Here is a 63,200-nt window from a genome sequence, read left to right on the forward strand (position 1 = left end):
TTGTCCTATCCTTTCGCATCATATAATTTTTTTACTCGGGCAATTATTTTATTTTGAGAAAATTAAAGATCTTTAATGTCCTCTTTTCTGTGTGTATCGACGGCTTGGCTTTTGGTTTGACAACAGTTGAGACAAATAACATTTTATCCTAAGCTTAGCGACAATTTAAACTCAGACTAAAATTTTTGCCGTCGCTAATTTCAAATTTACAGACGGTTTAAATTTTTGCGAATTTTTTTTTTCCTTTTTTGTGTTAGCAGTATTCTAATATCTTCTCATTGAATATTTGAATGTATGTCATATATATATATATATATATATATATATATATATATATATATATATATACTTAATTCTCGAGAAAATCCATAAAAATTATGTTATGGTCGCAGACTCGCAGTGTGTCGTCGTTTTATGTCAACAACAAAATAGGGTTATCCTGTCAAATATCAAAAATAATTTTAGAGGTACAACTGATATATGATACAACGATATTTATGTCAATTATATATATCGTGAAATTTTTTTATTATATCGTGATGCTTTTTATTCAATATATAATAAGATTTGATAAATAAATTTTTATATAATGTAAGAATTTATGTATACATATTATTGTACATGTAGCATCACTCAATATGAAAAAGGGTTGTCACGCTAATATCTTAAGGCTGCGTTTATTTATGTTGATAAGATTGTGAAAATATAATTTATATGATGATTAGTAAACTAATTAGATATGATATATTGTGTTATGGATAAATAATAATTTGTTTACTGTGATTGATTACAATTGTGATTAAAAAAAATTCACAATTTTGCCCTTTAAATATGACTGAAAAGATTATAAAGAAGGGTATATTTGAAGTTTTCTAATTTTTTTTCCATTTATATAAGTCATAGATTATTTATCCTTAATAAAATTAAGGATTACAAATCATGCTCAAATCTAATTATTAACGGGCCTTGAGTTTAGGAATTTTTGTTAATTTTTAAGTAGACATGGAATGAATTATTATTAATAGTCTTATCACATGATAATCACCCAAGTAAACGCGGCCTAAAGGAAAATTTTAGTTGTGGTTTTAACCAAGGGGGTGGAGGTTGGGGTGGGAGTGGGGTGGCCAGTTTAGTTGAGATTATCGTTTCATGTCCAAGATTAGTGAAGCATTTAGCTTAATATAAGGAGGAACTTCAGAGTGTGATTTGGATTCCACTAAACCCGATTAGATTATATAATAATAATATTAATAATAATGATGATAATAATAATAATAATAATAATTTTCTCCTTCGTGTGCTTATATTTAATCACTGTTGAACATTCGGCAAGTTGTGCGTTCTAAATTGTGAGCATCATTAAAATTGGTCACGGTCATGGTTACGGTCACTCATAATAAACAATAATAATAACATACCCGTTTGTTGCGAATAATAAAATTTTATTATTCAATATTTAAATTAAATTTTATAATAATTGAAGTTAAAATTAATTCGATTATCCATATATTTTAATTTATTTTCTATATAAAAATTGATCAAAATTTTATACCTAATTATAATTTAATTAGGTCGACCATTTGTCTTGGAAATTTTAATTCATGCATCTTTTGCTTCAAAACATTAATCACATGCCAAATTGAGGGTGTTCGATTATTCATATCATCGTATGAGTGGATATGTTGCGTGTTTATATAATTAAAAACAAATATCTAAACACCATAATTTATCTTATTTTCAAATTAATGTTTTTTTCCTCTATATTTTTATTTGGAGTGATTTAGCCATATCTTACTTACAATACTATATTATTAAAGTAGAGAACATTTAATTAACTAAATTTCAATTAATTGGTAAAGTTTTGGATAAAATTACGATTATATCATAATTTAATTCCAATCAAAACTAAAATTATAAGACATATTAGTCATTTTATATGGTCTCATCTTTTCTTAGCCACTAGATTTTATCTTATTTACCAAAATGATATTCGCTATATTTGTTTGTATTTTTTAATTTTAATACTATCACTTTTAAAATTTTGAATATGATATAATTCATAACGTTTAAAAATAACATGAAAATCAATTAACATAAAAAAAATTTATGTACATGTACGCATCGCATGCAAGAAACACTAGTAAGTAAAAGTTAAAGTAGAGAGAAAGACTGGGTTGTTGAATTTAGAAAAGCTATATACTAAAGTCTAATTGCAATTTTAAATAAGATTTTATAAAATTAATTATTATCATAAACACGCTACGCGTCCATAAAAAAGAGTAAAAAATTTTAAAATAGTCAACAAAAAGATTACATATATTATTTTTGTATGATTTAATTTTTTTAACAACATTGTGCTGATAAATTTATGATAATATATTTTTTTTATTGAATAATGAATGCTAAATAAAATCAAGATAAATTTAATATTGAATAAAATGACCGAGAATGACACTAAAGATTACAAGTTTAATAATTTAGTATAAATAGCATACATGAATAACCAAATCTCTTTCTTTGTTAACCGTCTCAATCTAATTTTTAACAAGATTTATGTTAAGAATTGAACCTACTCAACTCCATAAGCTAGCTCGAGGGGAGGGTTGCTCAAGCCTATATATTAAATTCATAAGATATTTATCTAACAGATGTAAGACACAATTAGCACACCAACACACACCTCTCGAGCCCAAGAATGAAACGACGTGATTGCGTGAAGACATTAACGGGTGGCCTAATTATGAGCAATCTAACAAATAACGGTGAACCTGACTCCGATACCATGTGTCCATGTTAATAATTGGATTTGGATCTAACTCAACCTCAAAAACTAATTTAAAGAGAGGAGGTTGTCCAAGCATATATATTAAATTCCCAGAATATTTACCTAATTTTTGACATATATTCTGTTTTAACATTGTAGACCGGCCTATGGATCTAGCAAAAATTTGTGTTAAATTCGGTAGGATGAGTCCGACTGTAATCGAGAACTTAACAATCAAATGGATTTTAAAAAAAGTAAAAACATAAATCCATTATAAAATCATAATCCAAATGAAATCTCAACGGTCATTTCTTGTCACCATTTTGTCGTTTACTTTGTCATCAAAACCAATGCCCATCAGTTGTTTTTTAAAAAAAACCCAATGACCATCACCATATGACTCAATAAATCGAGAAGCCGGCAAGAGACAATTAAATTTAAATCAGAGAATGGAGAAAATAAGTCGTAGACTTTATAGGAACAACATTATTATAGATTGAGACTTCCACATTTGTAGACCGAGGAGCCAAGGTGGATTCAAATAAACTATGTTTAATGGGACAAATTAGCTAACATATATATGGATTTATGTTACGAAAATAAGTGGAAGCCAGAGTGAATTCATATGTCAATCGACCATATAATGTATATATATATTGTCTTACTTGGCCCAAATTGCCTTATTTTCCTTGCCTACCAAACCAACACCCCACTGAGGAGGGAACAATAGAGTTGATCAAATTTAATGAAAAACAGCTCAAATCGACCGAATCGAACCGCATCACACCGCTGTGTTCAATTTTTTGACCAAAACCGTAGTTGAAAAAAAAAAAAAAACCGCACCGCATAATATAATGTGGTGGCAATTTTGGTGAAAAACGGCACCGGCGACACGATATAAATAAGCAAATACTTTTAAAATTATTTATGATATATTAATATAAACTTGCACGTGTGGTTCTGGCCAGTCGAGCTCAAGCATAAACTAATACTTTCATAACTGGTAATCCGTGTGATCCAACTTGATAGATATTAAGTGTGTGATATTGGGTGCACCCAAGATAGTCGTCCTTAGATTATTATTAGCCTACCCCGGAATGGGATGGAATAGAAAGAACGCGAAACGCTAGCGCTACAGGGTAGGTTTTTTTGTGGGGGATAAGCTTGTGAAGAAGCAAGCTATCCCCGCCCCGACGGGGGATGCTAGCTTTCCCCATCTCTCCTAAACTTCCCCCGGTCTTCGGCCCGAGCTGTATGAGGCAGAAACTCGTCCCACGTACGGTTCGGAGGCTACATTAACCTGAAAGGTCCAATAGTGTGTTAGTAAAGACTAAGCCACGAACTAACCACTTGTCCTTCCTCAAACAAAACTACTTTACCCTTACTAGATACAGTTTTGTTAGAAAAATGACTACAAGTTTCCATCGATCGGCATATCTCTGCACTTTCGGTTCTTCAGAAGAATCCAATTACTTCTCCCTTCTTCATCCATATGGGGGAAATGATTATTTTTTATGCTGAAAGTATAACTTTTTACTCTATGAATCGGGTTGATCTGTCTATTAGAAATAATTTAATTTACAATATGGTGTTTTTAGATATTTAGTTGATACTAAATAGAAGAATTTAGACGTCAGTTATCATCAGTTAGTGTGGCATTTTTATGCAAAAACATCATATTGTATTGTAAAACTTACTTTTTTTTCATTTCAGATACAATGAACATTGATATCCCACTCTCAGTTCTCGAGTGCAATACGATATCAGGGAGCTACCACATCGTGTAACTATTCCGAGTAATTTGTTTTGCTCGGTGATCGCTTTTCGAATTCACCTCGCGGTCAATTTAATGTGTCTGCAAGACGGAGCACAAGCACTTCCGATCATCCTACTAGTTCTTCCACCATGGATGATTATTCAAGCACATATATTATTCATCACTCAAGCAATCCGTTCTGATATTCATTGTTCTAAAAACCACTGCTTATGTGCGATTGAGATTGAAGCATGAGCAAAAAACTTCGATTTGGATCAAAGTTTGGAAAAAAGTCAATCTTTTGGTTAACCATAATTAGGTCATGATTAATCAAATATTTGACCTTACCGAGATATCTGAAAATTCTACTGATATCTCTCTGATTAACGTATTTCACATTCAATTGAAATCAAATGAATCAACTAGGGAGAACGCTTGCACAACACCTCTCCACCATTGACAAGAAGGGGAAGTTCTATGCTATCCGAAAGGGCACTGCCCTGGGGTGGCGTGACAGAGTATGATTGGTTAAAATCAATGGGCTCCACGTGGGGCCCACTCATTTTAACCAATCACGGGTTGCCACGCCACCCCAAGGGCAGTGCCCTTGGGGTGGCATAGAACTTCCCGGCTTATTCTATGCTGCACCGGGTGTGTGCAGCATCTACCGTCCAAACAGCCCGGACCCCACATAATTATGTGGGGCCCGAGCTCCTATTCATGGGGCCCAACCCTCATGAACGGCCCAGATCCAAATAACTTCTTTTAACTACTTCCATGTCAACAATTATTTGATAACCGCAAATTGTAAAGTGATCAAAAATAGTGAAACAAGTACCTGTAGTATGAGATGCACATATTCCATCTTGACCATCTTCTTGTCGGGGTGGATCATAGCACTTCCCGAACTTCCCGACAAGAAGATGGTCGAGATGGAATATGTGCATCTCATACTACAGGTACTTGTTTCACTATTTTTGATCACTTTACAATTTGCGGTTATCAAATAATTAGTTGACATGGAAGTAGTTAGAAGAAGTTATTTCGTATATTTCTCTGAATATACTATAATGAACACTGAAATCTAACTCTCAATTCTCGAGTGCAATACTGTCTCATCGATACCTACTTTTATATATATATATATATATATATATATATATATATATATATAAATGGACACCGATTAGAGTTCTACATTATTCAGTTATCATCCTTATGTTATACAATATATATATAAATGGACACCGATTAGAGTTCTACATTATTCAGTTATCATCCTTATGTTATACAATATATATATATATATATATATAAATGGACACCGATTAGAGTTCTACATTATTCAGTTATCATCCTTATGTTATACAATTTTCATCATAGATATGTGTGCCCAATATCTAAAAACACGTAAATTTAATAACAATAAAATATTTTCAATAATCTCGAAATTTTACATAGCTGAATCATAAAATTTTTCTCATGCCCCATTAAAGTGGTAACAGGTCATTTAAAAACACGTGGTAGTATTTGGATAGCCATGTAGCGCATGGGTCCCTTTGATTTCACACCCAACTTTTGAAAGTGATGGATGATTTGTTATGGTTCACGCGACCAACAATAAGATAGTAACAGAACAGTCAAACAATCGTTATGTCTGTAAAATAAGAAAAAGTAATTTAATATTTTACAGCCCTAAATAATGTAAAGGAATATTTTTTTACATAATAGAAAGAAATTTTAAAATTTTTTATTGGATGACAAATTTTTTGGATTTTTTTATAATGAATTCTAATTATAAAAATAACTATCAATCTTTATTTTTTGACAAACATAATCAAAAGGGACGAGAATATGCTACATTTGAAGAAGAACTCCAAATGAAACATAGCCTTTAGATCGGAGGGATCACATGAAAACATGTGAGGCTGATCCAAGGGCTTAGCCGGGGAGCAATCTCACACATCGAAGAGTAGAAACATAAGAGTACTTATTTTAGGAAAACAAAAAAATGTTCCATCCATAGGCTCATGACATTAAGAGATTGATTATGTTTGTGATTTTAATTAATGATTTATCAAATCACTTAGAAGTTAATTACTATAGTGCTTTCTGTTTTAAATATTTACTAACAAACGGCTCATGACATTAACAGATTGATTATGTTTGTGATTTTAATTAATGATTTATCAAATCACTTAGAAGTTAATTACTATAGTGCTTTTTGTTTTAAATATTTACTAACAAACGTAACACACACATATATATGCATCGTAGAAAATATTGAGAAAGATATAATTACTCTGAGGAGTTTAATTTTAATTAATAATGTATATAAAAATGGGTCAAATACAAGCTCCATTGCTCTCCCAAATCTGAACGTATCAAGCGGTCACTAGTGCTACAATTCAAAGTCAACTTGCAAAGTTTGAACCCAGCATTTTTTGGTTCAAAAGGGCAATTTCAATTGGGAATCGCCAAATTTCCAAGCACTCAAAGTTTCAACAAAATATGGAAATTCAACATCTCAACAACAAAAGGGTAAATGAAAATGTAACTGTCAAAAGGGGAGGGAAATAAAAGAAAAAGAAAAAAGAAAAGAAGAAAAAAGAGGCTACATATATATACAATAAATACACATCAAGTTATGAAAACGTTCACTTGAAAACAAAATAATGGTATTCAAAAAAAATAATAATAAACAAAATAACGGTAGTTTATAATTTTAGGACACATCTAGAACTGGTTTCTTTAGCTGAAATTATATTATATAACAAAAAGTCTAATTTTTTTTTTAAAAAAAAATCTCAGAAGAAAACAAAAACTAAAATAAAATTTTAAGACCTTTTGATCGACTAAAAAGACTCATTAAACTTTTTAAAATGATAAAATAATTTTAATATTTATAGCAACGTCGTAAAAATAATTTTTATATATAAAAAATATATCAGCAAACAACATTGTCATGTATGTGTTCTATAACATATCTAACAGCTTTAAACTCCATTATATTGTTTTATCTAAAATTTTTAACGACTTACTCTTTAAATAAAATTTTATAGATTATAAACTCACAAATTAGAGTATAAGATAATGAAAATTTACCAGTTTGTGGCTAACATACAGTCAAAACATATAACTTCTAAAAAAAAAATTGTCAAAACTTATACTCCATATTTTGTTGTTAGTGTGATGTATTCTGTGTCATAACACAACCGGCCTCTGTCAAATTTTTTTTAATGTTTATAATATAAAATAAAATAAAGAGGCTCGAAACATCATTCTATATTGTGAACCGTGGCAAGAAAACATGATTGAGCAAACATGGTATAAAAAAATAGCAATATAAAATTTAGAAAGGAGCTAGGAGAGAGAAAAACGTGGCAAGTTCTTGCTAGTATTATCGTGTAAATTAAGTTTTTGGTGAAACAATCTTCTATATTTATATTTGTGATAAGTGTTAATTAGATTCATATTTATAAAAAAAATGATTTACAAAATTGATGTTTATAAGGATTTTTGTTTATCTCACGTGCTCTTAGGAATCTATAATTGTTACACAAGTCAAACCTCACATATATATGTAGGGCTGAGATACCGAACCAAAATATCTACTTTTTAAAATATCTTATCGAAATTTTTTCGATATATTAACATTTTTTAGTACATCGAATTTTTTTTCGATTTCTATACGATATGAATATGAATATTTTCTATACAAAAATTTCAAAATTTCAATATATCGATATATGAATTTTTTCCATATGTAAGGATGGGAGGAGTGAGATGGGTTTTTCACCTTTTATTTTTGGAAAGAGTGAGTGGTTTTTGGGATTTGGTAAGGGTGGATTCAGGTAGTGTTGCGTGGGAGAGCGACAAAAGCAAAAAAAAAGAAAGGATTTTTCCGAGAAAATGCCGAGGGAAAAAGGAAAGAGTGGTTTTGGTTAGTGAAGAGTCTAAAAGGCAAGCCAAAGAGTAGTTTTGTAACTGAAAAGTGAGAGAAAAGGAAGAAGCTCGACCCTTTTCACACACCATTTGTCACCCACCCCCTCCGAAGCTGTTACGCAAACCTATACAATACATACTTGCTCCTTGTTTTTTTGCTCGTATTGAATGACAGTGGATAATAATGGGTGCCCTTTCTTCTGTTTTTGGATTATCGGTGTGGAATTTTAGTGGGGCTGGTTGAAATGCGTGAGGGGACTTTTCTTCTTTCTCTATTTCTTCCTCAAGACTCGAGCTTTTATTCTGTTTCTGGCTTGCTTGGGTTTCATCGCAACATATATATTACTTGAAGTGTCGAGTGTAGTGTTTCTTTTTTTTTTTTTTCTTTTTTTGGGTTGGCTTTTTTTATTTGGCATATTATCCTATTCTGGGAGTTTTGGTAGATTTGAATGGCGCATGCTGATGGGATGAGAGGAGCAGGTGATAAAGATTCTTTCTTTCTTGATTTATGAGAATTTTTGTGTTCTTTTGCTTTGACCAGTAAGAGATAGCTTTGAAGATTTGTGTTTTTTTTTGTTCTGCTGCTGCTTCATGGTTGAAATTTCGTTCGCTATTCATTAGCCATCTGGACCTGCTGGAGCTTTTTGTTTCAATTAAACAGTGGTTTGATCTAGTTTGTCGTTTGATTATTCGTTTATAAGTTTTGCAGCGTGCCTCTGCTTGCTTACTGGAATATGCAGGCTTCAATTCGAAATTTAGATTTGTTTCCTTAGAATTGATTGCCAAACTTTAGTGTCCCATCCTTGTGGTTATACGACTGAAAATGAAGTTTTGGCTTTTATCTTGGGTAGATGTTGGAAGAGATGATCTGTATACAGAGCTGTGGAAGGCATGTGCCGGACCTTTAGTAGATGTTCCTTGTAATGGAGAGAGAGTTTTCTACTTTCCTCAGGGTCATATGGAACAAGTAAACCTTTCCACAATCCTAGCTTGATAATTGTTCGATTTTTTCTTTTACATTCATTTGAACTGTCAATTTAAATTTGCAGTTAGAAGCATCAACGAACCAAGAATCGAATCTGCAAATACCTAGGTTCAATCTTCCTCCAAAGATTCTGTGTCTTGTTTTGAACGTTCAGTTACTGGTATTGTTCATGTAACTTTGATTGTGGTTCCCTTATTTTTCCTCTTTGTTCATTTCTTGAATATTTTTATGGTGGTTCCCTTTGTTTTTACTTAACTGATAGGCGGAAGCGGAGACAGATGAAGTTTATGCCCAAATCACTTTACGCCCAGAACTGGATGTAAGCAATCATCTTGTTATATTTGCCAGTATCTTTGTGTTAGAGATGTTCACTATTTTGTTTGACTCATCTTTAGCCTTCTGTACGAGTTACAAACAAAATATATATATTTGTTAATTACTTCCTTTTTCTTGACAATTTTAATATACTAGCAAACTGAACCCACTACTCCGGATCCATCCTTGCCCGATCCACCAAAGCAGATTGTTCATTCTTTTTGTAAAATATTGACGGCATCTGATACGAGCACTCATGGAGGTTTCTCCGTCCTTCGAAAGCATGCCAATGAATGCCTGCCTCAGTTAGTAAGTTATTTCTTTAGAGAAACAAATTACTTGTTTTGATGAACATGTCATTTGTATAATTACACCGCGAATAGAAAATATAAAGAAGCTCATTTGGCAATCGTTCAAGGGTCAATATAATTGGGCTTTTGAGTAGGAAGTGTAAATATCACTGTCTGGCTTAATTGTTTTGTTTTGTCTTGGTTTTATTTATTTTTTATATGTTCTTAGTATTTTGTTAAAATGAAAGCTAACTGTATCATCTGATCTTTTATTTACTGACTTATTCTCAAGGATATGACTCAACCAACCCCAAACCAGGATCTGGTAGCCAAAGACCTTCATGGATATGAGTGGAAATTCAAGCACATATTTAGAGGTAATGATCATATTATGTAGCTTTGGATCAGCACTTTTCATTGTATTTTTCTAATCTGTGATTGAATGACTCGTAGGTCAACCTAGAAGACACCTGCTCACAACTGGATGGAGTACATTTGTTACCTCCAAGCGATTAATTGCGGGTGATTCTTTTGTCTTTTTGAGGTAGCCACCAATTCCACCCTGCTTGAATGCTACTTTCTGTTTCCGCATATAAATTTGATACAAGAAAAATTCATCGCAGGAGTGAAAACGGACAGCTGCGTGTCGGGGTTCGCCGTCTTGCTCGGCAACTGAGTTCCATGCCACCTTCTGTCATCTCCAGCCAAAGCATGCATCTGGGAGTTCTTGCTACCGCATCACATGCCATCACAACGCAGACCATATTTGTGGTGTACTACAAGCCAAGGTACAACTCCTTTTCTCTCAAAACTTCGGATTTTCATCATAGTTTTCATTGTTGTTAAAACTTAGTCTCTTCTACTTTAGTTATGAGTTTTTATAGTATAAATTTATAAATATAGTCAACAGAGTGCATATAGCATCACGGATTTACGTGGTTCGGTCATGTTGACCTACTTCTACAACACAATTTTAGAATTCTAAAACTTTCGATCTAATCATCTACCTTAGTTAGATTACAATCATTAGCCTTTAGAGTATATATATATATATATATAGATAGCAAAGTTTGCTTTGTTTTCTTAGTAACATTAAATCTGATTCAAACTATATACCTTGATATCTAACATTTTGCTGATGTTCAGGACATGCCAATTCATTATTGGGTTAAACAAGTACTTGGGGGCCATGCATCATAAATTTTCATTGGGGATGCGCTTCAAGATGAGATTTGAAGGGGAAGATTCTCCTGAGAGAAGGTTCCCATTTTATTTATGCTTCAATCATTGAGCTTGGATAATTCAGTTGCTGATTACAAATATTATTCATTTTCAGGTTTGTAGGAACCATTGTTGGCGTTGGAGACTTCTCCTCGGAATGGGCAGGCTCTAATTGGCGGTCCCTAAAGGTGTATAAGCTGTTGAATTGTATCTCAATAAATGTATCAAAAATTAATATTTTCATGTCTAAATAATGGTTCCTGCTCCAATTAGATCCAATGGGATGAACCAGCAACCTTACAGCGGCCGGAGAGAGTCTCACCATGGGAAATTGAGCCTTTTGTACCCTCTGCTTCAGTAGACATGTCACAACCAGCTATGAAGATCAAAAGACCTCGACCCCTCAATCTCCCTCTTTCTGGTACACAACATGGCTGTTCTCATTTTTTCCCCCCACGCCACATCAATAGAATGTGTTTCATGTAATGATTTGTTACACTGATGTTTAATGTAGAAAATATGATCACCCTTGGTGCTTCTCCTCTCCGATACCCAAAACCAATAAAATCCCTCGAGTCATCGAGCCTGTTGACTAGTACTAGTGATGCCCAAATCAACAAAAGCCAAAGATTTTGGCCTCCAAAGCCGAAAGATGCTGGAGTAGCATGGCCATTAGTGTCACCAAATGTTTCTATAAACCATTTTCAAGAATCTATCGAAAATATATCTGCACAATCTGTTCATCCTGGTTATCAATCCCCTATCTCATTGAGGGATAGTAATTGCCTCAGCCAAGTTGAAGATATAAAGAAGATTGAAACTGCTTCAGTCTGCCGGTTATTTGGAATTGATTTAAGGAATGATTCAAACAAAATGCTTCCACCTGGAAACGAAGTCTCTTTAACTTGTACAGGCACTCCCAAGAAAAGACTTGAAGCTGATGGGGTGGAAAATGCCGAAAAGAATTTATCAAAAGAAAAAAAGCATGTCGAATCAGAGGTTTCTGTCAATGATAGTCAGGGCAAGCAGAGTTATTTTTCATCTTCAAGAACTCGAATTAAGGTAGGTTCATCTTAATCTCATAGAAATAATGTTTTCTGTGAGTACTCAAGCTCATGTGGTGGTTTAAACTATAATTTTGTTATACTCGGTAAAAAAAAAATAATGAATTTCTGTTAAAAAATGTAACTAACTTCTGCTGGCATATGTCGATGGCTTAAATTTAAGGGGTCTTTACTTGTGCAAGGTCCAAATGCAAGGGATTCCTGTTGGACGCGGCATTGATTTGAGTGCTTTTGAAGGCTATGATGACCTTCTCACTGCGCTCGAGAATATGTTTGAGATTAAGGGAGAGCTTCGTCATAGAAGCAGATGGGAAGTTGTTTACACCGATATTGAAGGGGACATGATGCTCGTGGGCGATGATCCATGGCTGTAAGTAGTCTGGAATGTTTCCATATTTGATAATGGGTTACGTTAGATAAACCATAGCATCACTTTATCTCATCCTCCTCTTTTTTTAATGGTTTTTCGCAGGGAATTTCTTAAAATTGCTAAAAAGATATGCATCTACTCTAGTGAGGAAGTAAAGAAGATGAGCAACAATAGCAAGTTTCCCTTGCTATCCCGAGATGGTGATGAAGGCATGATCGGAAGCATAGAAAATGAAGTAAAATCTGAAGCATGAAATGTGTACATTCTCTTGTTTATTTTTCTCTTCTTCAAGTTTCCCTTTGGTTCAGGGTACCTACTAACGTGGAGGAGAGGGGCCGGTGCTCGGTTTTTTTGAGCTTGCTCTATAGAGGTAGCTTAAATAAATTTGAAGTGAATTAGGTGTTTTGGAAGTGGAAGGTTAGTAGATTTGTGGGAAAGCCTGATATGAAAGCTCAGTCTCTGAAATTGTAAATATTAAGTTTGTGAAATTGTTAGGTAGTGTGTTGGGATTGGTAGTGATTTGAGAATATGAAAAATGGCCAAATCACAGTAGTCTAATCAAGTCTTCGGATTGTTGTGTGGACTCTTTGCTCTAATCCATTTAGTGAATGTGTTTATTTAGTGAGCCTTTTGTTATTTCCATGTTGATATACTGTCAAAAATTTTGGGGAATCCAACAATGTATATATACTTTTTTTATTGTTTAATTTTAATTGACGAAAAAGAGGCCAGGCTGAAGATTCCATTTTTGAATTTACGTTCTTTCAATTTAAAATCGAAGATTTCTTCAAAATACCAGAAATGATCATACAAGAATCAGAAAAAGGGTGATAATATGAAAATGAGAGTTTCAAAAAAAGCCTAGTAAAGTTGCATGCATGTGGTGTAGCTATCTACTAGACTTTGTAAAAAATTTTCCCCTTCCTTTAATTTGAAATGAATCACAGGTATATTTTGATTTCAGATTCAGGAATATAGAAAAGCTGGTATTCTTTAGTATTTGTGTCATTTCAAAATTTTGAAATTTTCAATTTTCTTTAGTAATGGAAAATGTGTGCAAGGTTGGAGGATTTTGAGAATCATTTTATTTTATAATAAAACATAGAATTAGAATCCAATGTGTATACACAATATATTGTAGTAGAAAACGGCAAAACAGATAAATGCGCCATCACCGTATCCACATCCATATCCATATGGCTATCTAACGATATCCAATTTCAATGATTAACATTCTTCTTTTCTTTTCTTTTCTTTTCTTTTCTTTATTTTTTTTAAACCAACACAAAATAGTGGTATAACCTTTAGGTAGAAGTGATTATTATAGCATATTAAAAAAAAAACATCAGTTTCCTGTATTCTTTAAACTCAAATTATGTTAGATTTTGTTTAATTTATTTGAAATCCAAAGTTTGATTATATAATGTATCACTCCCGATTTCTAGATTTTCATTTTTGTTTTCAAATACTATCGTCTACTATTTTTGTTTCCCTACTTCTTCATAAACCAATATTTAATCATTTACGAGAAGACAATTTTTTCAAACATTCTATAAAGAAACATTCAATTCATTACAAATTATTCGAATATGACGAATATTTATGTCCGATCCAACGACCCCAATATATTTGAGACAACTTGCTCATGTCTTCAATAGATTTTTATAGAATGATATAGTTGTGCACGTAAAAATTATATAGTTGTCTCCAAACGAAACATTTACACACATATACATACACAACAATACTCTGAAAACACAGAGAGAGAGACAGAACCAGAAGCATGGGAGGGGACGAAAGCCAGCAATCTGCGCCGAGTATGCTGATTCTCACTCCCCCCAACCTTCCATTGTTGAACATACACGCGCCACCCGTAACCGCCCACTCTCCCCGCCACTCAGGCAATCGACGAAATCTCACGAAAGATATATATGCCATTCACATTAATAATTCGTTATCCGATCGATTCAATGCTTGATTTTTCAGGTTCGGAAACCCCGCCGCTGCAGACATTAGCTTCGGTGCCATTCAGATGGGAGGAGCAGCCCGGTAAACCCCGACCCTGCACCGCTCTACACCAAGCACTCAAGTGCTTGGAGCTTCCGCCCTGCAAAGCTTCCAAAACGCCCTCCCCCACCGCCGTACTCGACGGGCCTTACAACGTGGGCCGACCCAAGTTCTCTTCCTTGAGGTATTTTAAGGATTCGTTCGACAGTTACAGCGGCGGCAGCAGCAGTAGTCCTGCGGATGATTCCGCACTTATCGGCGACAGATGTATCACGAGGCGAAAGGCGGCGGGGTTGTTTGGGGGAAGCTTGAGATGGACGATGGGCGGTCAAATTTCACCCTCCGACGACACCAAGAAGGTGAAAATCGAAGCAAATACCAGCAGAAATGGAAAATCTACTCGTCTATGGGTAAATATTTCACGCTTGATTTTGTTCATTTTCCTAAACATAAATGTTGTACTTATAATCTCACTTAAACTTTAATACATCCGATTAAATGATGGTTTTTTTAGAACGGGATATGGATAAATATGTAAATTTTATAGTTTAGAACTTTAAGTATCCGTTAAATCTAATATTTATTGATTAATTTATATTTATATTTAATGTTTATTTTAAAATAATTAAAATTATAATAAAAATTAAAAAAAAAATCACGCTTAAGCTTGAAAAACTAGAAATTTGGCTTTCATATTGTGACTCATTTCACGATTTTTACGACCTTGAATTGAGGTCGCAACAGGATTCTAATTCCACCTACCAGTCACAATTTTATTTTTAATGCAGGTTTTCTTTTTAAAAATTAAGCTAACTTTGCCACATCTTATATTTGGGATGATTTGATGAAACCACAAAAAACGCATATGAGACTTGTCTAGTAGATTAATGGTGACTCAGATCCATTGTTTTTATTTTTTGAACAAACTTTGTTTGTATACATATATTCTTGCAAATGATTGCACAACATTGAGAGATGAGCTAATTGGTATGTTTCTCTACATAATGAATTTCAGGCATCCATATACAAGAGCTTGAAGAAAGTTATACCATGGAGCAGTGCAAAAAAATAGAGGAAAATATTACTTCCTTTGAAGGAGATCGCCGTCTCTTGCTTTTCCACATTTTCTATTAGTTGTTTTCTTTCCAATGGGAAGAAATATAATTTTTATTTCTAATTTCTAACTAGTTGATGATCTGTATTTTTATGCGCTCGTAAGTTTTCAAAGCATGTAAGCAATATTATATCAAACGATTAAAAAATATTAAGAGCAGAAAATGTTTTTTGAGTTGCGCATCCGGGGAATCGAACCCCGGTCAGTACCGTGGGAGGGTACTATGATACCACTACACTAGATGCGCTTGGTGCTATGAGGGTGAAACATACATATATAAAAATGATACTTTAACTGAGATCAAAAAATTGTTACAAGAACTTGCTATCTCGGATTTCATTCATGTTTCTGGTCGGCTTATTTTGTAGCGCATCATTTGGCTTGTTTTGATTCTTCCTCTCACTCATTTTTTATTTGGATGAATGACGAGTTTCTATCGTAGTTGGTTAGACTTGTAACAGATGATTATATTCAATAAATTTACAAGTTTTTCCTTAAAAAAAATAAAAAATTTCTCTCACATCTCAACACTTTTCGAATCCTGTTCTGAAAAAAAAAGTACGAAATGACATTTTATTTTTGTGTTTTTTTAAAATTAATTTATATTTATAATTATTTAATTAGAACAAATATTTAGATTGTAGAATAAGAGATGTTATTTTCTCATGTATTTAGCAAATATTATCTAATACTTGTATCTCAAACATTTTATTAATAATTATTTTATGCACGGTATGATGTTTTTTTATTAACAAAACCTTGAAACATTATCCGAAATATTTTAATATTATATATTTTAAGTTGAGATTTCTTTTTCTTTAGAATTACAAGTCACTAATTAGTATTTTTTAGAAAAACAAATAAATTTTTTTTTTTGGGATTTTTGAACAAATTATCGGGATATCCTCTGTTTAGCTGACGAGATCCCTAATATTCTGGAATATTTGTGTCTCGAAATATATCGGATATGGAATCGAGAGAAAAAAAAATCTCTCGATTCTGAAAGGATATATGGTAACTGTATAATAAGATACTAGCGTTACGAAACTATGACAAGGTTGAATCAAAAAGTTATTGTTCATTATTATACACAAGGTACATCAAATAATTCTTAAAAATAATAAACCTCATATGTGTCTAAATAAATAAATAAATATATAGAGTAATTTTCACCTGCCCAACCATTGCTACCCACCTCGTTTTCGATCACTAAAACCCGATACCGGGTTTTAGTTTTTTTATTTTATTTTTCGTATCACTAAAACACGATATCGAGTTTTAGTTGTCGGGAACGAGTTGAAAAACTGAAAATTTATACATATATATAGATATATACATATATATATATATATTACTATTTAATAATAGGTGAATTCCATAGAAAACTGGTTTTGGTCATTAATGTGGGTGGACTAATATATCCTTGGTTTCCTTTTCTCAGAAAGTGCAAAATGATAATTTCACATGAAAAACTTCCCCACTCTCCATTTCCTCCCACGTTTCTCAATCTCTCATCCATCATTTTGTTACATATTATTGCATAAATATCCTCTTAATTTAGTGTTCATGTTCAATAAATTTTAATTATTAAGTATTATTTAAATCATAATATTAAAATTAGAATACCGTAAAGCCATCTCCAACCACAAACACCATTTTGGTGCAAGTTTTGCATTAAAATAGTGTAATTTTTGCACTAAATATAACATCCATCTCCAACCCATTTATACCAAATCTTACACCAAAAAAAATATTCTCGAAATATACCTTTTATTTCACATATATTAATTACTTTTATTCAACATAAAATATATAATTAATACTGTTTTTATAAAAAAATTTATCTTTAATAATTATTTTTGCAAATTATCTAATTAATATTTTTATTAATTAAAAAATTATTTTATTTTTAATACATATAAATAATAAATTTTAAGTTTTTGATTTAATTATTATTATATAACTTAATTTATAGATAATACAAATTAATATATGAAAATTATTAAAATTGATAAATATTATTTATTATTTAAAATAAATATTTATTGATTAAATAATAAAAATAGTTTTTTTTCGAATATATAATTATTAAAATAATAAATTAAATATTTAATTATTATTTATAATTATAAAAACAAATAAAAAAAGGATTAAATTTTTTTTTTTAAAAAAATATTGAGCCAAATTTGGTGCAAAATGTGGGGGGCACTATTTTGGCGCAGAAAATAGCGCCCCCCATTGGAGGTCAAAAGCTGTGCAGCGTTGGAGATGGCCTAACAACACAAAATATTTTCAAATAAAATTATATGTACTCACATGTCTAATAAAATATTCATATATTATGTTACACACGTAGCATGTGTGCTTCGTTAGCTAGTATAAATAAAAAATAGTTCTTGTATACCTTAAGACACCAAAGCATTCATAATATAAGAATAAAAATCAATATAACAACATATGACACTATTTTTATTTTTTTTTTAAAAAAAAACTGGAAAGAAAAAATCAATCAATATTTTATGAACGTGAATCAGTGCCGGAAGAAACACGTAATAATAGGTTGAACTTGACCGTATGGAATGCATTAATCTCATGTGACGTAGAGATTAATTCCTACACGCCATTCTAGTCTTCTCCGCCTTTGAAGAGGCTTGTTTGTTACACTCCAATGAACGAAAGAAACAACACCACACCAAAACACATTTTACCACAAACTTTTTAGAGAGCCCAAGAAACACATCCGCAATTTCATTCTAACAAAAAATCTCAAAAGAATACTCTTTGATCTCCTTGATTCTATATCAGCCACTCTCCTAAATAAAATCGATTCACAAGAAAACAAAAAAGAACGTAATGTCTTCGAACGATAGTGGCTGCGGGTTCAAGTGCGAGAAGCTGGACCGCATGGCGAGCTGGGTGGGGACCAGCGTCGCCGCGGCCTTCTTCACTTCATTGGAACGCTGCTCATGCATCAACCTCTCTACCGACGACGTAGACGAAGAGGCCAATGATCGGCCGCTTATGCTCACCAAATACCCTTCTTTCGCCACCACCGACGCCTCCTCCCACCACCGCCCCGCCGATAATACCCCTACGCCCGCCCCCGTCTCCACCGTGATCTGAGATCGATCCAATTCTCTTATGGCCGTTTGTAGGTTATTTTGTTGTTTTGTAATAATATTAATTCTTTTTCTTATTTTGTATGGAAAAATCGAGATTCGAAATTCTGATGATTTGTATTCTTCTACTTGGCTTTGTTTGTGTATGTATGTATATATTTTACAAAAGATCTCACCTTGCAGAGATTATTGTTTGCATACAAAAAATCGATTAATTAATATTTGATTTGATATGGTTACATGAACAAATCCCAATTACTTACCTAGTTCATTATCTTCTTGTAATTTGTTTACAAAACCCTGGCGACGAACCATCCTAAATAATTAATTAAATTTTGGATTAATTATCCACATATATATGTAATAATAATAATAATTAAAATAATAATAATATATAATAATTAATCCGAAGATGTGGGGAAAGAACTTATGTTTCAAAATATAAAGTTCTTCATTTTTGTTCGTATGTACTAAGAAAAAATGCTTCCTTTTAAGGTTGTAAACATTTGATTCGAACTCATATCGATTCACGAAGACTCAAATGAATTTTAAAAAATTTCAAATGTTCTTAAGCATGGCGTATATTGATCTTGTTTGGTAGCAAAAATCCTGCACATTTTTTTCTCTCATCTTTCTCGGTTTCAAGAATCCCAGCAGGTCTCATTTCTCGCATGAACCAGCTGAAACAGATTCACGCCAACACGCTGAGAAACGGCGCAGACTTCACTAAATACATGATCACCAAGCTTTTGGAAATCCCGGACATAGACTATGCTCACAAGCTGCTCGACCAAACGCCTAATCCACCTCTGTTCCTCTACAATAAACTCATTCAAGCTTATCATTCTCATGGGCTATATTTCCAATGCTTGCTTCTCTATCCAAGAATCCTTCGGCACTGCTTCTACCCGAATCCGCACTCATTCACTTACCTCTTTGCCGCATGCGCAAGCCTTTCAAATCTTTTGCAAGGCCAAATGCTGCACGCTCATTTTGTCAAGTTTGGCCTTGATCATGATGTATATGCCTCAACTGCTTTGGTTGACATGTATGCTAAAATGGGCTCGCTGCGTCTGGCGAGAATACAGTTTGATGGGATGAGTGCTAAAGATATCCCCACCTGGAATGCCTTAATTGCGGGTTATGCGAAAAGTGGGTGTTTGGATGAAGCCTTGAGTTTATTCTTGGCTACGCCATCAAGAAATGTTATATCTTGGACTGCATTGATTTCTGGGTATTCGCAAAATGGTAAGTATAGGGAGGCTTTGGAAATGTACATGGAAATGGAGAGGGAGGGAAGGGTGAGGCCTAATGAAGTGACGATAGCCAGTGTTCTTCCAGCATGTGCGAATCTTGGTGCGTTGGAGGTTGGACAAAGGATTGAAGCTTATGCTCGAGCCAATGGTCATATAAAAAATCTGTTTGTCAGCAATGCGGTGCTTGAACTGTATGCACGGTGCGGTGCAATTGAGAAAGCAATGCAAGTGTTTGAAAGCATTGGAGGACATAGAAATTTGTGTTCTTGGAATACTATGATCATGGGTTTAGCAGTTCATGGAAGATGTGGTGAAGCTCTCGAGCTATTTGACCAATTGCTGGTAAATTTTTTTAAGTACACTACTCACATTAACATGTTTTTTAGCACTGACTGATACAAAGCGATTTTAATCTATATATATTGTCAATGGGAATGCAGAGAAACGGCATGAGCCCAGATGATGTCACATTTGTGGGTGCAATTCTTGCATGCACTCATGGTGGCATGATCGCTAAAGGCCGGGAGCTCTTCAATTCCATGGAGAAAGTATTTTTTATCCCTCCAAAGCTAGAACACTATGGGTGCATGGTTGATCTTCTAGGTCGAGCAGGATTACTGCAAGAGGCTTATAATCTTATAAAAGCTATGCCCATGATGCCCGATTCTGTTGTATGGGGAACTTTGCTGGGGGCTTGTAGCTTCCACGGCAATGTAGAGTTCGCGGAGAAAGCAGCTGAGTCGCTCTTTAAGTTGGAGCCGTGGAATCCAGGTAACTATGTGATTCTTTCCAATATATATGCAAAAGGAGGGAAATGGGATGGAGTTACGAAGCTTAGGAGGTTGATGAAGGGATACAATGTGACGAAAGCAGCAGGACATAGCTTCATCGAAGAAGGAGGCAGAATCCACAAGTTTATAGTCGAGGATACGTCTCATCCGATGTCTGATAAGATACTATCTGTATTACATTGTGTCACAGCTCAAATGAAGGTCGATGAAGATCATATGATAGACTGGGATTTCATCCTTGAGGAAATGAGAACAATGGAAACAAGATAGATAAATTTTTCTTTTGTTTGGGAAGTGGATTTGAATATTTATGATTATGATATAGTCCAATTTCTATTTCCAAATTGGCATAGTCATGTGAAAATCCCATTTTTGCAGGGAAATATTTGTTGAATATACATCCTATCTACTTCAAGGTCACTCCCATGGTTTGGTTTAGAACTTTAAAACGTGAATTTTAGAGGCATCACTCCCTGTGTAGTTTGGCCCGGTTTGTATGACGAATGATATATCTTCTCCTAGATAGTGTTTGAAATTTTTTTTAAAGAAAAGCTGACAATCACTTTTTTTCAAGGTATTTTCAAACACTACCTAAGTCCTAATAACCAATTAATTTTTCCAACTCTTGAGAATCATTTGAGATCCAAATTCAAGTAAAATCATACTTTTTAGTATCAATTTTTTTTTACAATATTACTTCAAACAAATATAAAAAAAAATAGTTATATATTTGAAATATATCTCTATCAATAATTTTATTTTTATTTAATTTAGACTATGACATTAGAATGTCTCTTCAAATGATGGGTTTATGGCAAAATTTGGTATCCAATATTGTTTAGGTACCCAAATATCATGGAGAAGTTGATCTTAGGGGCTTTTTTTTTTTTTTTTTTTGAATCTTAGGGTCCGTTTGGAGTGGATGATAAGATAAATAATAGATAGATAAGTAATATATTGTAATAAAAAATAAATAAAAAAGATAGTTAATATAAGATTTGATTTGATTGATAGATTATGGTTTGTTTGATTTGATTGATTATATTTTATATAAGAATAAAAAATTACCATTTTATCCTTTTAATAATTAATAATAATATAAATAATATTATTTAAATGATAATATAGTAATTTAAATTTAATTGTTTGATTGATGTAAGATAAATAATTAATTATTTGATTGATGTGACATAAGTAATTGAAAGATGAATAAATAATATAGCAAAAAAACATGAGATTAAATAAGATTATTAATACATAAATTATTAATACGTAACTTCAAACTTGCCCTTAGCGTATTATTATTATTAAATTCTAAAGTATACAAATACAAACAAATTAATTCTAAATTGTAAACTTAGATTGGATTTGGGTCGGCCCAAGTTATTCAAAACGGTGAATGTGTGTGGGGATCTTGTAGAAGCCCATGGGCAAATCAATGAAATTTCCTCTATCAAAGCATGGGTTTCAACTATGCAAAAAGAACGTGACAATATTTGCAACAAAGGACTCAGAATATTATCACTCTATTTTTACAAATTAAATACTCATAAAATGTTTTCATAAAAGTTTTTGTTTAAATTTTTTTTATAAAATATTTTCAAAATTGTTTTAAGAATAAATACGTATTTGAAAGTACTCTATAAAAATATTTTTACAAATAGAAAGTATTATATTTTAATTTCTAAAAGTGTTTTCAATTCTAAAAACATAAAACAAAATTCCACTGTTCTTTAAAAAATAGTTTTCAAAATTGTTTTACTAGAGGCTCTCTCTCGCGAGAGTCGCGCCCCTGCGCAGAGTTGCAAATCAAGGGCCTGATTTGTACTTAAAAAGACTTGAATTGTGTGCAAGTGTACGAGCGCGACCTGTGTGCGTCGAATGTCAGACAAAAATGGCAGCTTGTGACTGTTTATATGGAACTCGAGTGATTATAAATAGAGGCATTCTCTGGTCCTTCAAACACACCAATTCGAATTCCTTTCTCTATTATGCTCTCTAGTTCTAGCCCCTGCTTCTGCTTGCTTCGTGATAAAGTATATTCTCGGTTCGCCAGTGTAGTACCTTTGTGCTAGGTATTTATTTACAAGGTTTTGCCGTTGTATCTTGGGAAACAGTCGTCTGTTTAATCCTCGCAGCACATACCGGAGATGACGAATATGTTTTAAGGACATTGTACTCTGTACATGCGTCAATTTGATTTATCGTTCACTTTACAATTTACTCGTTTATTACTGCACTATACTTTACGCAGTGTTTACTATTGTTGTACTGTTTTTGTTATATTCACATTTTCGATCGTGTAGCATTTTGGATAACAACTAGTACAATACACAATACATGATATATAAAATGATATACATATATAAAACTACCGAATCGATCATCCATCCGACTCATTTTACACCTCGACTCATACACACACTTTAACAATCCTACTAGCTCTTCACCACACAACATATATCTATCTTCGAATGTAGACTAATTTTCCATTCCACGTGTAGCTACGAGGAACAAAATTTGCTTGCAAATGTTATTGATTTTATGTTGAAACCATTAACATGCAACACGTACAACACACACACACACAGACTTTTGGAGTCGTAAATTATAATCCTCGAATTATGCATGCAAACTTGACATTTGGTAAAGTTCTTTCCATAATTCTTCGAACATATGTATATATTATATAGAGTAATATATATAATTCATCTTCGTGTGATTGATGTATACAGTACTTGGAGTATAGTGCTCTACAATTGTCGACTTATCCATTGTTCGTAGCGTCAAATCAAGATCAACGTGCCCTGCACACCTACCTTAAATACACCAAAAACACACCGACTTCTATTATTTAAATCACTTTGATTAATTTGTCGTTAATTTTTTAAATATATATATTACGGAAAATAGTGTTAAGTTTAGCTAGTTACCAACTTACCATAGGCCAAAACAGCTGCCACGTGTGAACTATCATGCGCACTACGTTTAATTACGTAGTATTTAAATGGGCAACTTGGAAATAGATACCCAAGCCAAACAAAAGTTTGAGTTTTGTACCTAAACTTTTATTTTCCAAAAATGTCCTTGTCTTATCCGGAAGCATTATTATTTTCGAAATTATCAAATGTAGAGTCGGATTCGAAATCTGATTCACTTGATTCATCAAGGTAATAAATATTTTCATCATCTGATGAAAATTCAACTGTTTCTACTGGATAAAATCAAAGAGTGTATAATTCTTCTAAAAGTTTAACTTTGTGTTTTTTTTCGTTTCGTTTTGGACACTCATTTGAATAATGACCTTCTTCATTGCACAACCAACATGTGCAATTTTTTTCTTTACCTTTTGGGCAAGGTGATTTTTTATTATCAATCTTTTTATAAAATTTTCTTTTATAAGATTTTTGGAAGAAATTCCTTTTAAATTTCTTTTTCTTATAGGAAATAAATTTCATATTAAAAGATTTATAAGGTTTATTAAATTTATTTCGTTCCTGTCGTTTTAAATGTTTGTGTGACATGTTTGTTTTACAACCGTATTCTTTTACCGTGAATTCCATTTTGTCACAACAAAGTTTATTGTTTTGTTTGTATGATTTGGATATTCTTTTATTTAATGTTATTTCATGACATTTCTTTGTTATAATATTTTTAATAAATTTAATATCTCTTCCTAGTGTTTTGGCATAAGCGCTAGTTACGAAATCATCTTTACTATTTATTGGTATATTAGGTATTTTATTAAACATACTTAATTTATAATGTTCTTTTTTATCAGCATCTATTAACTGATAATAGTTTGTTTCATAATCACATATAAATTCTTCTAGATAACATAAATTGCATAATTTTATATTATCCAGAATAAAAATTGCTCTATTTTGTTCTATGTTTTTGGCTACTAAATTAGCGTCATTATTAGAAACTCCTAAAAATTCTTGGTACAAGGCACCAACAAATAGTTCGAAATATCGATGTCCTGTCATTCTTTGTGGTAGATTAGTAATTACCAGGTTTTCAGCCCAAGTTCTTACTGCTCCTACCAATGTCATTTTTATCATTCCATGAGTTAATACTTGGATGTTCTCACTTTTATCTAATAGTGGTGTTAATTGGATTTCTACTGATAGTTCATTTGCCCAATGATCTATCTTTGATTTTCTTTCCTTGGTAGTAGAACATCCTAAATCTAGAATGTTTTGTTTTACAAATCTTGAAGTTTTTGATTCTCTAAGAATATCTCTAACATCTTTATATGTTCCAGAATATTGGTCTTTATTATATTCGTATCCTTCATTTTTGGTGCCACTACCACTACCTACATTCATTCGTAGAGTTAATCGTGGTCTAGAATCATCTTCTGATTCTGGTTCTGAGATATCCATATCTCTATATTGTTCTGTTTCTTGATGAGAATGATACAGTTCTTTTGTATTTATTCCTATTTGTTCATAATCAGATTGATCTGTTTCACTAAAAATATCCATACTTAGTGTTTTCATAAATAAGGGGATTTCTATACCATGATTCAATTTTGAATGATGGTTCTTCTTCAGTTTTCTTTTTCCTTTATCTATTGGAAGAACTTCCTTAAGATAGCTTAATATTTCATTACTATGTATTTCTTGTTCTATTATTAATCTGGTCGTAGCTAAATCAATATATTTTTTGAAATTTCTTTCTAATTCTTGTATTGTTAAATTGATATTTTCAATTTTACTCTCTAATTCTCCTATATTTTTTCCTAATTTTGTTAAGGATGTCATTACGAGGTTGATTCAGTAACAATGACTTGTTTAATTTTAAGGATATTTTGATTCATAGTTCCAATCATTTCAAGAATATCTTCATCATTTCTAGCTAATGATAACGATCTTCTTGGAAAAGAATGTTTCGTTATTTGGAGGTCATCTGAACTCCATTTTTTTTTACATAAATCTATTTTTTCAATAAATGCCCTTCGGGGATGTTCAATTCTTGTAATATTTTCAAACATTCTTTCAACAGAAATGGTTGGTTTTGTTGAAATTATTCCTGTTTGAGAATTATTACTCATTGCTAAACCGACAACATAGTTTATATTGATCGGATGATTTCATGTTAACAAAAGATTATTTCTATAAAAACAATAATCTATTGTGGATAAATACAAAATTTCAATTTTTTGTAACATAAGTTTCCTATAATTTTTCCAAGGATTGAATCCTCAAGATTACGTATCCTTTTGTCACGAACTGTGATTTCAATTGGTGTATCTATTCCTTCTCGATAGTGAGCTGATACAATTATTTCAATTCCTCCGATATGAACATATTTTAGTTCAGATCTTTCTTTTTTACTGGCTTTTGCCATGATGGTATCAATATCTTGAGTTGTTAATAACTTCAGTGTGTTAGATCTTAGTTCGTTGTTTATTTTACATGATCGTTCTTTTGTTCGTATCGAATAATAAATTAAATTCGTTCTGGGATTAAGAAAATTTCAAATTTTACTTAATATTCCAGGTTGATTTATTAAATTTGTTTTTGAATTAGAAAATCCTGTTTTTTGTATTTCAGCAAACTTACTTTGGTTGAATATAATATTCAAATTATACTCTTGATATTCTTCAGATTCATCAATCTGCATGTTTTTATTTGAAGTTATTATCTCTGTCATTTTAACAAATTATAGAACTTCTTAATTTTCTTAAAGCTATTAAAAGCCTTTTTGTTGAATTTATTTGTTTTAATAGATTCTGAAAATCTTCGAAATTATCAATTGAAGATTGACAATTTTTGAGATGTTTCAAATTGTTTTCAAAACTTTCTATATCAAAATTTATATTTTGGGAATATAAATTAAAGATATTTGTTTTTATATTTTCATACATTTTCCATTTAGTAAAAATTGTTATTTTTACTATTTTGTTTTTGTTGATCGGGTTTCGATAATAGAGCTTATTCTTATACATAACAGATTGTCATGTCTTCAATTTTTTCATTTTTCGAAATTTGAATTATCATTTTTCAATTGCTTGAAATATGTTCTTTTTTTATGATTTTTGAAATAAAAGGTTTGAAGATCTTTTATTCTATTTCATAATTGATTTATTTGACGTAAATCTTTTAGTAAGATTATTTTATCAAATAAATTTTTAATCTCAATATCTAAAGTTAATTCAGGCATTAATAATCTGCTTTAAACCTCTTTGATACCAGGTTGCGGAACTCTTCATATTCATTAGTTTACACATCTGTTTATAGATTTGATTAGTTTACACATCGGTTTATAGATCTGATTCATTTGTAACAGATAAATGATTTAATTCCAATTTTGTTCTATTCATTCATTATTATTACAATTTTTAGTTGATAAACTGATTCGAATATGGTTAAATCAAAATTATTTATATGATATTCATGAAATGTATCATATTCATGATCATTCTTTGTTTCAAACCAGTTTTTAATTATTAATCTTCCATTTCTTATAAAGGATGATGACATGATTAATATATTTTGAATATTTCTTTAATTATTATTTTCATTATCAATTTCATTATATATTTCTTTTATACTATGTTCACCAAATCGAACAATTATATAAGTTTCGACAATGAATAATCGTTGATTTATTTTATTCATTTTGTTATAGATCTGAATGTAGAGTGAGTCTGTCTAAATTTTGAATTTTATTTCTCAGATCTTGAAACTTTTTATTTAATATGAGTACTTCTTGCTTCAGAGTCATTCCAGGCATGATAGAGTTTTGAATAATTTTTAAATTAAGGGCAGCAGGAGGTTCAGGAAGATTACCTTAATTGATTGATTCTTGGTTTTGAGCAGAGGCCAAATCTTTGATTTTCCTTAAAGATCTCCTGATCGAATGGTACTTACTTTTCAGATCTTCAGGTTTACTCTAACCATGGATCTTTAATTATCAGCTTCCAGCCTTCTCACTCTTTTCGCCCTGCTTGCTTAGTTATTAGCCATAAGGCTTAATTTTGTTTCTGATTTTTATGTTTCTTAGTTTCTGATAGTTTTCACACGTCTTGTATGAACCAGATTGTAAGAAACTTAAGAATAGAGAGAGATACTCAAACTTCACTTGTCTATTTACAACATAAACATCTCCTTTTATAGGCGTGGAGAAACGCGTACAAAATTAAAATAAAGGAAAAGAGGGGGAGGGACCACCCGACGCTACATAATGGAAAACAACTTATTTTACATCTGAGTGGATGCCTTTCACATGTGGTGTGCTCCACGATTTCATTTGTTTTTACATTGTGTCACTATCTGAATCACTGGCACCTTCGGACCATTTCTTTATTGGTTTGTCTTCTTTGACAGCTGCTTCTTCTGTCTGAATTGGTTGGCAATGTCCACATCTGTGAGTGGAAATCATTGTTCTTAGTCTTTGACATAGCATTTGTTGAGTTTTTCTGGTCATGTCAACTCTTGCTTCATAGATTGGAGCTTCGAATTGAGCTAACATGACTTGTTCTTTCTTTTGGATTATCTTCTTGTGTCGAGTGGTTAATAAAATTTTATTAGTTGCAAAATTTATTTTAACCTTTGAATTTCCATCAATATTTTCTGTCTTTGAGATCATGTCAATCAATGTCTTTATTCTTATCTCAGGAAGTGTTGAGATATCCATTACTGGTTTCTCTTCATTTGATCCTTCAAATAAGAACATGTCTTTATTTCTTCAACATTGAATGTATATCATCGGTTGATAGAATTTGTCATTTTTTCAATCTGGAAGGGTTGAATGAATACTCAATGTTAACACCGGATCGTCTTTAAAGACTGCTTTCTTGAACTGGATGATACTATTTCTCAATTGATATGGAAATAGTTCTATTTCTTGATTGTTGGGACTGACTTCTAATCCACTTAATAATCCATTTGAAAAGAATCTTGCGACTTCATGCGCTGGAACACCCTGCAGTGTTCTTGCTCTTGATATGCTTTGTGTGTCACAAGTTTGTAGCCAAGATCCAGCAGATGGTTTGGTTATTCTCAAATAGTTTAATGTTTCAAAGAATTCAGTCTTGAGTTTTTCTGGAAAATTTGTTTTTTTCAAAAATTGGTTTTTGTGGTCGCAAATTGACCATCTTTATTTCTCTTGTTTCAAGGGCGCTTTTAAACGTCCTTTCTTCTTTTTCATTTTTCTCGGTGATGGCTGTGACCACCGATTCTTTTTTTATTTTTTTTTCTTTGTTGTCAGTGTTGTCTGTGACCACTGACTGTTTCTCATTCAACTCCGTTATTTTATCAAATGGAGTTGCTATCTTTTTTGGTGTTCTTGGTGAGGATGATGATGACGAGGTTGTCATCTTCTCTTTTATCCTCTGAATTTTTTCGATTTTCATTCTTTTCTTTTTGTTGAAGAATTTGAATTTCTTCCTGTATGTCGATCAATATTTCCTCTAATTGATTTAGTTTGTCCATCCTGCACAAGAAAACATATATATATATATATATATATATATATATAAATGGTTAGAAATTTAACTCTTTATCGTGAGTAATTCGGATAGTTTTATTATGCGTATCATTGCATTTATGAATTCTTTTGCAAGAATTGAACCAATCTTTATGAGATTGATTATTTTACTCATAGAGTAATTCATGTTTCTGAATATAAATCTCATTTCATCAATTTATATTTCCCATGCTTTCTGGGGTATGTTCGGATGACTTGAAGTCATAAAATAATTCATGTCTCTGAATATAAATCTTATTTCATCAATTTATATTCCTCATGCTTTCTAAGGCATGTTCGGATGACTCGCAGTCATTTTATGGATCACTTAGGATCTCTTTTGTTATTTCGTTACTACGGATAATATAATTTGGATGAAGTTCTCTGGTTAATGCGGGTAATGAATTATCCGTTTCTTTGACATGCTGGATCTCGAACTGATAATGGTTCAATTCCAATTTCCATCTAATTAACCTTGCTACATTTCTCCCTGCATTTCTTGATATTTTTCTTGTCTTGAAATATGTTAAATTCATATTATCTGTTCTTACTAGAAATGGTTTAGAGATAAGATAAATTTATAAGTTCTAATTGTAAATATTAAAGCTAATAATTCTTTTTCATTTGAGTGATAATTTAGTTGTGCACCTTGAAAAGTTTCTGATACATAATTACATAATTCTTCATTATTCCTCGTAGCTGTTTTAGTAAGTTCTTTTAAATTTCTTTCTCCGGTATAAGCTTTTAAACATGCTCCCCAGTATTCATCTGAAGCGTCTGTTTTAATTATTATTATGTCTTTATTAGAAAAAAAATATAACTCAGGAAGATTACTAATTATTTTATTTTTAATAGTGCCTATATAATTAGTATCTTTTTTAGACCATTTCCACTTATAGTCCTGTTTAAGTTTTGCTTGAAGAGGTTTTCTGATTTCTGCAAGTTTCTTAATGTAATTTCCAGAATAAGTTAATAATCCTAGAAATCTTCTTAATTGATCTTTATCTTTGATTTCACAAGGAAAATCATGAATTTTCTTAAGTATATGTTGTTGTAAACAATGTTTTTCATCTTTTATTTGTAATCCTAAATAATTTATTTTTATTTTAAACAATTGTACTTTATTTTCAGAAAGTATAATTCCATCTTTATGACAAATATCTAATACTGTCATGAGGTCTTTATAATGTTGATCTAGTGTTTTTGAATAAATTAATATGTCATCTATATAAACACAACAAAAATCTACATATGATTTAAAAGATTCATCCATATATCTTTGGAAGATACCTGGTACTTGTTTAAGTACGAAAGGTAATACAGTCCATTGATACTGTTCTTTTGGACAACTGAATGCTGTAAGTAATTGTGTTTGTGGTTCTAGCTAAATTTGCCAGAATCCCGATTTACAATCTAAACTAAAAAAATATTTCATTTCTCCTATATAAGATAGTAAATCATTCTTATTTGGGATGTAATATCCGTCCATAATTTTTGATTTATTCATTTTTCGATAATCAATTACCATTCTTTTCTTATCAGTATCTTTCTTACTGACATAAAAAGGCTGGTGAGGAGTGTGAACTCTTACTAGGGATGATTATCTTAAGTTTTAGTAATTCTTGAACCTCTTTTTCGAATATTTTTACATCATCCATGTTGCATCTTCTTGGTGCTTCACGGATTGTGATATTAGGGTCTTTAAGTTTTATTGAAGCAATGAATTGTTTTCTTGTCTTAATTTTGTCTTGAGGATTTTCAGAACAAATATCATGAAATTTCTTCATGATTTTTTTTCCAGGATTAATCGTTAAAATATTTTCTATTTTTATTTCTATTGGATTTGTATTTCGTTTATGAAAATTCTTTGTAAATCCTTCATTTCCTACACGAAATGCTGTTCGTATTTTAGGAATATAAATCATTGATGATCCTTTGTTTAAAGTTATGTGATCTTCAAATTGTGTAAAAGGAAGATATTGTCTTAAAAAGTTATTTCCTATTATAATGTCCATTCCTGATTCTATTTGGTATATAATAGATATTACAAATTTTGTTTCCTCAATTTCTATTTTTTAATTTTTCTGCTACTGTATAAAGCATGATTATTGATTCATCTCATATTCGAACTTTTAATCCTTTATCATATTTCTTCCAATAATGATTTGGAAGTATATGTTTGCTTCCTAAACACATACTTGCTCCTGTATCAACATAAGCATGTATATGATATGATTTATGTTCTTTGATTTTAATTTGAATTTTTATATATATACTATTTGGATTAGTTTTGTTTTTAGTTTTCATTCTCTCAACTTTTTTTAAAAAAAATTATAATTTTAATGGTTTAAAAGGAGGGTAATAGATAAGGGTAGAAGTGACATTTTTAAACAAAATTTTCTCTCTTCAGAGAGTAGAAAACAAGTTTTAATGGATATGTATTGAAATGTAAGTTGAAAATGTGTTTAGGTATTGATTTGGAATTTACCGTATTTAAAATTAGGTGTTTGCCAAGTTAATTATGAGATCTCGGTCAACAAATTTGTCATGGTGCTTCAAAAATATCTACGGTAATAAAGAGAGTGAGCAAACCAATGCGGTGAGATGAAAAATTATTTGAAAATATTATTATTTTTTATTACATACATATTAAATTGGATTATTAGTCTCACAAATGTAAATTCGTGAGAACATCTCATAAAAGACTTAATTATGAAGAGAATTATAACATGTGGTATATTGAATTACAATTCAACAAAACTTCTTTGAGACGGTTTCATGAGTCAATTTTGTGAAACAAATCTTTTATTTAGATCATCGATAAAAATGTATTACTTTTTTTTTATCATAAATATAAACAAAGTCTACCCGACTTACAGATAAAAATCCGTAAAATCGTTTTACAACGCACCTACTTATTACAATTTTAGTAGCTAGTGTCCCCCAAATGCATGCATTAATTCTACGTGTAAGGTATATACTACACGTAGCGTGGCACAAGTTAGCCTTTTTGAAGCCACCTATATATAAAGTATCTTGCCACTATCTATTGTCATGCAAGACACCATACACACAATATGTTATATTGTGTATTTTGCCCTATAATTATGGGTTCACAGAAAATAAATTGATTATATATAAATTTAATATCATCACAATTATGATAAATTTATGTACGCTTTTATTTATTTATATATATATATATATATTTGATCTTATCGTGATCACGATTTTTTTTTTCCTTTTTGTTTAATTTATATAAAAACCTTATGACTTATGTTAATGTACACAGAGCGATGCATGCAAGTCTATTAAAAATTAATAGAAAAATAATAAGAATTTTAGTTTATTAAGCATTTTATCGTGAATTCACTTCGATTTTGGATGAAAGTATTTAAAATTCATGAATTTTTGTTATAACTTTATTATTATTTGTAAATAATGAATTAATTAACAATAGATCAAATCCTAAATTCATATCTTATTATTTATACATTAGTTAGATAAAATAGAATATATTTCAAATGATACCATTATTGTGTGAACTTGAAATTATTTTAACTAACATGAAATAATATATAAACATAAAATGAGTGGATTTAATTCGGAGTTTATATATAGTCTTTAGTCATCTGAACAACAAAAATACATTTAAATAAATTTAAATTTTATATATTTGAAATCCTTCCATCCAAACACAAACTTATTTATTATTTTGTTCATGTAAGAAAAAGAAAAAAGGGCGTACGAAGTTAGGTGAATATAATTGGAGATGAAAAAGATAAAGAAGGTTGGTCCCGAACAAATGAATAATAAAGCACGATGGGGATCCATATATTTGTTTGGATGAATTTAATTTGGACTAGTTTTATATTCTCGAAAGTTAATAAGATAGTGTTTGTAAACTTTATAAATAAGTGATTATGTATTTTTTGAATTTTGTACTGGATTTTATATTCATTCAAGATGAGTATAATTTAAAATGGTTTTTTCAAATTAAATCCATATCCCAAAATTAGGTCATCCATCCAAAACTAACTTTAGAGATATATCGACTTGCGAACCAATGATATCACGACGGCAATTTTTCATGTCACATGACCTCTAGGAAAAGCCCATACCTGTGGAGCATATGTCATTTGGAATTTATATATTTGTAGTGCTCTTTAAAACAACAGAATTTGGTCATTAATTTTTAATGAAGCGAGGATTAAAGTACGATTAGTATAATTAATTATAATTGGAAATGAAAGTAGAAGTATCATTATAAGCAAATTAATTTTGGTTTGATAGTTGAGCCAGCTTTTCCACTTATATAATTTGGTCATATATTAGATCATTGGTACTTTATCAAACTCTACTTCAATTCTTTCTACTTTTTCTAGTCCAAAAACGAGTTTCACAACCTAAAAATTATTATTTGATGATAAACTATGATAAATTATTTTATGTGTTAAACACCTTTATATACAAGTGATAATAAAAAATAATGGAGCAAAATTTTAGGATTTTAAACAAAGAAAAAACTGCAATTTTGGTCTTGTATGTTTGTCACTTTGCGATTTCGGTCCTCTATGTTTTCATATTTTAGTTTTAGTCCTGCATGTTTCAATTTTTTTGCAATTTTCGTCATTTTTTTTGAAAATGTTTACGTGACACTATACACGTCCGCTCAATATCAGCACTACATTAGTGTCACGCGCACATAGCACCACATCAAAAAAAGACTAAAATTACAAAAAAACAAAGATAACGGATTAAAACTGAAATCTGAAAACATAGAAAATCGCAATCGCAAAATGACAAATATATAAGACAAAAAAAATAATTTTCCCTAAAAAAATCATCTACGAAATTTTTTTTTTTTGGATTAAGATGAAGCAACCCATCATAAAAGTGCTCTCTCCTCAATCCATGATATCCATCCATCCATCCGTGGGGTTTTAACATCGCCCAATTAGTTGGTTTAAGCAAATAGCCAATAGCTAGCAAAAATATTAATAGTTGAGTGGACTTTTTTTTAAAAAAAAAAAATTTAAATATGACCTAATTTTTAGAATTAATGGTACATTTGGATAGTTTTTTATCCAACATTTTATGGGCCTGAATCGAGTTTGAAAATTAAAAGTTACTCAGGTAATTGGTCAAAAATGTGTTATTAATATATATACACACATACAAACACATCAATTTTCGCTCTATTCGGTAGAAACCACATGTAATGTATTGTATTTGTGCCTCTTTCAAGTTTCAACCAAAAAATCCCTGATATTTTTACCAATTTTTTTTCCCAATTTCCTGGATTATCAACATTGAAAGGAAACAAATTCTCTTGTTTCAAAAAGTAAAAAATAAAATTCTACAATACCAGCAATATGATCTAGATTAAAAAAAAAATCATATCAATACTCAGTTATTCTCTAATAAAAAACAAAATTATCAATTACAAAAACAAATTTTCATGCCTCTAATTATTAGTGATGCAACTCTTGAAGTCTGTTTGTTGAATATAAGCACTTTTTTGAATTTTGTAGGTGGCAGAATGACGGTCGATGAGTTGTAATTGGTGTAATTTAGAAAATGTTAGAAAATTAAAATTAGTATTTGGGATATTGGTGTTATTTTTATTGGGATTTTAAGTTTTTATTTATTAATAGCTTTGACATTAACTTTATTTATGTGCTAGTAATTATAATTTTGGGCCCTCTAAAAAAAATGGTCTTTTAGATGATCGCTTCGCCTCAACTAAGATACAAGTCGCATTTGGATTTTAGAAAATAATAATAAAAAACAAGCCCCTTCAATCAAAATTGTTTGTTTTATAATTCTTATACTAATTTAAAAAATGATGTTTGAATGAAAAATTTCGGTCAAAGCCATATTGAAAACATTATTTCATAAATGATTCTGAGCGAGCTTCTGCAATAATTTTTACTTGAGTTCAAAATATATATCATTATTTTCCCTTGCTATAAAATATGGATCTTAATTAAATTTTTTGACACATGGTTGGGAAGAAATAATAGTCTATGACCGGAGAATGATTGAAATATGACATATTGTCAGTTGTCTGTTTTCAAAATTTTGAGTTATATCTTTATCATCAGCTATCAATTTAAATAAAAAGATAATACATTTGATTTTATAATTAGTATCACCAACTATTAATTTAAAATATGTGAGTAATATAATTTTTATTAATTTATAACTTTTTTGATAAAATGATAACTGATAGATGCTCCAGCTTTAGTTGGGATCGATAAATACGTTATATCTAATCTAAAGCATCCCACTTATATTTGAATCTTCAAATAATAGTTTTTTAAATAAAGATTTGGTAATTAACTTTTCGCTTCCCCTTTAGGCTGTATTCAACTAGCGACTGAATTAAAATATCTCTTGTTCCTATTTAAAAAAATGTCTTTTGTTTTATTTTCATTTCACAAGGATCGATCAGCTTAAATATAACTTAATTACAACGATCACTTTGATGTCAAATACATTTAGTTTCTTCATATTCATCTCCTAATTTTGTTTAGGTTTTTGGCATATCATATACTATCATAATGTTCGAAATATTATCTGAAACTGAAAATACAAAGTATATACAAGAAAATATTAACTTTTTGAGGTGTTATTTTCAAACAAAAAAACTTTTTGAGGTGTTACATTAGATAACTAAACGAAAGGGACAAAAGACAACATTTATAGAAATTTGGTCTTCTAGAAGCTTAGTTGTTAAATTTTTTTGATAAATTTATTTTACAAATTAAAAATATTGATGTCTTTGATATTATAAGATTTTTTATTGTCAAAATTACAAAAAAAATATCTTACTACATTATTATAGTAGAGAACTTTTAATTAACTAAATTTCAATTAATTGGTGAAGTTTGAGATGAAATTACAATTATATCCTAATTTAATTCTCAGTAAAACCAAAATTATTATACAAATTATTAGTCATTTTATATGGTCTTTTCTTTTTATTAGCCATTAGATTTTATCTTATTTACCAAAATGACATTTTGCTATCTTTGTTTGTTTTTTTTTAAATTTTAGATTAGATAGTTATCACTCTTAAACTTTTGAATGTATAATTTATTACGTGACTTTTAAAAATAACATGAAAATAAATTAACATAAAAAAATTATGTATATGCACGCATCGCGTGCAAGGGACGCTAGTAATACTATAAAAGTAATGTAAAAAATTATTTATACACGAAAATAAGTTTTGATTAAACAAATAATTTTTTTTATATTTTAATTTAGAAAAAATTGATAGTCTTATGTGAATTTTTTTAAAATAATATTGTATATTTAATGGGTTGAATACGTAGTAAAAATTTATGAAATAAAGAAATATACAAAGATATTTTAAAAAAGTAAAATGTTATAAGATTTTAACTTTTTTAAAAACAATATAAGCTGTTAAACAATTTATTTGACAGCTTATATGTTTGAAAAAAAAAATTATCAAACAAATTTAAAAGCTTATAAACTCCGAAATAAATTGTTTTGTAAAGATTATATAACATCAGCCAAACATTCTCTTAATCTAATTCTTCTTCTCACCATTAATCCATCATTTGTGATAAAATCCGTTAGATCCTTCTAGAGAATTATGATATACTGGCGATAGCATATACGATATGTCATATGTGCGTAATATTATACAATATATTTAATTTTAATTAATAAAATTAGATACATCTTTTTAGATAATTTTGGATGTTCAATTAAAAGTAAGTTTACAAAGACAAATTTAATTTGATATAACCAAGTCGGATCGAAATGATTTTTTACAGGGAGTTAGTTCAATTAATTAATATATACACGTAACATAAAAGAAATAAATTATGGTCCACTAATAAGACCTAATGCCCACTAATAAATAAAAATTGAAGCAAAAGCCCCAGAGTACTGTAAGCCTATTAGTCATTAATTAACTTGTTCAATCGCCCAAATGGCCGTGAAAATGATATGTTTATTCTAGGGGTTTTTTAAATAAATATAATAAATTTTAAAAAAACTTAAACAAATATAACAAATTTTAAAACTTTTAAAAAATATAATAACGTGGGGTTTGAAAACGCACTTCCTTGAAGAGTTGGGGTTTGAGACCCCGACTCCTCATTTGTTATTTTCGAGGAGTCGAGATTTGAAACCCCTACTCCTCATAGCCTATATATATATATATATATATATATATATTAATTCTTTTCATTAGTATTTTTTTAGTTTTATATTTATAGATTTAATTGTTTTTGCATGTTAAAAAAACGATTATTATGATTAAAAAAAATTTAGTTGTTTAAAATTTTTATAATACAGTTGAACTTTTATAAATTAATAATATAATGTCGATGATATTTTACTAATTTAAAAATGCATTAATTAATTTATAAATTAATAAATTATTATTTATAGAGTATTGTTGATTCAAAATGAATATAGAGATTAATTATACAAGAAAATTATGTTTTATTAATTTTCATAGATTTATATAAAAGTTTTCTGAATTGAGATTGAAAAAATTATTATTTTCATAATTAATAATTATAAAAAGTATTTTTAAGGTTTTATATGCATATATGTTTTTTCTATTATAAAATTTAGAATGAAATAAAACGATAAAATAAAATTTCATAAATTTAGAATTTTTTAATTAATTTATTTATTTTATAAAAAATATATAATTATAACTAATTTTTGAATATATTTATATAGTTATTTATTTTTCAAACGACGATAAATACATTTTTTCTATTTATATAAATTTTTTAGGTTTTTATAATTTAAAATATATTATTAATTATATTAAATTATATAAACGGTTTTTTGGTCCGACTGTGCGGTAAAAAAAAATTTGACCGATTAGATCATTTTTTAAGTTAGACCGGTTCGATCACTGACCTGATTATAAAAATATTGTTTTAAATGAAAAGGACTAAATACCAAAACATAACTTAACTTACAAGGCCAAAATCCAAAATTGAATATATACATGACCAAATCACAAAACAAAAAACTTACAAGACTATTTAAACTATTATTCCTTTTATAAAAGTTTGATTATATTACAAACTTTTTCCAAACATGTAAAACAACTATAGATGCAAATATAAAACCAAAAAATAATAATGGTAAAATTGAATATATATATATATATAAAAGAATAAAATATAAATATATATACAATGAAGAGTTGGGGTTTCAAACCCCAACTTCTCAAAAATAACAAATGAGGAGTCGAGTTCTCAAACCCCAACTTCTCAATGAAGCGGGATCTCAAATCTCACGTTATTATATTTTTTTTAAAATTCTAAAATTTGTTATATTTGTTAAAAAAAAATTTAAATTTATTATATTTATTTAAATAACCCTTATTCTAGTGCAACCACCTACGCTTAGATTGCATGCGTGCTAACTAACATAAAAATTCTTATGAAATTGTCTTTAGGGTAACAAATTAATTTTTTGAGACGGATCTCCCGTCTGTTTTGAATCATAAAAAATATTATTTTTTATATCAAAAATATTAATTTTCACTATAAATATATGGATCAGATGATGCTGTTTAACCGTCTCGCAAGAAATTTACTCATCAATTAATTATATTAGAATTATATTATGTAATTTTGAATATTAAAAATTTGATGTATAGTATTTATTAAAAAAGTCGTGTTATCTCCACTTCATTTTATTTTATTCACACTTTATTAAAAAGACATATTTCAAGAGAAATATGAATAGTATTTTATAAATTGAAAAAATACCTAATAATTAATATACTACGAGAGCCGGTACTAAAACTGTCTAAAAGAGAATATAATATTGCTTAATTACATTCAAAAAAAAAATTCCTTTGGAAAGATGGTAATATTATTTTTGACGAAAGACATCTTGTAATTTATTGAGAAAATAATAGTTTTTAGTTACAAAATGAATTAACCACAAAAGAAAGTTCCCAATTTTCCACACAAAATTGGAAGAGGAGGAAATAGAAAAGAAAGCAATTGAGTGAGCGATCATATTCACTCGCATTTCAACGTCTTTTACATGATCAGAAATTAAAAAAGGATTAGGAGAAACCCATCCTACGTCAGTCACAAAATTGGCTATTACATTTTATTTTATTTTTGAGAAAAAAAAGTATGTATGCTAAACATTGGGAAATTGTATTTTTTATGTATATATTTCTCTATAAGATTTTGCTTCCTTATGTTACCAATTACATTATAAATTTATTTGTCCGCAATTTTTGTTTTGTTTTTTGCAATTTTACTTTTTTCAACATGAAGCCGATGTGATATTGACGTGTGTAATATCATATCAACATTCTCGATAAAAATTATTGATATCATCGCAAATCGAAAGACATACAGACTAACAGTCGCAGACAAAAAAAATACCAAACCAAGATTAATATTTTCCAATGAACATATAGCTTCCGATAAATGATGTAATGGTTTTAGGTTCCACCAAAAAGTAAGTTTGTATGCATACGTTTTGTTGAACCGATCTTGTATAAAGCCCCCATTAGTGATAATAAAAAGAGAAATGCAGCTGATGGCAACAGAAGAGAATACCACCTAAACTGACCTACCAAAATATTTTCCTTGCCCGTACTATCCTCCAAATTTAGCAATTAATTAATTTATGAATATTTAATAACATCAGATATATATCAATTATTTTAAACATATCATATAAAATGTGTACAGTAGTATTGGTATATATATACACATGCATGTGTGTAATTTATGTACATATGTGCTTCACCTGCAATCAAACACAACCACCTAGCTAGCCTGCAAAAGAGATCAGACAGGAGAAGAACATTGAACCGAAAGATGGTCAAAGAAAGCGCGGCGAACGGAGGATTGGAATGGAGGATTAACATGCCGGATGGATCGTCGAAGATCCTAGTACCCGAGCGCGTGCCACGAACCAGAGTTTGTGGAGGATTACAAGGATTTTTCATGGGATTTTTGTCCAAATTCTGGGGGTTCATTCTAAAGGCTTGGAACATAGGATTGAACGACCCTAAGAAGTTCATTCATTGCATTAAAGTAGGGCTGGCTCTTTGTTTGGTGTCACTTTTTTACTACATGAGGCCATTGTATCATGGAGTTGGAGGAAATGCCATGTGGGCTGTTATGACTGTAGTGGTTGTGTTCGAATACACCGTCGGTAAGTAGGCGTTGAAATCGAAAGAATAGTGTTTGTTTTTTGTAATATTTATGAGCAATCACATGACTAGTATATGTTAATGCAGGTGCAACATTATGCAAATGTGTGAATAGAGCAATTGGAACTTGTTTGGCAGGAGCACTAGGAGTTGGGGTTCATTGGATAGCTAGTAAGTCTGGAGAGAGATTTGAACCCATAATCCTCCAATTCTCAGTTTTCCTCTTAGGTACATATATCTTTTACAGACAACATATATACATGCATATCGAAATAAATTTGTTATGAGGACTTAAGTACCATTGATGTGCATTTTTCTTGCAGCTGCTGCAGCAACTTTCTCAAGATTCATTCCATCGGTCAAAGCACGATTCGACTATGGGGCCATGATCTTTATCCTCACCTTTAGCCTAGTCTCAGTTTCAGGCTATCGCGTGGAGAAACTGTTCGAGCTGGCTCACCACAGATTGTCTACCATTACAATAGGGACCTCCATCTGCATCATCACAACCATGCTTTTCTTCCCCGTGTGGGCCGGAACCGAGCTGCACAACCTTATCAGAAACAACATGGAGAAGCTTGCTGATTCCTTGGATGGTAAGACCAAACAACAATATTATTCCATTACCAGAACATGGAAAATCATATGACATGCAGGGAGAGTCAATGGACTGATCTCTTTCATTACAAAACGCAGGATGTCTAGCGGACTATTTCTCCAACGAGGTGAACACTGATAATATCAAGAACGAAGCTCGCAACAAAATTTTGCTAGGCTACAAATGTGTGCTTGGTTCTAAGGCTACGGAAGAATCCTTGGTGCGTTTCCCGTCTTCTTTTCTTTCTGTTTCCTGAGAACCTACATGATGTAGCACATTTAAAGTTTAAGACCATTTTTCTGAACCATGTTACTGCTTTTCTCAGGCTAATTTTGCCAGATGGGAGCCTGCACATGGAGGCTTCAATTTTGGACACCCATGGAAAGAGTATCTCAAGGTTGGAGCTTCACTCAGGAGCTGTGCTTACTGCATTGAAGCCCTTAATGGTAGCATCAATTCAGATGCAAAGGTATCATATATGGATCCTGCAGGCTCAGTTACATTATCTTTCACCAATTATAACCAAACATTCATGTCTTTTTTCGAAATTTTCAGGTTCCGGACGTCCTAAAGGCGCATTTCAGCAAGTTCTGCTTGAGATTAAGCTCTAGTTCCTCAGCAGTAATGAAAGAACTATCCGCGGTTATCAGTACAATGACAAAATCAACCAATATCGATCTAATCGTTCAAGAAATGAACAATGCCGTCGAAGAACTTCAAAATGCCTTGAAATCTTTCTCCGAACAATCAACCACATCATTAACTGTATCGAATGGCACAGGAGATGCAAAAGCAAGTCTTGCCCTTGTACAAATTGTACCATTAGTCACAGTATCATCGTTACTCATGGAGATCGCAGCAAGAACGGAGAAGATCGCGGAGGCAGTGAATTCACTCGCAAACAAGGCAGAGTTCAAAGTCGAAAGCGATGAAAAATCAAAGCAGAGCCAGAACCCAAAAGTTTTAACAAGATAGTGGAATAAAAAGATGGAGATTATATTACAATAAATTCCCTTCAGAAGGGTATTGGTTATATAATGTAACTTAAGTATTCTGTGGTATTTTTTTGTGTGTTTTTTGAGCTAACTTACACAATGTACATTAAACCACCTTTGATTACCAGAATACAGATTTTGAAAAAATCCAGGCATATTCAAGTTTTTGGACGTAAACAACATCGAATACTGGTACTAAATGAAAGGAACAGCAAATTAAATATGCAAGAACAGCAAAGGCACCAACTTTGTTGCATGCTCTTAGCATAATCAACTTCGTTCAATATTGCAAGTTTTCGTAGGAACCTCCACCCACTACCCTGAAGTGCGGATTGAGTAAACTTCCGGATTAACAAAATAGCCTGTAATCATGCTAGTCAGTTGAACCTATTAGACAAGCTCTGTGCGATAAGTTAATTATTACAAAAATATGTTGGTAGGTGGAATCGAACTCCTGCGTTACATAATGATCGAAGGACGTGGATGTCTAATATGGATGTCTAATATGAATGATTAAAAATGATGAAGATAATTGATATAGTATGATTAATTAATATATAGTGTTCGATGTATATGTTTAGTATTGAATGAACAATCAATATCGCTCTTATCAACCACACTAAATATTCGGGAGAATATTAAACAGGAGAATAGGAGATGATCAAAACTTAAAATATTATATAATTTTTTCCCCATCATTTAAGTTACACAAACAAAGTCCATTTCTTCAGCATCTCAGGGCCATCCAATCAGAATAGAGATACGTTACTATATTATAAAATAATATTAAAAAGAACCAGGGTAATGTAATTATATAAAGCCAGAAATAACAGATGTCAGCAAAATTGAAAGTATATTTGCACGATAAGTCCAAGACACTTCTTTTGGTTGTGGTGTCCACTGTAGAGTCCATTACCACTAGTGTTATAAGCTAGGTATAATTCACTAATATTTGTTTATGATTTATCTCAACTATGCAGTATGGGCATGACAATTTTGTGAAGAAAATGTTGGAAAACGTTTTTTTTTTTAAGCAATCTCATATGTTTAATTTCATTAATCTAATGACAAATTTCTCTAAGTATACATCAAGACTTAGATTTGCCTTTGCAAACTTATAATATGAATCCTTGGATATGTTTTGCTCGATAAAATGTAGCAGCCATTTTTTATGCATCACACTATGAGTGTGTTTTTCAAAAATAAATAAATAACTAAATCACCATTCTTTATGTTTTTTTTAAAAAAAGCATATTAATTTGGATCAGATTGTATTGTACTTAAAAAAAAAAAAACATATGGTGCGTCTATTGACCATAATTTCTTCTAATATATATCGTGTTCATTTCCGACGGAGGACAGTCAATTATTTAGTTATTTTGGTAGTAATAATATTTCACACAAATTGATTAATTCAGTTCATACATTAGGATGGAATTGTAATATAAGCATTAGCTAGTATGTTTGGTACGGATAATGTGATAAAATAATATATAGATAAATAATGTATTGTAATAAAAAATAAATAAAAAATGATAGTGGATATAATATTTGATTAGATTGATAGATTATAGTTGATTTGATTTGTTTGATTAAATTTTATATAAAAATTATAAATTACCATTTTATCCTTTTAAATAATAAATAAAATATAAATCATATTATTTATAAGGGATAATATAGTAATTTAAATTCAATGATTTGATTGATGCATGATAAATAATTAATGATTTGATTGATGTAAAATTATAATTAATAGATGAATAAATAATATGATGAGAAGAACGTATGATTAAAGAGAATAAATTTATACACGGATTATTAATAATGCTACCAAACATAGTGTTATTAAGCCGGCCGATTTATACACGAACATAGATGAAGATTGAAGATGCGAAGACATTGAGTGGTTTTTGCTGTAAAACTAATTCATAACAATGAATAGTTTATATTAATTTTTTTTTTAAAAAAAAAAGAGAGGGTAAATTCATTTATTTGTCGTACTATGTATATTTTACAATTTTCATTGAATTTGTTCTTTTTGTTAATAAAATGCATTTGTTGAAAATTGGATGTGTAGATGGATTCTTTTTCCTTGGACAAGGATAAAAAAGCCGAATAATTTTTTAAAATGTAAATTAATTTGAGTTTTTAGAAATTGAAAATATCAACTACAGATTCAAGTATTATTATGTTACAATTTAAGGGGGAAAACAAAATATATATTTAAATTTGAGCTATCATGTAGTTTGTAACATGATTTAACGTGTACAACTTTGTTTTCCCCAACAAAACCAAAGGTACAATCAAGAGAGTAAAATTGAGATCGGATTCAATCCAATCAAGAATACCCTACAAAATGGACGATATTTCACAAGAAATCCCCATTGAAGTCCCCCCTAATATCGAATATTTATCATCGGCCTTGCAAACAATACGGATGTATGAAAATGAAAGCACTAATCTTCCCTCCAAGTGTGATTGCATTTCTTGCAATTGTAAAATAAGGTCATTGGTTCATCAGCTGACCTGGTTTGCACTTGGGAGAAATATGCTTCATTGTGATTGCACTCGGGGCAAGCAACCGCTGCACAATGAACAAATGTAACCAAAATCATTCCCATGATCAATCAAAAATAGCAGCAGAAGTCGAATGTGTTGCATTTTTCACCAAAGAAAGAAAAAATATCTAGATAGTCTCCACTTGCATCGTTATTCTATTGTTAACACGTGCGAAAACCACAAGTTACCCTATAGAACGCAAGGCCCGATGGCCCTGCTCTAGGAAGGTGTTAATGTCCTATATAAAAGGAAAATCACACACTCAAAAAACATGGAGAGAGCAAAACTGTGAGGAGTAGAGACATGAAGTGGTGTTGAAACTCTTGTTGTCGTCTTTGGAGAAGATGGGATCGATTGGCCTCTTAACCAAGCGTAGGTGTCTCTTTATCTTAACCTGTTGAACAGAAACCCACACATGTATCCATAAATACAAAAGAAAAGAGCAGGCAAGTACATTACAGATGGTCAGGCAAATTACCTTGTTCTCTATTTGACATACATAAGGACATGTTGGGCAGAAGAATCTGGCTGGCCGCTCCATGTAAGGCAACTCATAAAGCAGCATATTCCCACATGTTGGGCAGAACTCCATTCAGATCTACTGGTAAAATGAATCAATCAATTCACATATTCACATCTCATTAGATACTTTTGGCCTCTCGTACGTCACCAGATCGAAACATTCCTATATTTCTATGAACCATTATGAGATTTGACTGTTATGATACAAGAACGTTATTCAATACTTAAATTTCATTATCCATTTACTTACGTTTAAGCCTCACCAAGATTTTATTGATCATGAGTTTTATCATAAAAGTATGTGTATCGATATTTTGGTATGAAAATAGTGAGCATTATAACCATAAGTTTTCTTGATCATGGCAATCACTCATTCATTCTGTCCACTTAACTATTTTCTCGAGCACCCAGCACGCATATCTTGAATTCATAATTTCTCATGTTATTGTTTCTACTATTTTTAATAAATAACCCAAAACAGTACCCCAAATCAAAGCACCAATAAATTCCCAGTTTGCACTTCAATTAGAGGTAGCCTAGTGACATTTCCAACACTAAATTCCCCAATTACATGATGTCTTATACTACCAATTCAGCCATGAATATGTAGGGTGTCGCAAAAACAGCTCTAATCCATCATTAACGGCTTTAATCCCACTGTGTATAACATGAGTACTATCTTATGCTTCAAAAAGTTTAATTGCACCACCTATTCTACCATATTTCCACAATTCTGACTTCAAACTCTTGAATAAAATTTCAACATGACACAAAATCTCAATAGAAAACAAAACAAAAAAAAAAGTTTTAATTCGAAAAGGGGCAGCAGCGCTGGGTTGTCCTTACCTAGTGAAGGAAATTCGAAAGAAGCTTCAAACAGATTAAAATGGAGAATAAACGATTTTTATTCCCAAATTTTGTTCTGTTGTGTTTCCCCTCAAATTTGAAGCAGAATGCTTATGTTATTGGATTCCATGGTTAGGGTTGGGTTCTCGTCAAACAGAAAAAGGGCCGACTCATTTGGGTCATGTCATGGGCCGCTACGAAATATCGAAAATGTGTATTTTACCGTATGAAAATTAAATAGATATCATAGGCCTTGTGTTTTTATAGCGATTTCACGATATTTTTTTTTCTCATTTTATTTTAATCTCTTCTCAAACTTATCTCCAACGATATTTCTCACACTTATCCATTATTGTTTATCAAACTTTTAAAATTGTTAATTAAATTACTAAATATTTCTTCGATCTTAATCTAAAACTTTAAACTTTTCATTTATCAAGCCAGTCATGAAATCGTTTACATTAAAATGTGGCCGCAACGATCAAGTGGAAATACAAAATAATTAAAGAATTCTCAATATTTTGCGGTGCCCCCGCCGCTGATCCAAGGGCCAGAATTGACCCACGACATTTGGGTCAAATTTTCGCCCTTGGATTTCCATATGGGCATGATTAAAGCTAGTAATTATTTCTTGGGAAATGCTACATGTACACATTGATTTACACATTGGGTTATACACTACACATGAAATTACAAAATTATCCATCCACTTGATTTGAAAAAAATCTTTCCAAAATAATTAAAGATATTTATGTAATCTTAAGTGCAATGTGTAACCCAACGTGTAGCATCACTCTTACTTCTGCTCTTCGGAGCCTAAACAAACCGTAGAAGATCATGGATATCAATTAAATAAACTAGCTCGCCTGAAATTTCAGATCACCCGGATTCCGATCAGGGATCATAAGCGTTTCGAGAGGCAAAAGCCTTGCTGTTTTCAAAAAGTTATTTCCAATACAGTACAAGTACAAGATGTCGATAACGATCGAGGAGGAGACATATATGTACTAACGACGAAACTTCGAGGAAATTAATAATGTAACGTTAAGACAAGGACAAGGACATGCACAAGCAACTTCCTGGAAAATCACCCTATTGTGGAATCTAGCTAATGCTAATCAATATATATGAAACACACACTTGTCAACCAATATAATAACTTTTTCGAGATCGTCCGTTTTCCATGCAACCATCTTTCTTTTATGGTCCTATAGGCACTCGACACTTAACATTTTACATATTCAAGATTGTTCGAATAATTATTTCACTGCTCCCTATAAAAGGAGGATAGGTGCTTGCTTACCATTTCCTCCATATATATATAACTATAAATTAGGAATTAATGGAAAGCAAAGGCCGTGATGATGATGGAGGGACGTGGGAATTATACGAAGACTTGTTGGATGTGATGGCGGAGAAGTTGGATGTGGATAGGTTTGTGGGCGAGCTGTGCGGGGGTTTCCGGCTTCTGGCGGACCCGACGAAAGGTTTGATAACCCCCGCGAGTCTGAAGAACAAGTGTAAGGTGTTGGGACTGGAAGAAGAAGACGCGGAGGCCATGGTGCGGGAAGGCGACTTGGACGGAGATGGGGCGCTTAGCCAGATGGAGTTCTGCATTCTTATGGTCAGGCTCAGCCCGGGGATCATGCAAAATGCGGACGTCTGGCTTCAAAAGGCCATCCAATCTCACTTGCAACCAACTGCACGATCATGATCATCATCATCATGTCTTCTTTTCTTCTCATGTTGATCTATATATATATATAAATAACTATCGTGATGATATATGTATTCATTCACTACTGTTGCTGTGGTTTGCTCTATACCTCAATTGTGTTTTTGCTTCGATCGGGTACTAGCTACTGTTTATATATGTATTATCGCAGGAAATATAAATATCGATCGACGATCCCCCGATCGATGAAAAATCGGGATATTTGGGTATATAGACGTGGTCAAATAATTTTTTTTTAAAAATAATCTCATCAAATGTATTTGAAATGCTGCAGGAGGTCATTTTTTTTAAAAAAATGTTATATTAGAAGGACGCCGACCGGAGGACCCAAGAGATGCTCAAGTCAAAATTAAGATGAAAAGACTTCTATCAATCGTAGTGGAAATGAGTCAATGACCATCGATCTTCCATAGAATTGGTTATTCTTTGAAACTTTACTAATCCCCTAGATATTAGTGTACGTAGACAAGAACAAAACATTTTGTCTTTTTAAGACGAATTTGTCTCGCATATGATGCTCGTAGAATTTACATGACAGTTGTCTTTTAAAATACCACTCACTTCTGCTAGTAATAGCTAGCATGCAGCACTACTCATTTAAGGTTCATAGCCACAAAATGTTACGAACTCCTCTCTATATAGAAATATGATCATATGCAAGTGGACTTTGATTTAGATTATCTCGGCGAAGGAAAAAAAACGTGGTGCGAGGGAAGTTATACAAGCTTACAACATTGGAATTGCATTATTACCATAAGATATATGTAACTTTTGGTAAGATGATAAATGTTCGATCCTATATACCATTAGTGTCAAAGTCAAAGTCACGTGTTTGATTCTCAATAGTTGCAATGAGTACAATTATCAAGAGATATTGTTGAGATTTAATAATTCTTCCTTTAAGATCATTTTAAACGTGACACTCGAGTGATCTACATTTTAAAAAATTAGAATGTCATCATTACCACTTATTATAGTTTCTGGTAAAACAACAAACATTTAGTTCTGCACTCTAAATTTCTTGTTGGTGTTAATACGAAAAATTATATATCCGTTCATATATATATATATATATATATATATATATATAATTATTTATTGATGGGTATAATACATTTCATTATTTCATTAATTTATTATTAAAATAACCTTAATTAAATAAATGAAAAAATGAATAAATAAAGTAAGTGGCTCAATGTATAAAAATTGTCTCCTAAGAGGCTAAGAGGGATGTTAGCTAAATCTTTAACCATGGAAGGGTTTGTTTGTAGTTTAAGTCCATCTCACTTTGTCTATAAATAACATGAACTTTTCTCATTTGAGATAAGTGACATTTTGAGTATACTCTACTTTTGGGTGTTTCAAGAGGTGGTAGTTGATCGGAGGATTTTTTATCGGGTGATCACCCGATACCTCTAACATTTGTTCGTAAAGCAGATGACCATCCCGAGAAAATCAAATATTACATCTCGACTTGTGATTCGTTGGAGCAGGAGCCTAGCCCCTCCCATAGACCCATACTACGTGGGCAATCCCCATACAATTTTTTTGGTGTTGACTGTTGTGCCTTCTCATTTTGTCGGCATTTTTTCGTTTTATTTTGTTCAAATTTTCATCGCTTAATTAATTTCAATTTATTAAGTTTAAATTTTTACAAATTCGTGATTTATTTGGTAACACAATATAACATATCCCAAATTCTTATTTCTTACCATATATTTAATCAAATTTAGGCTTTTATCTATACTACCTGTAAATTCTACACTATATTATTAAACTTGATACATTTTAGTATCAGTATGGTCCGTAATCTTAACAATATCAAATTTACAATAATTTAATTTAATAATATATATATTAAGCATGAAGGAGACTTTGATGCGTTGGTATCACCCTTTGATATCTATTTAAGTACATAAATGTCATACTTGTTTTTTTTTTTTTTTTGCTATTTGATAGATACTTATATACAACGTTATTTATGTTTTTTTATTTCATAATTTTCATTAAAAAAAATGGACTATACAAACATGCAACGCGTCCATCCGAGTGCTAGTACGTACTATAAATAACTTCTAATTAATTTGGTGAAATCTTATATAAAATTACAATTGTACCCTCGTTATATAATTTTATTGATAATTTTTTTTTATTTTCCTAAAATAATTTTTTTAAAAAAATATTCAATTATATCTTTATCTATATTTTTAAATTCAATCATATATTTTTATCCATATTTTAAAATTTTTAGACAGTTCCTCACTCCTAATAAAAAAAATATAAAAAATAATTAATTTGAAAATAAGAAAAATTATCATGTTTAGATCATGAGTAGGTTTTTGAGACGGTCTGACATATCTATATCCATGACAAAGTTAAATCAATCCATATTGATGGTGAAAAATAATATCTTTTTACGGATCGGGTTGAATCTGAAAGTTGTCTAACAAAATTGTTTCGTGTGACGATTTCACGCGATTTTTCTGTCTTAATCAATATTTCAACTATATAAATGTGCAACATGTGAAACGGACACTAGTATTGAGAATATATTAGTGATACTCGACATTTAATTTGATCTAACGTGAAGGCTGAGTTAACAATTTCTCGACCCATACAAACGATGGTCCGGCGTGCCCAATCTTATTGGCCCGTTATACGCTGGCTGTATGTGGCTATATTTACTGCAAATGCAAATATCGTCAATTAAATGAAAGAAGATAGACTTCAATTGATAAAATCCCGTGGGCTGAGGTGTGGGTGACCAATTTAACAAATGGGCATAACATACAAAAATGGTCCATATATCTCAAGTGAAATGGAATTAATTATTTAGCATCCACTTGATTTCAGCAATTTTTTTTAGGGAGAGTTTGATTTCAGCATTTACGCATGCGTGTGGTGTGGTGTTTTTTTTGTTTTGTTGTTGGATTAGAGTTATTTATTATAAATAAATATCAAATTTAACCATGTTGCTTCATCCCTGAGGTTTCTTCCTCGTGCATATACTTCGATTTAACCTTTGCATGAGTCAAAACCCCATGGGTGGTGTGGAGTGTTGTGATTAGCCTAAATTATGTGGGCTCCACATATTTTATGTGGATCCCACATGATTGAACCAATCATGTATTTTCACACCACCCATAGAGTATTAGCCCATGGGGTCGAAGAAACCCTCATTTGTGTTGTGTATTTTAAGTGACTTGTGAATGAATACTTGGTCAGGTTTTATCTGGGCCAACGAAGTGGATCATTAATGCACCCCACCCATTCACTGACCTTTTCTCATAATGTATTGTTTCCCCACCACTTTCAAGATCCTATTATACATTATTATAAATCAACAGTTTGGTGGCTCCATAAATCAAATCTTTTATCGAAATCCAGAATTCTACTCCACCAAATATATATAAGATTTAGCATGTGACTATTATTTCAGGAGTAGGTTCATGTGTAACCGTTTCAAGTCAACATATATTATACAATATTTTTTCATAAGCTAACAAAAACAAGTGAAAATAATGTGTTGCATGTAAAAAAAACAATACTTTTAATCAGTCGAGTCGGTTTCATAAAGTTGAATCATGAGACGTTCTCCTGCGATGTTTTGTGTTATTTTAGAATTCATCTACATGGTGTGTACTTCAAGAATTTGATCAAAATCAATTAATCAAATAAAGGAAAGTATTTTATGTACTCGACTGAAATAAATTTTTTTTAGTGATTGAATTGGAATAAATTATAAAATTTTAATTCAAAAGAATACAGAATCATGATGGTGTTGGCATCATGACGGTTTTATGAACCACCAAAATGTAGCGTAGGACCCTTTCCTTTCTGGCTCTTTCCGATTTCCAACTAACAACCCACACACCCTACATATTATTGGCCACTCATCTTCTTGTCAAAATAAATCCCACCCTGTAAAGCTGCGAGGGTCCATAAAATCAAAATTTTTTGACCCGATTCTTCGTTCGAGTCAGTTCGAGTTCAAATTCTATTATCTCTCGAGTAGAGTAACTATATATTATTATTTTTTTAAAACAGATATATAGTTTGAATACATTTTTGTTCATTTACATATAAAATTTAAACCCTAAATTATGCTACTAATATTGGATCGAATTCGAATCAAGCTCAAACTTACAAAATTAAAAAATTATGACCAAAATTTTATTGTTTCAGATTTTTAAGCATGTCTCACACAAAGTAGCTTATTCACTAATCACTGAAAACAGTACATACATCACATTTTTTTTTTTAATTTTTTTTTTTCGTGTGAAACTAATTTAGAAAATTACAAAGACAAAAATTATTATTTATATGTATATCAATAAATTCACTGTAAATGCTTATAAAATAAATTTAATTGCTCGTTCCAAATAATTGGTCACCGTTCGATCATATCTGCGTCATGATCAAACGATCCAGGTTTCTTGCAGCTTTTCATCCTTAGTAAACCGTACAACTTCCGGAACTCTTTAGGCACGGTCTCCTTCCAGTGGGCGGCGCCACCGCCTTCTTCCGACGCATAACTCAGCTCCGCCGGTGATGATGCCGATTTCAAGGCTGTGATAACAGATTTCAACGCGCGGCTGGGAGAGTTCCGGTTCGCCAGCATCAACTCGCCGATCTCCGCCGGGCTCATGGTGGCGCCGCTCTGAAAAATCTCCTCTACTTGCGGAAAAAGTTTGTGCTCTTTGACTCCCAAGTAATTACAAGCTAAATCTTTGAAAGAACTGAAATCGCACATGGGGAAATGGATGCAGACATCGATTCTTCCAGGCCTCAACAAGTCGGAATCAATCCCCTCTTTGGTGTTCACTGTGAAAATCATGATCCTCTCATCTTGAAAATTCAATATCCCATCCATAAAATTGAGGAACCCAGATGACGAGACCTTCGAATTCTCCGAAATGTAACGATCCAAGTGTTCGATCACGACCAGAGATTTGCACGTAGTCTGTAACAGAAGCATATTCAGATCAGCATCATCCCGCACCTGTGACAAATCGACGTTAAACACGTCGTAACTCAGCAAATTCGCTACGGCAGCTATGAAACTGGATTTCCCGGTGCCGGAAGGGCCGCACAGGAGATAGCTCCGCCGCCAAACGCGGCCAATCTTAAGGTAATACTGCTTGGACTTGAGAAACGTCTCCAAATCACTCCGTATCTTGCTTTTCAAATCCGAATCCATAACCATCGAATCAAAACTAGCCGGATGATTGAACGGAACAGATTTCCACCTACCCCCACAGTTATTATGGATCTTCAATTCCTTCCTCCTCTGCTCGATATCATCAGAAACCGCATGAATCTGCTGCAGATAAGGTTTCAGAACTCTCCGCTTATCGTTCCTCCTGATTTTCAGCACAAAACTCCTGGTAACCACCTGGTTGGCAGAATCCCTCTGTACTCTGTTGAGCCACGAAACTCTGGCTCCCAGAAAAGTATCGGAAATCACCTGATCATCGTCCAGCGACAAAACGATATCCGTCGGCTTCTTCCCGGAGAAAAGATTGGTGAAATCGGAATCCTCCAAAGAAGCCAGAGAATTGACGTACAGCGAAATCCGGCGGTAAAATTGATTCTCCTGGTGGGTGGAATCATTGAACTCGGGAACCTTGAAGCGCTGGTGGACATGGAATCGATCGTCGAACCAGTCCGCAAATCTCCTCACCACAAATATCAGACCACTCCGATGCAGGAACCATCGAAGAAGAAAGATCGAGCACAGAATCGAGAAGAATATGAACAACAATTTTAGTGGAAACATGAATGAATATTGATGATGAAATTCTGAGTTGTGTGTTTATTTATTTATATGCCAATGTATAAATTTTGTCAAACAAAAAATATGCCACTTCTTCAAAGAAAATAAGTGAAAAAAGAACAAGTGTCAATATAATTGCATATAATAATTATTATGAGAGTGTTTGACAGAGTGTAAAAAAGCTCTTTCAAATAATTTATAAACTGTTTTAGAGTTTTAAGATGAAAATTGTGTTTTGGTAATTTTTTTAAAAAATAGTTTATAAGATGTCAAAATAACTGTTTTTAAAAAAGTAAAGGGAATGTACATTGTTCAATAAGATCTTATTTTAATATTCTATCTTTCTAAAATATCCTTAAATATTTTCATAAATCTCCATCATATCATCCATCTATTAAATATTAAATATTATTTTTTTAAAAAAATTACAAATCACATAAATTTTTCTAAAGTAAAATATTAAAATAATTTTATTTTTTAATATAGGTTTATTCTAAAACTATTTTCGAATATATATAACTCGAAACATAATTTTCATAGAATTATATTTTTTTTGGTAATTTTGACAATAAAAAAATCTTATAATATCAAACATATCAACATATTTGAGTTGTCTAAAATAAGTGACCCAAACACTTTAAAAACTTTATTTTTAAAATAAGTTTTAACAACTTATAAACTCGTAAAACAACTTTTAAGCTTTAAAATCTTATAAGTTCTTTTTAATAAGTTTAGCCAAACACTTCTAACAATAAAAAATAATTCAATTATCACAATGGTGTTAGCTAATTGCTCGGCAATTCAAGGAATGTTATTTAGTTTTTTAAAAATACCACCTAGCACGAAAGGTGAGTGTATTACAGTTGGTTTTGAAATTGGGATATCAATGTCAGATAAGTTAAGCAAGTTTACACGAGTGATTGATGTAGAAATCGAGATATTAATGTCGAATTGATCATAAGTCATCGAAAAGTTTATAAATGGTCGATATAGGATTCTTAATCTAAATTTCAAAAGTGAAAAAAATTTAATCTAGTTTGAATGTTTGATGGTGTTTTTATTTTTATTTTTTTGTATCTCTGTTGATTTTTTTTATTATCTAGAAACTCTATTTGATCTGATAACAAGTTCAAAGCATTAATCATTTTATTTTATTCCGTATCGTTTTACAAATATTCAAATAAGAAAAAATGTTATCCATTTGATTGTTATAAATTCATATTTTGATCCTTTTTTTACCGCTTTATCATTGTTTTTATTTTTTAAAAAAATAAATGTACGGCAAATAAATCCAAATTTTGATTCGGGTTTACATTTTTTAACAGCTGTTGTAATTTAGTAAATATCTATATATGCAACAAAGATTGTTGTGAAACTCAAATTATCGAACTTTTTTTATGAAGTAGGAGTGTATTGAGTAAATACTCGGAAAAATGTAATAGTGTACAAACCTTATTAGCTAGGTAAATGTATTAGATAAGTCTTATATGATAAAATATTCATATAAGATGTTCGTGGAAGAAATCGAATTTTGGACAACTAGTCAAATGTTCATTTATTTTACAAATTTGGGCATTATTTGAAACATTATTATTATTATTATTATTATTATTATTATTATTATTATTATTATTCCTAAAAAATTGACCTCGAAGAGGACTCCATCCCATATGAGTCAGATGTTTCATTGACTTATGCGGAGGTTAAATCGAGAGATGTGACACATTGGCTCATGCAGGCTTAAATGTGCACGAGCAGCAGGAATTTGAGGGAGGAAGAAATATGATCAACTCGCAGAACATACCCTATTTCAGCAGAAAATATGAGGATGTTGGATTTTTTTTTCCCCAGAAATCGAATTCCTGACTTGATAACGGTCAGGTGCTCACTTAATTTAGAGCATATTATTATTATTATTAGGAGGTAGGATTTTTTCCCATCTTGTTTTTAGGTGATCGGATTTGTTTACGTTATTTTGGAAAACATTTAAAAGATACTTATAAATAAATAACACCCGCGGTTGAGTTTGTGCACAATCACCTACCCCTACGGTTTGCCTCTGGTCCCCAACACACTTTCCAGCCATTAAATTTATTTATTTTTTTAAAAAATGAATGCAACATTTATAGAATTAATTAAAAGTCGTAAAGAATATATATCATGCCATTTATTATAGTTATTAAAATTTTACTAAATGACCAATCACATCCATTTATTTATTTTATATTATTTCATAAGATAGCAAGAGTCTCCATCTAAATGGTAAAATTAGATGAGATGATGTCCGCACATGCTGCTACGGCGGTTTCAGGAAATTTTTTAAGAGAGGCAGCTAGACATAATAAATTATCATATATATACACGTATAATTAATCAGCACATAAAAAAGTTAAATATAGTAAATTTAATAATATTTTTATATTTCAAATTTTATTTACAATTTACCCTTACGACTTGATATATACTAAAAATAACTAATAATACTTCATTCGATAAACTAATACTATATATATATATATATATATATATATATATATATTTCAATATAATTAATTAATATTCGTAAAAATATTTTCAGCAAAAAAATTTCTCTTCAATGCAGTTGTTGCGATTGGTAAAATAAAAGACAAACTTAGAAGCTTATAAGCTAACAATTTTTGCTTCAACAAATTTTTTTTTTAGGTTTAAATACTTAAAACCCATTGTGTTTAGGTTTAAAAACTTAGTGATTGAGCTACAATTTTTTAAAAACTATGAATCACAAATTTTTAGGTCACTTTGCACACATTAAACAATAAATATTAACTTAAATTTTTTGATCCTCTTTTATATTTTTGTGTTTGGTTTCTAATTTGTGATCATATATTATTATTTTTAAAATATAAAAATAGAGTTATTTGCACAAAACACCCTGTAAAATATTTAAAATGCACACTTCTCCCCTGTGAAATTTTAATAGACATCTTCAATCCTGACCTTTTAAAAAATTAGCACACTCGCCCCTTCAGATGAGTGATTGTTGCGCACGCGCCCCTCATGCGACTGGGCAAAGATTTTGATATTTTTTTTGCACCAAATACCCCTGTGAAATATTAAAAATGCATATTTGACCCCTGTAAAAATAATTTTTAAATATATTCAACCCATAATACACAATTTTTATTAAAATCCAATTATAAAATATTTAGCAAACACTTTTTGTTTTATTATTTTTTATTTTAAATGTATTATCATTAATTAATTATTTTCTAAAAAATATTATTATTTTATCTTTTTATCATTATTTTATTAAACTCACTTCGTATTTTCAACTTTTCCATTAAACATGCATTCATAAACAATGTGACGACCCGGTTCTAAATCTCTCAATCAACAAATAATCTATGAAACATACATTAAGGCCAAGAATCAAAGCCTCAAAGAAAAGAATTTTTTTTTTTTTTTATAAAGAGTGACATGCGCGCGCGCAGGGTCACCCCTCGCGCGTGCGCAACTCAATGGGGCAGAACCCCATGGCTTGGCCTGCGCGCGCGCGCGAGTAAGGCTCGCCCGTGCGCAGGCCAAGCGAGCAGCAAAAATGATCCTTGCCCAGCTGCTGTCAAATACTCACCAAGGTCCTTCTTAACCATTCTACCAAGTCATTCATGCATCAAACATGGTATAAAAGTCATAATCAAGACAACAACATATACATTAACATCTCAAGACAAGAGTAAAATATCTAGTTCAAGTGTGATTACAAGATCAAGTAACAACACTCTAGACTAAAGTTCAAGTCTAATAGTTCATAACTTCAACTCTTATTTTTAACATAAATGACAGCAACTTCAATTCTACACCGGATCATCACGCTAATCCCTCACGTCTCAATTCATCAAGCCCGTCTTTGCCCTGTTCCTGAACCACCTGTTGCCATGCACACATACAAACACGACAACAGTCGGATAACTCCGGTGAGAAACATATTTCCAAGTAAAAGCGACTAACATGCAAATAAAATTAAATATATCAAACTCATGATATAAAATAAAATACAATGCATGCTTTAAAACAGGGTTCGCTAAAGAATTCTTTCATTTCATCGGTTGGGATCCCGAGAAGAAGATATCGTAACTGAACCACCGACACTCCCGATCGAGGTGGGGCTACTTACCTTACTTCTCTAGACTTTGAAGCCACTATACATGCAAATCAGACGCTAGGCTAACTCAACCACCCAGGCCATACATATATAGTTCCTCAAATCGTCTAATCGAACGACTCCGTTCATTTCAAAATCAAAGGATAGATCTCACAAGATGAATGCAACATATACATCAATATAGCATTCATTAATATCATAGACTCATTCAATAAGTCACATAAGAGCAAGTAATCAAATAAATATGTGATTTAGGGAACTCGATACAAACCATCTCGAGTTTTAATCCCATTCAATTAGTAGTCCACTTTTATCTTTCAAATGTGATGTTTAAGATGATTCCAAGCTATCCCAATCTGAACAACACAACCACCAACTTATATCAAAATCTGCATTCAAGTACCATACAACTCTATTGTAGAATAGCTTCAAACCTTGCTTCAATCTCTATCGGTTCAAAGGTGACGTTCTCGAGCTCGATGGTATTCAAACACAATCTGAAATGAAGTTTAGAAAGCTTACAAACATCAGCTAAGACTCACCAAAATCACAGCTCAATACAACTAGCAAAACAACCTCAATTCACAAATCCGGCGGCGTAACGGTATAAATTCGGCAACCGAAACTCAACTACAACAATTCTAACAATCATACACATCCTATATCAGCTGAATATCAATCAAAACCAGCATAACATAAGGTAGGAATTTCGAAATAATTGCTGGAAATTCATAAGAAACTGATACGACATCCATTCTTCAACCCGACGTCAATATAACAAAGCATAGAAGCTCAACAACATCAATTCATAAACAAATATGATCTTCTGCCCCATTTCAACATTTTCGAACATGATGAATCAAAATAAAACTTACATCAAATTGAAGGTCTCGTCGCGAAGATTTCAAAACACTTTTCGAAATCGAATTCGGATAATCGAAACTCAAAATATTGGAGTGTGAAGATGAAAATATACTTGGGAGTTCTTTGTTCTTGTTCTCTCGATTCCTTCTCTGAATTTCTGATGAAACTTGATGCTATACACGTGAAAACATATCAGAATAACAAGTGTCCAACAAATTTTCCAATAGTTGCAAGCCCTCCAATTCTTGCTTCTTTGCAATTCAGTCCTCAGCCAATCATTTAATTCAATTTCAATCCTAAATAATTTAATAATATTAGAATTTAAATCAAAACTCCAAATATTCCCAAATTAAATATTTTCTGATTAAAATTAAATAATTTTGGGCGTTACAAACAAGTATTTAAATAATTTCAAGTACCAAAATATTGAACTAAACTGATAAGTTCAAACATATTACTTTTTTGATTTAGGACTATATATTATTGAACCAACATTTAAATTTAAATTTCGAAAATATGCATTGCACAATTTGTAATAAATAATAAAAAAATAACATGCTTATATAATTCTAAATCGAAAATGTAACATTCATGAACTTATCATTTGGTTCAATATTTTGGAATTTTTAGATATTTAAATTATTATTTATGAATCATGTTTAATGAAGAAATTGAAAACACGAAGTGATTTGATAAAATAATAATAACGAGATAAAGTAATAATTTCTTTAAAAATAAATTAATTATAAATTATAAATTTAAAATAAAAAATAAATAAAATAAAAAATATTTGAAAAATATTTTATAATTAGATCTTAATAAATATTGTGTATTATTATTTAATGCAAATTCTGCAATGCAGTTTAAAAAATTTAGATTTTGATTCAAAAATCTATAATACTAAATTGAAAAGTAATATGCATGAACTTATCATTTTGATTTAATATTTTGGTACTTTTAGGTATTTAAATCTCGTTTATTTTATAAAACAATTATATAATCATAATAAATTTAAAATTTAAAATAAAATTAATAAAACTAAAAGTGTTTGCTAAATATTTTATAATTATATTTTAATAAAAATTATGTATTATGAGTTAAATAGATTTAAAATTTATTTTCACAGGGGTTAAATATGCATTTTTAATATTTCACAGAGGTATTTGGTGCAAAAAAAATATTAAAATCTTTGCCCAGTCGCATGAGGGGCGCGTGCGCAACAATCACTCATTTGAAGGGGCGAGTATGCTAATTTTTTAAAAGGTCAGTGTTGAAGATTTCTATTAAAATTTCACAGGGAAAAATTATGCATTTTCAATATTTCACAGAGGTGTTTGGTGTAAATAACTCTATAAAAATATATTAATAATTTTTTTTTAAAAAAACTGCCCCCCTTGCCCCTTAGTAGAACCGCTCCTGCATGCTGCTAGCAATTTTCGATAGAGTTCGAGTATCGTACCAATATCAATATATCAAACAATCCATATCTATTCTTATACGTAGAGTAAAGTAAATCAAATCGAGACGAACAATGATATGGTGACGTGTTGGAGTGCTTGAAAAGCTAATGAGAATGTGATGGTTTAAAATATTCCATATCATAATAAGAAGAAGAATTGATAAAGATGAAGATACAGTGGTCCAGATGAATCTCACATTAATCTCTATTAGTATTAGTAAATTGTTAGTGGGGTCATCTCATCCCCACAGGTAGATCCCAAATCAGCGTGTGCAGACCGCGTCGCCAAAATTTATCTCCGATCAATATCCTTTCGAATTGCATCAATTTGTAACCGATCGAATGCAACAATTTTTAAAAAAAATACTTTTTTTTAATATCCTTTCGAATTGCATTAATTTGTAACTGAACGCAACAATTTTTTTAAAAAATAATTTTTTTTTTGAAAAAATAATAATAATTTTATCATCCCAGCTTCTCACACCAAACCAAACGGACTCTTAGTTGCAAATTTTAAATAGACATAGACACGAGAAATGCTTAGGTTCGAGACTTCGCGCACAAATTCAGTCATTAATTCTCCCTCCTTTTATTCTCTCTATGATTTGACTCTCGAATTTATGAGAAATTGAGGTTTAGGTTCGAATTTGTTAAATACACATGTTGAAATAAGTCAAGTATTGACATGTCTCTTATCGATTGGATAGAGTTCATATGAGTTATATATATAATCTTGGACAATTTCTTAACTTTTGGGATGAAGTTAGGTCCAAGTTTAAATTTTAACTATGTATCAGACCTTAGGCCCGTCGTTATGTGTTGGACCACCCATAGTTGGGTCATCCGATAATGTTTTCAAGCTCTAGTCATTTTATTCCTGGATTAATATATTAAGATGTCTCACATCGATATATTGTGATGTCTCATGTATCGGTTGGATAAAGTTCATGAGAGTTATATATATAGTCTTGAATATAATTCCTCCTTTTAACTAGCTTTTGAGTGAAATTAGGTCTAAGAGTATGTTTGGCTGAGCTTATAAGCTCTTTAAAACAACTAATAAATATTTTTGGAGATAAATTTTTTTTTTCAAAAAATTTATAAACTGTCAAAATAAGTTGTTTTAAAAAAAATAAAGGTGTCCTTATTTTTTTAATATCTTATTTTAACATTTTATCGCTCTAAAATATCCTTGGATATTTTCATAAATCTCCATCTTATCCTCCACCCATTAAATATTAATTTTTAAAAAATATTATAAATAACATAAATTTTTTCTAATTAAAATATAAAAATAGCTTTATTTTTTTAAATATAGGTTCATTCTAAATATATTTTCGTATATGTATAACTTGTTACATCATATGCATAACATTATACCTTTTTTTGGTAATATTGACAATAAAAAGATCTTATAATATCAAACATATCAACATCTTTAAGTTGTTTAAAATGAGTTTATCCAAACGCTTTAACAACATCTTTTTAAAATAAGTCATGACAGCTTATAATTATAAGTTTCTAAAACAACTTTTAAATTCTAAAAGCTTATAAACTATTTTTTTTTAATAAATTTAGCCAAACATCCTCTAAGTCTAAAACTTAACATATATAGATTCTGATTAATTCTTTTTTGAAAAAACAAAAACAAAAACAAAAAAGCCAAGAGAGTTGTAGTTTTTTTGTTCAAAGTACGATCATTTGTATGCGAAATGCATGTGGTCAAAGACTCAAAATTTCACTCAGATGTATTATTCTTCAGGTAAATTGGTGTCCAGTCTTTATTTCAAAACTCAAAGGCAAGATCAGTCTCTGTCAGAAAAAATAGTTGTTTACACTCCCTGGGCCCATATGATTTTTTCGGTTGAAATTCGGTAAAAAATATTAAAAATATGGTACGAATACATATATTCGAGCACTAATTGTTTTAGATCTGATACAAAAAATAAGATTTTGAGTATAAAATCTGCACATATTTATTAATATGAACATTTTCAACATGTGTTTGAGTACTCAAAAATCATATATTTGTATCAGATCTAACAATTTAATACTCAAATATCATATATTAGTACATATCATATTTCTAATGTTTTGTACCGATTTTCATCCAAAGAAGACAATGTGTCATTAATATCAATATTTACTTAGTAAAAAAAATCATATATTTGTACCATATCGTCTAACATATTTTGTACTCAAATATCATATATTAGTACAGTATTTTCAATGTTTTGTACCGATTTCCATTCAAAAAAGACAAATGTGTCATTAATATCAATATTTGCTTATATGTTTGAGTAATCAAAAGTCATATATTAGTACTAGATTTAAAACAATTGATCTCAAATATCATGTATTCGTATCATATTTTCAATGTTTTGCACCGACTTTCATCCGAGAAAAATCATGTGAGCCCAGGAAGTAACAACTATTTTTCTGACAGAAACTCGTAATGTATTTAAATTTAGGTATAGAGACAGAACACTAATTTACCCTTATTCATAGTTTTTGCAAGACTTCGGAGACAAGTTTATAACTGTGAAATACCATGAGGATTATCTAGCCCATGCAAATCTCCCACTCAACATATTTTAGTGCATCGTAAAGGTTTCTTGGGTACTCGTTGAGGCTTTCACATGCATTTTCTTCATTGGGTGAGTAGTCGCATTCGAAGTGGTGTTGTCAAATTCATTCTCATGGTGATCAATGTTCTTGACATTGACATTACAATTCAACATTTGAGGAAAATTTTCAAGACAGTTATTAGTGGCGGTCTTGAAAAAAATGAGGCCCTGGATGAATCTTAAAATATGGCCTCTTTCGCATTAATTTGAAAATTCGAATATATATGAAAAAAAATTAAATAGCATGATCAAAGTAAAAAAAAATTAAATCAATAAACTACACGTCAGAAAGAACGTTTTACATAATTCATCATAATAATTTATTCAACAAATAATATTATTTAAAACACACTCTTAGCTTCTTGCGTGATTTTGAAGTAAAATCATCAATTATGTCGTCGTA

At 30.9% G+C, this 63,200-nt stretch overlaps 7 protein-coding genes and 1 non-coding gene across 12 annotated transcripts; 5 read left to right on the forward strand and 3 right to left on the reverse strand.

Moving 5' to 3' along the window:
* Positions 1-8,392: 8,392 nt before the first annotated feature.
* Positions 8,393-13,394, forward strand: LOC140894602 (auxin response factor 11-like). Of its 3 annotated transcripts, XM_073303163.1 has the most exons (15): positions 8,393-8,945; positions 9,317-9,432; positions 9,515-9,610; positions 9,713-9,769; positions 9,922-10,074; positions 10,348-10,432; positions 10,509-10,599; positions 10,679-10,843; positions 11,202-11,315; positions 11,392-11,464; positions 11,550-11,697; positions 11,791-12,338; positions 12,523-12,710; positions 12,813-12,945; positions 13,019-13,394. In XM_073303163.1, the coding sequence occupies exons 1-15, from the start codon at positions 8,915-8,917 to the stop codon at positions 13,028-13,030; spliced, it is 2,010 nt and encodes a 669-aa protein (XP_073159264.1). In that variant the 5' UTR covers positions 8,393-8,914; the 3' UTR covers positions 13,031-13,394. The 3 variants fall into 3 exon arrangements, with proteins under 3 accessions (XP_073159264.1, XP_073159263.1, XP_073159265.1); XM_073303162.1 differs by having other exon boundaries at positions 12,813-13,394; XM_073303164.1 differs by having other exon boundaries at positions 12,190-12,338; positions 12,813-13,394.
* Positions 13,395-14,310: 916 nt separating this feature from the next.
* LOC140866908 (uncharacterized) lies at positions 14,311-16,016 on the forward strand. The gene is made up of 3 exons (XM_073271972.1): positions 14,311-14,611; positions 14,697-15,127; positions 15,733-16,016. Exons 1-3 carry the CDS (start codon positions 14,494-14,496, stop codon positions 15,787-15,789), a joined length of 606 nt encoding a protein of 201 aa, XP_073128073.1. The 5' UTR covers positions 14,311-14,493; the 3' UTR covers positions 15,790-16,016.
* Positions 16,008-16,078, reverse strand: TRNAG-CCC (transfer RNA glycine (anticodon CCC)). The gene has a single exon. It is a non-coding gene; the product is annotated as a tRNA-Gly (tRNA).
* A 2,878-nt stretch (positions 16,079-18,956) lies between these two features.
* Positions 18,957-21,465, forward strand: LOC140864536 (pentatricopeptide repeat-containing protein At5g08510). The gene is made up of 2 exons (XM_073268780.1): positions 18,957-20,548; positions 20,647-21,465. The coding sequence occupies exons 1-2, from the start codon at positions 19,622-19,624 to the stop codon at positions 21,265-21,267; spliced, it is 1,548 nt and encodes a 515-aa protein (XP_073124881.1). The 5' UTR covers positions 18,957-19,621; the 3' UTR covers positions 21,268-21,465.
* An 18,869-nt stretch (positions 21,466-40,334) lies between these two features.
* LOC140860518 (aluminum-activated malate transporter 10) lies at positions 40,335-42,245 on the forward strand. Its single transcript, XM_073263527.1, has 6 exons — positions 40,335-40,674; positions 40,760-40,900; positions 40,996-41,268; positions 41,369-41,490; positions 41,596-41,739; positions 41,826-42,245. Exons 1-6 carry the CDS (start codon positions 40,335-40,337, stop codon positions 42,243-42,245), a joined length of 1,440 nt encoding a protein of 479 aa, XP_073119628.1.
* A 2,239-nt stretch (positions 42,246-44,484) lies between these two features.
* Positions 44,485-46,367, reverse strand: LOC140865507 (uncharacterized). Of its 3 annotated transcripts, none has more exons than XM_073270176.1 (4): positions 46,196-46,367; positions 45,306-45,431; positions 45,131-45,221; positions 44,485-44,852 (listed from the first exon to the last, which is right to left on the reverse strand). In XM_073270176.1, exons 2-4 carry the CDS (start codon positions 45,417-45,419, stop codon positions 44,725-44,727), a joined length of 333 nt encoding a protein of 110 aa, XP_073126277.1. In that variant the 5' UTR covers positions 45,420-45,431; positions 46,196-46,367; the 3' UTR covers positions 44,485-44,724. The 3 variants fall into 3 exon arrangements, with proteins under 3 accessions (XP_073126277.1, XP_073126276.1, XP_073126275.1); XM_073270175.1 differs by having other exon boundaries at positions 45,306-45,425; positions 46,196-46,366; XM_073270174.1 differs by having other exon boundaries at positions 45,306-45,428; positions 46,196-46,363.
* Positions 46,368-47,537: 1,170 nt separating this feature from the next.
* Positions 47,538-47,909, forward strand: LOC140860519 (calcium-binding protein KIC-like). Its single transcript, XM_073263528.1, has one exon. The coding sequence runs from the start codon at positions 47,538-47,540 to the stop codon at positions 47,907-47,909; it is 372 nt and encodes a 123-aa protein (XP_073119629.1).
* A 4,184-nt stretch (positions 47,910-52,093) lies between these two features.
* LOC140865209 (AAA-ATPase At2g46620-like) lies at positions 52,094-53,766 on the reverse strand. Its single transcript, XM_073269772.1, has one exon. It carries the CDS (start codon positions 53,707-53,709, stop codon positions 52,321-52,323), a length of 1,389 nt encoding a protein of 462 aa, XP_073125873.1. The 5' UTR covers positions 53,710-53,766; the 3' UTR covers positions 52,094-52,320.
* Positions 53,767-63,200: the final 9,434 nt, after the last annotated feature.

Source organism: Henckelia pumila, chromosome 4 (assembly GCF_033568475.1).
Source record: "Henckelia pumila isolate YLH828 chromosome 4, ASM3356847v2, whole genome shotgun sequence".
Lineage (NCBI taxonomy): Eukaryota > Viridiplantae > Streptophyta > Magnoliopsida > Lamiales > Gesneriaceae > Henckelia > Henckelia pumila.

What these genes read in the sequence shown, in the direction of transcription:
- LOC140894602 (XM_073303162.1), top strand. Translation starts at nt 8,915, where the DNA reads ATGGCGCATGCTGATGGGATGAGAGGAGCAG. An exon ending in TGATGGGATGAGAGGAGCAG is followed by an intron (nt 8,946 to 9,316) that starts GTGATAAAGATT and finishes TATCTTGGGTAG; the next exon opens with ATGTTGGAAGAGATGATCTG. An exon ending in CTCAGGGTCATATGGAACAA is followed by an intron (nt 9,433 to 9,514) that starts GTAAACCTTTCC and finishes TTAAATTTGCAG; the next exon opens with TTAGAAGCATCAACGAACCA.
- LOC140866908 (XM_073271972.1), top strand. Translation starts at nt 14,494, where the DNA reads ATGGGAGGGGACGAAAGCCAGCAATCTGCGCCGAGTATGCTGATTCTC. An exon ending in CCACTCTCCCCGCCACTCAG is followed by an intron (nt 14,612 to 14,696) that starts GCAATCGACGAA and finishes TTGATTTTTCAG; the next exon opens with GTTCGGAAACCCCGCCGCTG. An exon ending in GAAAATCTACTCGTCTATGG is followed by an intron (nt 15,128 to 15,732) that starts GTAAATATTTCA and finishes AATGAATTTCAG; the next exon opens with GCATCCATATACAAGAGCTT.
- LOC140864536 (XM_073268780.1), top strand. Translation starts at nt 19,622, where the DNA reads ATGAACCAGCTGAAACAGATTCACGCCAACACGCTGAGAAACGGCGCA. An exon ending in AGCTATTTGACCAATTGCTG is followed by an intron (nt 20,549 to 20,646) that starts GTAAATTTTTTT and finishes ATGGGAATGCAG; the next exon opens with AGAAACGGCATGAGCCCAGA.
- LOC140860518 (XM_073263527.1), top strand. Translation starts at nt 40,335, where the DNA reads ATGGTCAAAGAAAGCGCGGCGAACGGAGGATTGGAATGGAGGATTAAC. An exon ending in TGTGTTCGAATACACCGTCG is followed by an intron (nt 40,675 to 40,759) that starts GTAAGTAGGCGT and finishes ATGTTAATGCAG; the next exon opens with GTGCAACATTATGCAAATGT. An exon ending in AGGCTACGGAAGAATCCTTG is followed by an intron (nt 41,491 to 41,595) that starts GTGCGTTTCCCG and finishes TGCTTTTCTCAG; the next exon opens with GCTAATTTTGCCAGATGGGA.
- LOC140865507 (XM_073270176.1), bottom strand. Translation starts at nt 45,419, where the DNA reads ATGGAGTTCTGCCCAACATGTGGGAATATGCTGCTTTATGAGTTGCCT. An exon ending in TATGTCAAATAGAGAACAAG is followed by an intron (nt 45,222 to 45,305) that starts GTAATTTGCCTG and finishes TCTGTTCAACAG; the next exon opens with GTTAAGATAAAGAGACACCT. An exon ending in GAGTTTCAACACCACTTCAT is followed by an intron (nt 44,853 to 45,130) that starts GTCTCTACTCCT and finishes TTCATTGTGCAG; the next exon opens with CGGTTGCTTGCCCCGAGTGC.
- LOC140860519 (XM_073263528.1), top strand. Translation starts at nt 47,538, where the DNA reads ATGGAAAGCAAAGGCCGTGATGATGATGGAGGGACGTGGGAATTATAC.
- LOC140865209 (XM_073269772.1), bottom strand. Translation starts at nt 53,709, where the DNA reads ATGTTTCCACTAAAATTGTTGTTCATATTCTTCTCGATTCTGTGCTCG.